The 72,089-nt window shown below is 38.0% G+C and overlaps 1 protein-coding gene across 1 annotated transcript; it reads right to left on the bottom strand.

Moving 5' to 3' along the window:
- Window positions 1-12,799: 12,799 nt before the first annotated feature.
- Window positions 12,800-63,720, bottom strand: LOC143030960 (uncharacterized). Its single transcript, XM_076194260.1, has 4 exons — window positions 63,626-63,720; window positions 30,931-32,037; window positions 29,051-29,054; window positions 12,800-14,445 (listed from the first exon to the last, which is right to left on the bottom strand). The coding sequence occupies exons 2-4, from the start codon at window positions 32,000-32,002 to the stop codon at window positions 13,038-13,040; spliced, it is 2,484 nt and encodes an 827-aa protein (XP_076050375.1). The 5' UTR covers window positions 32,003-32,037; window positions 63,626-63,720; the 3' UTR covers window positions 12,800-13,037.
- Between the last annotated feature and the right edge of the window lie 8,369 nt (window positions 63,721-72,089).

Here is a 72,089-nt window from a genome sequence, read left to right as displayed (position 1 = left end):
CAGTGGAGAACAAAATATCACGATGGGATGTAATGATAGTGGAGAACAAAATATCACGATGATATGTTATGATAGTGGAGGACAAAATATCACGGTAGGATATAATGTCAGTGGAGGACAGAATGTCAATGAAGGACAAAATATTACGATGGGATGTAATGACGGTGGAAGACAAAAGATCACGATGGGATATAACGATAGTGGAGAACAAAATATCACGATGGGATGTAATGCCACTGGAGGACAAAATATAATTTTAGGAAGGGATACCGGACAGAATATTTAACCCATTAAACTCCGATGACAAGATGTCCTGTCATTTGGTCAAATAAAACAAAAAATCACAAAACACCAAAATGTTTGATCAAACACCAGAAAAATACGACGTCAGTCCTCGCACGAAGCGAGGACTGACGTCGTATTTTTCTGGTGTTTGATCAAACATTTTGGTGTTTTGTGATTTTTTGTTTTATTTGACCAAATGACAGGACATCTTGTCATCGGAGTTTAATGGGTTAATTATCAGTAGAAGTCTCTCTTGGTCTCTGTGCTCAATTATTTCCATGTAACCAACTACTGGTGACGTACTGTGATCTATACGCTTCAAGGAGACCGTTCAGGGTGGGGCCTACGTCGTGATTTATTGCTAGCCATGTTGCCAAATCAATCTTAGTGCATGGCTTTCTTTCTCTTTTATTTCCCTTATAAGTTTCATTTTTTTTTTATTCTGTATGTAATAAAGAAACCTGTATACTACAATGAATATAGCCTTTTATGCTTATATAAAGATTTGGCTAAATCCGTGGCAAAAGCGCTTTCTCCTCTCCCCGTGTTGCCGCGACAAGGTATCACAGGTGGGTAATCATTTTGATAACCCTAAAATTTTATACTAATTATGCTATGTAGCTTCATTTACTACATGCAAATTATATATATATATATATATATATATATATATATATATATATATATATATATATATATATCATATAACACATAGATGGCTAGTAATAAAGGAGTTGATATATATATATATATATATATATATATATATATATATATATATATATATATATATATATATATATATATATATATATTTATATATATTACCATTTGATATTCCGGAGAAAAATTATTTTCCTCCAGCATATCAGATTCCTTCCCGAAAGCTGCTATGGGCTGCACGTCTGGTCCAACAATCGGAGGGAAAACAGTCCAGTGTGATAACGCTTTGAGATGCATGCAGGCGACACAGTACAGATCAAAGCCAGACTTACTGTTGCCGAACTGAAGCACAGATTGAATTCGTCTCTCATATGGAATGCTGGAGACCTACCTTTGCTCTGTGCTGCATCACCTATATCGCCTGCGTCACCTGTGTCTCCTGCGTCACCTGCGTCGCCTGCGGTGACGTAAGGGGGGGGGGGCAAAGTGTACAAAAGAGATCGGATGACCGTGAGCGACCAAATGTCCGTGATAGGGGAAATGTTAATGAGGCATTAAATGTCATTGAAGGACCAAATATCAACATAGAGCAACGTGTCAATAAAGAACAAAATTATAATGTAAGGCATGATATTGAAACTCAGAACGTGTCAAAAAGAAATAATTACGAGTTTCTTAAAACCATATACTTTAATGCACGTAGTATTGGAAACTAATTCCAAGAAATACAGGCTTATGTCAAAAGCGAAAATATTGATATAATAGGAATAACAGAAACATGGTTGAATGGTAAAGAGTTTGAAGCTGAATTTAATATTGCGGGATTTAAACACTTTCATCAGGATAGAAACCACAAGAAAGGTGGGGGTGTTATGTTGTACGTTAAAAATAATGCCCATGCTTGTATTTTAGAGAAAGTGAAACAGGATGCATATGATAGTTTGTGGATAGAATTAACGCAAACAAATGTACAAAAAAATGCATGAAGGTGTAATATATAGGCCAAAGACATTATCATTAGCAGACGACAAACTGTTGTTTCAAGAACTGTCTAGTTTCTGCAACCGAGACTTATTGATAACGGGTGATTTCAATTTTACTGGCATTGATTGGATGACCCTTGAACATGGCCATATAGGTAGTCATTTGATTGATTTCCTCGGTGACAATTACTTAGCTCAGCATGTAAAAGAGCCCACTAGACATGGAAGCATACTCGATCTATTGATCGCTAGCCGCGAAAGCATGATAACCGAAGTAGAAGTCGGTGAAACTGTTGCAAATAGCGATCACAACTTAGATTCAAATTACTAAATTCTTTTAGAACAGATACTTGTTTCTAAAATACCCGATTTCAGTAAAGCTCAGTTCATAGGACTACGCCAGGAGCTCCAGCTTACAGACTGGGAGGCAAAATTAAGCGAAAGACCTGTAGATCAGGGGCCATATACACAAAACTTTTTTGTTAGCCTTAACAATCTCTGCTAGCTAACAGAAAACTACTAAAAGTTATACACCAATGCTTAACTAACAACTGTTAGCTAGCAAACAGTTGTTTGTCAAGTACCGTTAAACAGCGCTGAAGTTAGCAGCTTATGAACATGTAAATGGACGTATTATCAAAAATTGCACACATAAAACAGTGTTATTAATGCAGTTGTTCAGAATTTATTAATGAAGTATCATGATAGCACATAGATATCGTATGTATGGGTTTTTAGAAGTACTTATTAACCAACGACAGATATTTTTGGACGAAGGCGCATTGTACAGGCGGCCGTGCCACAGACAAATCTTCCGACAGAAGACTCAACAATAATTTCAGAGGACATAGACATGGCAGAAGAAACACAGAAAAAGAAAAGGAAGCCAAACTGGTCACAAGAGGAAACACTCCTCTTGATCAACGTGATTATGGAGAAAAAATAATAATAAATGGGCGATTCAAGCCAAGTTTAAACCACAAGGATAAGAGGGAGGCATGACAAAGCACGTTGATGCTATGGTATTGTTTTCTGTTTACATATAAATGTTCATCGACACTTGGAGCCCCAATTCTAATGTTTGTGCCATCTATGGTACCCACAACACCGAGAAACCTACAGTTTTCCATGAACTCTGCTTGTTTTACTTGCACTTCTTGGCGAGTCAATAGGAATTTTACAAACTGAGTTACAATATCTGGTTCTGATAGTGCATCAATTGTTTGAGTAATGACACGGCTGATTGATGCTTGCGAGGTCCCAAATTCGTCACTGCTGCATTTTACCTGTGGCTAAATATCATAGGGTAATTGCCACCTTCGTCTCAGGACTCAGTGGTCGATTCCGTTCTGTTCGGGATTGAAGTTTGTCCCTCACTAAATCAGCCATTTTTATTATACCAGCACGGTTCATTCTGAAGCGTTTGATGAGTTCGTCGTCATTGTACTCGTTAAATATGTCCCGTCGCTGTCGATAAACTCGCAGTCATCTTTTTAGTTGTTGTTGCTCCGCCATCTTCTCTACTAACAGGAACTTGTTAAGAGCTTAATAGTCCTCCTCAGCACTTTTATCTTAACAGTACTTTTAAGGCCCTAACAAGTTTTCTGTATCACTGTTAGTGCTTAACAGCTAAATGTTAGCCTTAACAGGAATTTGTTACCCTTAACAGCTATTTGTTAGTGCTAACAAGTTTTGTGTATACGGCCCCAGATGTGGGAAATATTTCAAAATACGCTCACTAAGATGATTCATACTTAAATTTCTTTTAAGGACAGACGCTCCCCAAATCAGGCTCGCCCAAAATGGCTTGACAAAGAAACTGTAAAAAGTATTGAAAAAAAGATAAAACAAAAACAAAACAGGATTATAAGAAATACAAGTGCTCGGGTGCATCTGATGAATATCAAAGTTATATATCAATACAGAGAGATTTAAAAAAATAAAAATAAAAGAAAACGACAATACAAAATGAATATGGCTGATAAATCCAAAGAGAATCCCAAAGAATTCTATAGTTACATTAGAGATAAAAAGGTTATTAGAAATCACATTGGTCCCCTATTATCTGCTGACGGTCTAATTGAATATTCAAATGAAGGAATGTGTGATATTCTAAACAACTATTTTAGCTCAGTATTCTTAAATGAAACACCTCAAAGTGAACTCCAAACGGAAACCTGTGAAAAGTCGAGGGTAAACTTACTCACTACGGCAAATATAACAAAAGAAAATAAAAAAATAAAAGGTGTATAGAGAAAATCAAAGTTAATAAAACACCAGGGCCTGATGGTTGGCACCCAAGAATCTTAAAGGAAATGAAAAATGAGATTGTTGTTCCATTAGAAATTATTGTCAAGAAATCCATCATATCCGGAGATGTCCCAAGAGAATGGAAGCTAGCTAACGTTACTCCCATATTAAAAAACGGCGACAAAAAGAAACCAAATAACTACAGGCCTATAAGTTTGACTTCAATCATAGGAAAAATGATGGAAACTATCATCAAAGATGCTATCAAACATCATTTAGAAAGTAACTGTTTGATAAATGATAGCCAGTATGGGTTCAGACGGAAACGTTCTTGCGTGACTAACTTACTCGAATTCTACAACACAGTTATCTCGAATTATGACAAAAGAAACAATATAGATTTAATGTATCTAGACTTTGCGAAAGCTTTTGATACCGTCCCCCATGTAAGAGGCCGGTAGATAGGGGCAGATATTTAGGTAGATCGAGGGGTAGGAGGAAAGGAAGGAAACATTTATAGTCATTTTATTAGGTTGTTATGATACAGTGTTCGACTGAGGGTTGCATGGTTGCTGAGTTGCAGAGTGACGGAGTTGCCGTCTGGTGTTTGTAAACTTAGATTGGGATATCGAGAGGTGCTGAGGTGACTGATTGTAAATAATGCTGATGTAGCAAAAATTGTACGCGTATAAGCCATTTCCGTTGCGACATAATGCTTACGTAATAATATCGTTTGAAACAGTATAACAGCCTCTCTGATTGGAGAAAAAGGTGAAGAAAAAGTATTGGCGCAGGGAGGTAAAGTCACGCCCTTAAGGAGTGGCACTTGTTTGAGAAGTAAAAGGATATTGGATGAATGAAATAGTGACGTCAGAACGAAGGTGGCGTGACGTATTGTAGAGGGATCCCAAACGGGACTCTCTGGGTGTAGCTCACAAAACCAAGTAGTAGAATGGAGATAGAAAATCCCCCTCATTTAATTCACCCCTCAAGCTTTGAGTGAAGGACTAGGCATGGGACCTAAAGAACAATTTTACTATACAGAAGAATAAGAAATTCTCTAGAGATTACTGCAACCGGCAGTAACAGTGGTAGACAGCGAGGGACGAACTGAAGAGACTGGAGATAGTGCACACCACAACCACGCGATGCACAACCAATCACAACCAAGCGTAGGTCTTCAAGGCGATCGACTACGGGGCAACTACAACCCAACCACAACCACAACCAAGCGTAGGTCTTCAAGGCGATCGACTATGGAGCAACTACAACCTTCAAGGCATCTTCAAGACGAGAGACGACGAGGCTGATGAACGTCGACACTGACGAGGGACATCGAGAGTGACGTACGCAAGGAAGACTACGTGGAGACAGTCAAGTCAAATCAACTACTGAAGGTATGAATAATTCAATATTAAGACATGAGGTTCATACCTCCAAGATTGATATTCCCAAATTCACAGGGAAAGTAAACACTTTAAGAGTTAATAAGTTCCTTGCCCAAATAGATACCTTAATTGTGAGCAAAAATATAACAGATGAAAAAAGAAAAAGAAAAAGAAAAGATTTAAAGGAAAATATAGATCCTGAGAAGGGTAGAGCTAGGTTTATCATAAATTTCCAGCAAATGGAAGATATCAACCAATATGAAGCTTATAAGAAAGCATTCATTAAACATTTTATGTCCAAATGTGATCAGGATCCTATCAGGTCTTTGGTAAAAATGATCAAAGAAGTTAGAACAAGTGAATCAGACACAGAATACTTAGCTAGATTAGATAGATGGTCAAAAGACATGAATTCTATCTTGAAAGATTCAGATTGGATAGAAAAATCTAGTGACAAAATGGAAGTTTCTCAGGTAATAAAATTGATCACATTTGGACTGTTAACCAAAAATTCAGATGATTTAACGGCAGAAAAACTGTATAAAGATTTATTGTTAAATTTAAATTTAGGGGAAGTAGATTATCTTCTTCAAGGGTATAGTGAGACCAGAATAATAAATCCATATGTAATGACAGTGGGCCAACATAGGAACTCTAGAGAGTTTAACCCATTAAACTCCGATGACAAGATGTCTTGTCATTTGGTCAAAAAAAAAAAAAAAAAAAAAAAAATCATAAAACACCAAAATGTTTGATCAAACACCAGAAAAATATGACGTCAGTCCTCACTTCGCTCGCGAGCGAAGCGAGGACTTACGTCATATTTTTCTGGTGTTTGATCAAACATTTTGGTGTTTTATGATTTTTTTTTTATTTGACCAAATGACAAGACATCTTGTCATCGGAGTTTAATGGGTTAAGAAAACAGAAGTAGGACATAGACGGAATGTTAGAAATCCATCCAGGGATACTGGAATCCTATGTTTTAATTGTAATACCTGGGGACACAAAGCACAAGACTGTTTTTATGGAATTATTTGTAGAAATTGCAAATATGACGGTCATGATGAATATCAGTGTAGAAACCCATCATTCTGTATGTATCACCAAAGAATAGGCCATAAAACATATGAATGTAGGAATTTTCGTATGCACCAGGAAATAAGAGGAAAACCCCCAGACACAGAATAAATCAATATCTTAGAACTCCCCACATATATACCGATAGACGGTATTGTGTTGAATATAGGAATAAGAGTAGGGTGAAAGAAACTTCCAACATCAAAGACAAACTGATAATTACTATTGGAAGAACTTCTGTAGGACCTCTCATTGTTGGTAGTGTTCAATAAGCCTATTCAAATATTTATTGATACAGGATCTGTAGTTAATGTAATTACCAGTAAAGTTTTAAACCAGTTAAAACCAGGAGTGAAAATATTGGAACCAATCCGTTATTCATTGCAAGGAGTAACCAGAAATCAGTTAGAAACATTAGGTAAGGTTGAGCTGAAAGTTATCTTATATACAAATGAACATTTGCACATTCCAGTGATAGTTGTAGAAGAATCTGTTTTTCCAGGAGACTTATTGATAGGATTTGCAACTATGAGAAAAGAGAACATGGTCATATGTCCTGCTGACTTAGGGATCTTAGTGAAATCACAGTTACTACCATTTTCAAATCAACCAGACTTAAGACCAGTGACAGGAAACAATGAATACCTAGACATAGATAAAAAATATAACATTTTTACTTTAGATAACGAGGCCGAGCGGTCCAGACCAACAGAAAGTAAAGCAACTTGTAGTGAACCCAACTCAGATGTTCAGGAAATCCCAGAAATTACTAATTCATCAACTACAATTAAAGCCTTGCAAATTGTGGACGGTGGCGTAATAAAATCGACGCTATTACACCCCAGAGCAATTAACAAGGTGAATATGCAGTTGAAAGGAGTTATTGTAGACTTTGAAATAATTACAATCCCAGAATCAATTAGATTAAAACGGTTGAAGTTGGAATCAGGCATTTATATGTCAAATAAGAACATAGTAGAAATATCAATAATTAACACTATGAATAAAGATATAGTTTTAAGGAAAGGAACACAAATAGGATGTTTTCAGGTGTATACAAAACCCATTAAGATTTTAAATGAGAATAGTGAGGAGGTAGAATTACCAGTTCCATCAATCTGTTCAGTTCAAGAAGAAATAGATTTAAGAAAGGAATACAAGGATCTATTAGAGCCTACAAATTGCCCTGAGTTGGATGAAAGTTTAGTTGCTTTGCTTGTGAAGCACAATAAAGCAATTGCTTTGCCAGGGGACGCCTTAGGCAAAACAACTGTTTTAAAACATCAGATTAAATTAAAACCAGGAACACAACCTATTTACATACCCGCCTACAGAGTTCCTCACTCTAAATTAGTGGTAGTAGATAAACTGGTCACTGAAATGTTATCGCAGGATATTATTGAACATAGTAAAAGTGAGTGGAACTTTCCTTTGATTTTAGTGCCAAAATCAGATGGTACTATGCGCCCAGTTATTGATTATAGGAAATTGAATAAGCACACCATTCGTGACAGGTTACCATTACCAGTAATCGGTGACATTTTATGAATTTTGGGAATTGAGAATAGGTATTTTAGCACAATAGATATCAAATCTGCTTTTTGGCAAATAGAGTTGCATGAAGACTCAAAAGAGTTCACAGCATTTTCTACTCCAACGGGACATTAGGAGTTCAGGCGAATGCCATTTGAGTTATGTAATAGTCCATTAACTTACATGAGATTAATGAATACAATTCTAGATGCATTGTTAGGAAACACTGCCAGTGTATTTCTAGATGACATTTTAATAGTTTCTCAGACAGCAGTTGAGCACTTTAAGAAATTAGATTTGATATTCTCAAGACTAGTTGAAGCAGGATTGAAAGTGAAACTTGAAAAATGTAAGTTCTTGCAAGACAGTGTTATTTATTTGGGACATAAGATAGATAGACATGGACTTAGTACAGTGAATTCAAAAGTTGCAGCAGTGAAGAATTTTCCAGTTCCAACCAATGTAGACAAGGTTGGGAGCTTTTTGGGATTGACAGGATATTATAGATAATTCATTCAACGATATGCTGACATTGCTAATCCATTAAGTTCTTTGTTGAGGAAGGACTCAAAGTTCATATGGGGACCTGCACAACAGCAAGCTTTTGACACGTTGAAAGATAAACTCACAAGTTCACTTATTTTAATATTTCCTGATTATGAAAAAAAATCATTCTTTGCACTGATGCATCTGACATAGGATTAGGAGGCATATTGATGCAAGAGAGAAATGGAACTTTGAAATCAATAGCTTACACTTCAAGACTTTGTAATAGTGCAGAGAGAAACTACTCTATAACAGAAAGAGAAACTTGAGCAGTAATTTATTCTTTAGAAAGCTTTAGGGATGTGATACTAGGATATCCAATCAGAGTTTGGACTGATCATACAGCTATTCAGAACTTATTTAAGCATAAGAATCTTAGGGGTAGACTTGCTAGATGGTTTGCGATACTTCATTGCTATGAAGTTCAATTTGAATATATTCCGGATAGAAAGAATGTTGCTGCAGATACACTTTCTAGAACTATTAGCCAACCAATGACAGGTTTGATTGATTTTGTTTGTAGTATAGAAGAGTTAGCAACTTTAGATGAGGAGATGCTAATAAGAGAACAAAGGGATGATAAGACATGTGATTTATTAGTCAAGTACTTGATGAACCCAAGAGGAGATCCTCCAAAACTACCAAAGGGATATAAGATAGAGGTATTTCATTTGACTAATGGACTTTTGTATAGAAAAACAGTTGTAAGTGGAAAAGATATTTCTAGAGGTCCAGTAAATCAGTTGGTAATACCACAAACTCTTGTAAAAGAGATATTGAAGTTACTTCATGATAGTGATTGTAGCTCACATCCAGGAAAGGATAAAATTTATAGATGAGCACAACTTAAATATTTTTGGCCAGGTATGAAGAAAGATATATATAATTATATTGAAAATTGTTTAAAATGTCTTAAGGTGAAAGGAAATACACCAAAACCTGCTCCTATACTTACCTATCCCATTCCACAGAAACCTTGGGCATTGATACATTGGAGTTACCTATGTCTGAGAGTGGATATAAATATGTATTTGTTGCCATTGATTATTTTTCAAGATTTTGTATTTTACAACCCATTCCAAATAAGAAAGCTGAAACTATTGCTTCAGTAATATATCATCAGATAATCTGTAATTTCACTACACCTAAGATCTTAGGTGTAGGTTTATTTAAGATCAAGAAAGTCAATATCTTAGTGAATCATCCACAAAGTAATGGGGTTGTAGAAAGATTAAATAAGAAAATTATTACATGTCTTAGAAGTATGATAAGTCCTCATAATATAACCTGGGATACTTGGATTCCTTGTGTTAAGTGTACTCTGGACAACCAAATTGATATAGCAACAGGGGATACACCTCATTTTATAATTTTTGGGGAAGACAAAACTCTTCCATATGAAATTTTGACTGCAGATCAGACACCTATGTATAATATAGATGATTATATTTCAAATGGAATATATACTTTTCAAAGTATTCACCAAAGAGTTAGGGAACATATGCAGGAGTATTGACAAGAGATGAAAAATCAACAACACAAAATAGCACATAAACTAGAATTGAAAATAGGAGATTTAGTCATGGTCAAACTAGATTCACCCTATAATAAACTTTCACCAAGGTACTCAGGTCCATATAGGGTAATTGATTCTGCAGGTGGAAATGAATTTAAATTAGTAAATTTAGAAACAAGGGAAGAATTGATAGGCCATTTGGATGGTATGAAGAAAGTTAGGTTGCAAATCTATGAAGATGATTATTGTGATACCCTATGTATCAATTTTAATGAACCAGAAGAGTATAGAGAATATTATAATAATATTCTTTGTCATTTGAATATTAATCTTGATGCATTTTACAGATGAAGACTGCAATATTAATTTTTCTATGCTTGGTGAGTGCCCTGGACTGGAATCCAATTCGTCCTGGTAACCTAATATTGGTAGACAAGCTTATAAGGGTAGTTCTTGATTACAAGAATATAACAGTAATTAAAGATAATGTTGACTCCTTGAGAGTGAAGTTGAAATTATTAAAACAGAGCATTTTAAGTAAGAATGTTCATAAGAAACTTGAAAATAAGATAGAGGACATAGAACATAAACTTGATGTTATAGATTCAAATTTAGTAGTGGCTTTAGGAGCTCTTGCTGGATTGGGAATATCCAATTTTGCCTTCCTTGCCGATTTAAAAATTTCTATGAATAAATTGAATGAGAAGGTTGCAAAAATTGATGATTTACAAACAAGTATAAAAAACATTGAGGAAATGATTTCTGAAAGTACATATAACTTAGAGAATTTAAGTTTAAAACAAAGTGAACAGGAGAATACAATACAACTTTTCTTACTAAATACTATGCATTTGAAATTATCTGAGATGCAACTTCAGTTGAAATCTTTTGAACAAGATTTAGTTCTAGCAAATTCAGGTCAAGTAACATCTTCTCTTCTCCCAATACATCAACTTATAAATATAATTAATTCAGCAAAGAAGGATTGGAACTTTGAACCTTTCTTTGAGGAAGCTAATGTGGCATTATATTACCCTTTGTTGAATTCATATTTAAATGTTACCTCAGTGATAATAGAAATTCCTTTTTCTTTCAACCTAAGATTTAACTTATTCAAATTGATACCCTTCCCTGTGAAGGCAGATAATTCATTATATGAAGTGGATATTCCAGTTGCAGATCCAATCAACTACCTCTTTTCTGTAGACAATCTAAAGAGAGCATGATCTCTAATGATGAATTAAATGATTGTAAAAGAGTTGATAAGAATCTTTATCTTTGCCATTCTTCTCTTTTTGTGTTTCGGGAAGCTTTAAAAAACTCATGTGAAGCTTCTCTGGTTAGAAATGTGTCTGTGATGAATAATTGTCATTATAAGAAAATTTTGGTAGACCAGATTTCTCATAGTAACATACAAGGATCCCATTATCTATTTTTCCTTAAGACCAAAATTTCAATTAACTGTAAGGGACTAAGTCCTAAATTGGAAGTGGTTGAAGGTCTGATCTCAGTTGTTGATACCTGTGAATTACATGGAGGCCCTATTTCCACTATTGCTAATATCCTTAATACCATGCATTTAACTGAAGATTCATATATTTCAACCTTCAACTTCACATTGCCTGAACACTCACCCCCTTTGAAAATTAAGAGATCTTTGTCAAGATCTCCCTCATATGATTATTCTGCAATAATATTCTTGGTGTACTTTTTCTTCAATATTATTGTCTGCACTGATATCAATTGTTGTATTGAGAAGATTGACTATGTTAAACCCCATTAACCATGTATCTGCTTGAATTATTTTTGTACATTTTGGAGGGCTGCTTATTTCTTTAATATATATCTTACTATGTAAGGGTAGATTAGCTTCTTATACTAGCAAGCCCTGTAAGAGGGTAACAGAAATTATTGGTCGGGACGACCAAAGGTAGCTGCCGAGCCCTGTAAGAGGCCGATAGATAGAGGTAGACATTTAGGTAGATCGAGGGGTAGGAGGAAAGGAAGGAAACATTTATAGTCATTTTATTAGGTTGCTATGATACAGTGTTCGACTGAGGGTTGCATGGTTGCTGAGTTGCAGAGTGACGGAGTTGCCGTCTGGTGTTTGTAAACTTAGATTGGGATATCGAGAGGTGCTGAGGTGACTGATTGTAAATAATGCTGATGTAGCAAAAATTGTACGCGTATAAGCCATTTCCGTTGCAACATAATGCTTACGTAATAGTATCGTTTGAAACAGTATAACAGCCTCTCTGGTTGGAGAAAAAGGTGGAGAAAAATTATTGGCTCAGGGAGGTAAAGTCACGCCGTTAAGGAGTGGCACTTGTTTGAGAAGTAAAAGGATATTGGATGAATGAAATAGTGATGTCAGAACGAAGGTGGCTTGACGTATTGTAGATGGATCCCCAACGGGACTCTCTGGGTGTAGCTCACAAAACCAAGTAGTAGAATGAATATAGAAAATCCCCCTCAAGCTTTGAGTGAAGGACTAGGCATGGGACCTAAAGAACAATTTTACTATACAGAAAAGAACTTCTCTAGAGATTACTGCACGTTGGTGTGGGTGCAAGAGTACAAGGGCCCCGGGAGTGTGCATGTGTGCGTGAATGGAACAAGGGCGGGAGACGCCCAGAAGGGGATTGTGTTAGAAGTTAGACGGTAGGAGAATTAGCTTAGGGACCGTGAGAACACCCTTTTTTGAGCAGGCTGCATCACATATGCCACATTGAAAAAGCTTCTTCCCTGTATGGATCACCATATGTTTTTTGAGAGTACCATTTTGTGAGAAACCTACATCACACAGGCCAAACTGGAAAGGCTTCTATCTTTGTGGGTCATCACATGGCTTTTGAACTTACTCTTTTGTGAGAAAACTGCATCACATAGTTTACAATGGAAAGGCTTCTCTCCTGTGTGGGTCATCACATGGCTTTTGAGATTACTCTTTCCAGAGAAAGCTTTATCACATATGTCACACTGGAAAGGCTTCCCTCCTGTGTGGGTCATCACATGGCTTTTGAGATTACTCTTTTGTGAGAAAGCTGCATCACATAAGTCACACTGGAGAGGCTTCTCTCCTGTGTGGGTCATCACATGGCTTTTGAGGGCACCCTTTTGTGTGAAAGCTGCATCACACAGCTCACACTGGAAAGGCTTCTCTCCTGTGTGGGTCATCACATGGCATTTGAGAGCACCCTTTTGTGTGAAAGCTGCATCACACAGGTCACACTGGAAAGGCTTCTCTCCTGTGTGGGTCATCACATGGTTTTTGAGAGTACTCTTGTGTGTGAAAGCTGCATCACATAGGTCACACTGGAAAAGCTTCTCTCCTGTGTGGGTCACCATATGGCTTTTGAGAGCACTCTTTTGAGAGAAAGCTGCATCACACAGCTCACACTGGAAAGGCTTCTCTCCTGTGTGGGTCATCACATGGTTTTTGAGAGTACTCTTGCGTGTAAAAGCTGCATCACACAGGCCACACTGGAGAGGCTTCTCTCCTGTGTGGGTCATCACATGGCTTTTGAGAGCGCTCTTTCCAGAGAAAGCTGCATCACACAGGTCACACTGGAAAGGCTTCTGTCCTGTGTGGGTCATTGCATGCTTTTTGAGAGAATCCTTCAGTCTGAAAGCTGCATCACATAGTTCACACTGGAAAGGCTTCTCTCCCATATGGGTCATTGTGTGTCTTTTGAGAGCACCCTTTTGCGTGAAAGCTGCATCACATAGTTCACACTGGAAAGGCTTCTCTCCCGTGTGTGTCATTACATGGCCTTTGAGAACTCTCTCTTCTCTGAAAGCTGCATCACATATGTCACAATGAAAAGGCTTCTCTCCTGTGTGGATCATCACATGGATTTTGAGATCTCTCTTATCTCTGAAAGTTGCATCACATAGGTCACACTGGAGAGGCTTCTCTCCTGTGTGGGTCATCACATGTTTTTTGAGATCTCCCTTTTGTGAGAAACCAGCATCACATAGGTCACACTGGAAAGGCTTCTCTCTTGTGTGGGTCATCATATGGATTTTTAATTTTCCCTTACGAGAGAAAGCTGCATCACATAGGTCACACTGGAATGGCTTCTCTCCAGTGTGGGTCATCACATGGTTTTTGAGAACTCCCTTTTGTGAGAAAGCTGCATCACACAGGCCACACTGGAAAGGCTTCTCTCCTGTGTGGGTCATCATATGCCTCTTGAGACTACACTTATATGTGAAAAATGTATCACATATGTTACACTGGAAAGGCTTCCCTACTGTGTGGGTCATCACATGCCTTTTGAGATTACCCTTTTGTGAGAAAGCTCTATTACATAGTTCACACTGGAAAGGCTTCTCTCCTGTGCGGGTCATCTCATACCTTTTGAGTTTTCCCTTTGGTGAGAAACCTGCATCACATGGGTCACACTGGAAAGGATTCTCTATTGTGTCAGTCATCACGTGCATTTACAACCTGCTCTTTTGAGAGAAACCTGCAATACAAAAATCACACAAGTAAAACCTTTTTCCTGGATTGGTTCTTCAAGTGTGCTTGAGATTACACTTTAGTGAGAAACTTGGATCACAATGTCATGCTGAAAAGGCTTTTCATCTGTCTTGGACATCATATCTAATGTAATATCTTGTGTTGAGGTCTTTATATTACTTATTGCATAACTTATCTACTCAGAGCTTTATGGGTATTTATGTCCTCCAGCAAAGACTGCAAGACCAGATTAAGTGAAAGGCCTCTAAATAAGATGTGGTGAGGATTTCAAAACATGACTAGGATTCAAATTCTTTTCTAATGAAAAGAATTCCTTCTGTTTAATCCTATCCACAGTGGCTCATAAGAACTTAGTTTTCTGAATTCCCTAATTATTTCTTACATATACAAGTATGGGATACCAAGGTAATAAATGATTCCCTGTCAATTTTTATTACATACACTAAAAGGAAATACCAAATGGGTCTACTTATGTTTGATAACATGGTTACAGGGCTATAATGCCTGCTACTAATCAACTAAAACACTCAAATGAAGGTTTTAAATAGAAAGCTCCTTGTAATTATGGAATCGTACAAAAGAGTGCAAGCATGACTTATTTTACAGGTTTATAGAGATCTTGGGCATAGTTCAGAGACTCAGTGACATCCCCTCAGGGCTTCACCTCATAATGGAGGTGAGGGGGTCAACAATTTTGAGAATAGTCAACTATACTCTCCACCTTACAAGTTCCCATTATTGGTGCCTCAAGAAACAAAAGCATCCCACAAACAAAATCCTGAAAAACTACTCATGGTATCAATTCAACAAGAAATTTTACAGTTATTCAACATTTCCTTCTCTTTTGTTATGGTTTCAGGTTGTGTTGTACAATTCTGGAAGATTAATCAAGCACAAGCACATAGGTTGGAATGAAGTTCTCATTCATTCATTAAGTAGATGCTTCCTAAATTATTCTGTAGTAGAATGACACTTTTGCTATTTCCTGAAAGATTTCTTGTGCCCATTGAGTTTTTCTATGACTGCCTCATTATCTTTCTCACCATGGTCTCATGCATGATGAAGAAGAAAATTGGGACAGAGTGATGGGGTTACGGATCCTCCACTCTAAATTTTTCTTCTCATAAATGTCAAGGCATAGAAAGGTCTGGGACGATGTGGTACAGAGTGTAACAGTGGAGATTGATTGTATGTTTGTGAAAAGGTGAATGCATTTGCACTAAGTTGAAAGGAAAGAGTGGTTTTCATTTTGGAAGTGGGGTGGGTAGGGATAGGAAGTGAGGGAGAGGAGTAGCACTGTTGATAAGTGATGAGATAGATAAACTGAAAAGAACTAAATACCTATGTAAGTCCAGCTTATAATCTGTACAATTGGCTTTCGTGTTAACCATCAGGTACTAATATTTTCTTATACATGTATATATATATATATATATATATGTGTGTGTGTGTGTGTGTGTGTGTGTTTGTGTATTATCAGGTACTAATATTTTCTTATACATATATTTACATGTGTGTGTGTATTTACCTAGTTGTATTATATGGGAAGGGAGCTATGCTCATGGTGACCCATCTTTGTATCTTTCAGCATCAAGTTTTTTCTTAAAATCTTGAATAGTGTTTGCACACACTGTTTCTTTGCCTAATTTGTTCCAGGTATCTATCACTCTGTGTGGGAAGCTATTTTTTTTTTTTTTCAGATCTCTTCTGTAATTATCTTTTTTAAGTTTCTTTCCGTGTCCTCTTGTTTTTCCATTGCCCCATTTCAATAAATCATTCTCATCTAAGATTTCCATTCCTTTCATAATTCTATAGATATTTAGTAGGTCTCCTCTTTCCCTTCTTTGTTCCAGTCTCCTCTTTCCCTTCTTTGTTCCAGAGTTGGTAATTCTAATTTGGACAGTCTTTGTTCATATGTCATTTTGGAAAGAGTTGGTGCCAGTTTTGATGTTGCTCTTTGTATTCTTTCTAATTTTTTTTACATTCTTTTTGGTACTGGGTGTCCATAGTGTTGCTGCATACTTGAGTTTTGGTCTTATTAGTGTAGTTAATTTTTTTTCTTATCATTTCTTCATACAAATAGACAAATGCCACTTTTACTGACCTCAATAAATTGTAGGTTTCTCCAACTATTCTATTAATATGTTTGTCCTGTGTCATGTCTTTGCTTCTCATCACTTCAAGGTCTTTTTCCGAGTTTACTTCTTTGACCTCTTCTTCAACAATTTTATAGTCTCTCGATATTCTGTTTTTACTTTTTCCAAATTCCATCATACTACATTTCTTGATATTGAATTTTGCTTCCCACTTTTGAGTCCATTTCCAGATTTTGTCCAAGTCTCGTTTTAATGGGTTGCAATCCTCCTCTGTTCTTACTTTCTTTAGTATTTTTGCGTTGTCTGCAAAGAAATAACACGAGGATGACAGCATTTTGGAAGTGAGTATTAATGGAAAGAGGCTGGAGGATGTGCATAGCTTTATATACTTGGGGTCGCATGTGGCAGGAAAGGGAGGGTGATGGTGGAGGTAGAATGTAGATTGAGAGAAACAAGTATTTGATTTGGGAGATTAAAAAATCTAATGAGAAATAAACATTTTGGAGACTGTATGAAGGGGTGATTGTGCCAACAGCACTATATGGGGCAGAAACATTGAACATAAGGGAGGAAGAGTTTCAATATATTTGAGAAGAAATGTCAGAGAAGGATAAGGGTTACAAGGTTGGACAGAGTGAGAAATGAGGGGTTATGGAGGATAGCAGGGATAGAAAAGGAGTTGGGAGATAAGGTTGAAAGATCATTGGGATATTTTGGACACATGGACTAAGTGAAGAAGGATTAGTAAAAGAGGTATGGAAGGCATAGTTGGATGGAGTTAACATGAGGGGGCAACTGAGGATGAGATGGATGGATAGAGTATAAGGGGTGTTGAGCAGGAAGGGGATCTTTGTTGAGGAAGGAAGGGAGAAGGCAGATGGCAAAGGTGAGTGGAGAATGGCTGTGTATGGATGACACTGAAATGCATGTGAGAGAGTTAGGGGCATGTGGGGGGGGGGTTAGGGAGTGGTTTTGTGTGAATGTTATTTTGACATTGCTCCCTGTCTTCAATGTTTCTGTATGAGAGGACAGAGATGGGGGGATCAATGATTGAATAAAGGGGCCTTCCTGTGGATGTGTTTTGTCTTGCTGTGTTGCTTCTGACCCAAGGCAATAGGTGAGAAGCAGGGGTGGCCCACCATCCAGGAGAAGCCAACATAAGAGGGAGGAAAGGATGTTGAATGGAAGTGAAATGGGTGGGAGTGGAATTATGCTTTTTGAATTTAGCTACCTCTCTTATAAGGGAGGAAAAGCCCTTGGTATATGTATATATATTCTTATTATCTTCAAATGTGTTTTATGAAATACCACAATTCTTTATTTTCCAACTTTGAATATTATATTTCAATATGGTAATACTGAGCAATTCAAAGACCCAAAATTATGTTGTATGTATTGCAAAATATATCTGTAAAATGTAAAATACAAAACAGTATGTGTTTATGGTGAGCTAAATGGTCTGGGATGGCCATTATATCCCCCCAAAATGTTAGGTTTGGTGAAGTTATATTAGTATTATATTTTGATTATGGTTTCAATTTCAGAACAGGTCAGTAATAACAAACCATTATTCAACTTCATTCAACCTGTATTCACTATTGTGTTTTTTATAACTGAAGTAGATTGCATTTGAAAGTGATACTAATGATTGTATTGAATTTCAGTCAATATCCAGCATTTTTATTTTTGGGGACAATATCCAATGAAGGGGATACTACAGGGATAGTAAAGGAGACATTGTACCAATATGTTTGTTTCTGCTTAGATATCCAGCAATTCTATTTTTCAGGACAATATGGTATTAAAGAGACAGCATCACAGAGATGGTACAGGGGAGATTTTAGGTGGGAAGGCAACATAAAGGACAGATAGAGGCTGAAAGCAATTTGCATTCTTGAATAGTCTCTGACCATGAAAGAATGCTTATTGTTCAAGGTTGTCTCTTTGTAGTTGGGTAAACTACCAACATGTGGTACTGAAGGGTACTGAGAGGAGTAAATCATGTTGACATGTGACCCATTTCCAAAGATTTTACTGTTTGAGGATGATGTACCTGGAGCCAAAACCTCTTCAACATATTGACATTAACATTCAATTGAAGCATAGATTAGAATGTCGAAGACTAAAAAAATGGAAACAAAACCAAAAGAAGATGGAAATTTTTCCTCTCTGTCATGGCCACTTCTGCTAGCCCTATTGATTGGATGAAAGCCACACCCAATATTCTATGGTTAATGAAGCAGCATCCCTACTTATAGAATGTCAAGTGCAAGGTGGCATAAGTATATACCTAGTTGTGTTTTCCTAATTATATTGTACAGGAAGGGGAGCTATGCTCACAGTGACCCGTCTTTGTATTTCGTAAGATCTAATTTGTTCTTAAATTCTTGTATGGTGTTTGCACACACTATTGATTCGAGGAAAGAGTTACTCTGAACCATGACATTAAAAATGAGAGGTTAGATGCGGCAGCCCCCAGCCCATCCTGTCAAAAATACGCTTTATAAAATTCATACTGATGTTACTATAAACTTGTGATATTAATGGAGCTCAACACACTCAGAATGATAGGAGCTATATAATGATATAGATAAGAATTGAATCTATGAGACTGGCAAACAATGGTAAATGTCCAGTTGTGCACAACTACGTGATATGGCACTAGAAAATTAATTATCAATTTTGTAAATCATATCAACATATTATGCAGTTTTCTTGGTGGGAAAAAAAAAAAAGCTAAAACAGATTTCATAAGTAACAAAATCATGCTGGACGAATGGTATGCCATGTTTGTTTTGATAAATGCCGACGTCGAAGAAATGAAAGGATGATCAATTCGTCTATTCTAACCTAACCTGTATCTAGTAAATTGGTAGCTGAAATTTAAAGGTCATCTGGATGATCGTCGTTGTGATGGATGTTGGCGGCATGTTCAATCACTCTTTCTGATTGTGAGGTATAAAGTGTTCTCATAGCTTGAAGGAATGCATGGATTTCGACTCCATAGCATTCCTTCATGAATATATACCTCATGCGGTACTGGCAGAAGTACTGAGGGGTACTTGACAAACAACAAGATGGCGTCCCAATCCTATGCTGGTGACTTCATTAGTATATTTGCTTGTAGCAAGGGATTTCTTTTTTAAATTTCCACCAAGAAAATCGCATAGTATTTTCATGTATCATAATTTACAAAATTAATATTTAATATTTTAATGCTTTATTGTGTAGTTGTGCACAACTGGATTAAAACCCAAATTTTATATTGAAAATTTTCACTAGAAATTGGCCAGTATGAAAAAAATGTAGGCCCTGCAGACAACAAAATTTCATTCTTTCCATGCTCCCATAGGTTAGATACAGTTGTACTAGTCTCCATTACCACCCCCACCAAACACTAAAAAAATTCTAATTACTACTGATGATACTACTAATTAGCAGTGATTTTTATGGGGTGCAAAGTACTCATGATAGGAGCTATCCAATGATACAGATAGGAATGGCACTTGTGAAACTGGCATTCTTTCCTTTTGCCCCATTCAGTGTGAACAGCTCAACTCTCAACACCCTCACTTGCTGCATGCAGTTCTGCATGAAGCAGTGTGGACCTGGCTTAAGCCTCTCAGGCTCTGTAGTTGACAATGAATGAATAAACAATATTTGAATTTGAATTGGACAACACTGTTCTTTTTCAGTGCTTGGTAACCTGCTTTGGGCTTGAGAGGGCAGGATTGTATGCAAGTGGTTGTCAGTAGGCCCAGATTCACCTACAAAGTGTTTGCTGCATATGTATGTGTTTCTTTTTTTTATATGTTCAGTGATAAAATCCTCCCTTCAATATATTCAAACCCATCACTGATACTTTCAATGTCCAAATGTGGTTTGGGAAAATGGATTCAAATAAACCCCATTACATGTGGTCTATCCTCATAATGCGAGTCACTATGGCATAATCCATAGCAGCAGTGTTTAGCAGATGGCATTTTGAAAAGTTAAATCAAGTCAGATCCTGTCAAAACAGCAAATAAATGTGGATATTTTTCACAGGAAAATGAATAATGTAGCAAGGTGTATACATTTATTTGTCCACAACAGATTCTTCCACACAATAATATGTGACATCATAAGTAAGTTTGCTTCAATTTTAAGGACCTGTGCATCTTTCATTTTCAAATCTAATAATTTATGCTTGATATTTCCTAATGCATATCAATTCAAGATAAACCAACTTAAGTAACTTTTCTTAGAATTATTAAAAGACAGGTGCTTATTCTTGAGTTGTTAATATCTCAGGTGCTGATTATACTTTAAAGGCTACTTTATGTATCATTAACAGAGCATAGGTGCTTTATACTGTGTTTCAACCAGGTGCCAAATCTTAAATTGAAAACCCTGGTGCTTATTCTATTGAATGAATTTAGGTGCCTCAATTTAAAATGACCCCCAAAAGCATATATTTTCAGTTTTCTTGTCAGACAAGGCAACATACAAAGCTCCCCATCCCACCACTTGAAAGAATAAAAATCTCCCTGAGATTGTAGGGTGAGTTTGGGGGGGCAGCACTGGTTTGGGAAAGAAAAAGGGATCAGAATGTTCAGAGTGATACATCTTCATTTTCTCAATTAACTGTTTTGACATAATAATGGGGATCTCCTCTAGAACATATTTGTTGCATAAGGATTAATTTTGTGTTGCACACGTTGCAAGAAAAATTTGTGTTTTTGGTATTTCTTCAAAAGTGCACACCTACATGATAGATCATTAGAAATTAAATATTGATTTTGTAAATTATAATACATCAATGTAATAAATATTTTTCTTGGTGGAAATCAATAACAGAAAACATTGCTAAAATCTATGCACAAACGACTGAAGGCGCATCAACTCCTTTAGATACCATCTTTGTTTTTATAGATTCAGAGGTCAAAGATGACAATGACAACCTTAATGACCTCTTAGAATTAAAGATACTGCATTATCAAATGGAGGTTAGGTTAGGTAGGTAGGGTAGGTTAGCTTAGCATAGGCTAATTTGTACTTTGATTTCTTCAACCTCCACAACTACCACAAAAAAGATGGTGTCTCAAGCAGTCAAAGTGGCCATGTTTGTGTTTATCTATCAGTAACTTTTTCTGTTTTTGATTTCTGCTAACAATAATCTATATCACATTGATGTACTATTATTTACAAAATTATTACTTAATTTTCTGTTTCTGTATTGCATAGGTGTGCACTTCTTAAAATCTACCATGTTTCCTGACAAGACTTCCTGCATTTGTGCCCATAAGGTACATTGAAATTGTACTGAATTCAGGTCGACTCAGCTAAGTACTCATGAGTCTGCAGGGGGTGCACCATTGTGGAGGGAATGTTTTTGCTGCCATTTTGAGTGACCCGTTTGAATTGGTTCTCATCAGTTTGAACTCTGGCAGTGTTCAATTCATATGTGGAGGATTCAAAATGTCTTCCTGTTCTAGAAGCTTTGATTCAGTTCTTAAAAAATTGAAGGATTATCACCAATTTGAATATAAATTTGGATAGTTGCAGTAGTAATTTAGTGTGCCGAGTGCACATCTAAAGGTAAGGCACCTATATATTCACTTTTTAATCTGATATATATATATATTTTTTTGTCTTTTTCTTGGAAATGAGCAACTTCAAGATTGTTGTTAGTGTTGTGGGTGCATTTGCTGCTGAAAAATACATTTTGGATCATCAGGTTTTGCTGCTTGAATACTTTTTTGATAGTTTCTTATCTTTTCTTATTCCACTGACTCTGAACCATGAATTCAAAATTTCATCAAAATTGGACCAGTGGTTGTGTGTACTTCTTTGCCAAAATCTTTACAAACTACCACCCTTTATTTTCACTTCTTGTTTTAAGTCAGTCATGCTAAAAATTCGGCATTGCAGAAAATTTAAAAATGTTGTATCTCCCTTATTTTTCAAGATATTTAAAAAATAAAGATAAAAACATTTTGTTGGTAAGGAAAAAGTCTTTTATATGCAACAAGAATTACAGGGCTAAACCAAACTTGGAATTTTAGTGCCGGTAGCTACCTTGGCTGCATAATGTAGCAAGTGGGAGAAGGGCAAGGTGGGCCAGTCACTGTGCCAGGATGGAGCCGACAAGATGACCAAAAATGGTGATGGAGGGAACTATAAGGGGTAGATGCCCCTCTGGGAAGACCTAGGTACTGGTGGAGCAATGGAGTGGCAAATGACATGGCCCGCATTAACCCTGACCTACAAAATTGGAAGGAAACAGCAAAGGACAGACTGGTCTGGAGAGGCATAGTGAAAGTGGTGAAGGGACTGCAGTCCTGATAGCCACTGGAATATAACGAGAGAGAGAGAGAGAGAGAGAGAGAGAGAGAGAGAGAGAGAGAGAGAGAGAGAGAGAGAGAGAGAGAGAGAGAGAGAGAGAGAGAGAGAGTAAAGCTACCTCAACCCATCGTCAACTTGGCCCACCTACTCGACCAAGTTGGCCCATCATGGTTAGGTTACGTAGGTTAGGTTGGGTTAGAGTACACAATTATATCATACTTTAATTTCTTCGACCTTCGCATCTATTGAAACAAGAGATGGCGTTTCAAGCAGTCGATGGGCCGAGTTGGCGATGGATCAAGCTGCCCCACAAGCTATCAGACAACCCAAGTTTCATATTAGAACTTAATAAATGCTTAATTGTATAGATTTATTGTGCAGCAAATTCTCAGGCAAAGACGATACTACACGATAACGATGCCGTAGCGAAAAAACTACACTAATTTCGCGTCGGAATAGTTGTGTAAGCACCAAAACAACGTATACTGTGCCAAAACTTACTTTTAATGGCAAAAATAAAAAAGTATTCATGCATATACAAATATTAAACTGAAATAATTACGAGATAGAATTCAGCATTTACAAGTACAACTTTCAGGCTTTCTCACCAAAATATTCGTGTCACATAACCTAGCTCATTATTCCCAACTTTATCTACTGTGTTTACAAATTTCAGCTTGCGACAAACAAATGAGCAACAAGAAGCGGAACTTAGAAAGATCAATAGAATTCGGACAAAAACTAGAAGAACATAAGAATGAAGGAGATTGCAAGGGACAATAAAGCCTACGCTAGGTAATTCCATGTCCATTACCACTTGTCATCCCTATCCATAAATGTGTCCAACCGTTTCTTAAAATGACCAATAAATTCAACGCTCACTACATGGCAACTAAGTCTATTCCATTCGTTGACCACCTTATTGTCAAACAATATTTTGCCAATTTCCCTCTTAAATCTAAGCTTGTCCAATTTAAATACATTACTGCGATTCCACCTTTACCTCAAACAACTCACTCTTTCCATTTCTGATTCTAACACAAGCTCTACTACTCTCATAAAAACTATTGACTGCTCTTAACAACTTTCCTCCTATCCCATATATCTGCAATACCTCCCACAGTGCCTTTCTGCCTACCCTGTCATAAGCCTTGTCCAAATCCATAAAGCCCCAAAAGTCATCCTTACCTATTCCTAAAGCTTTCTCACATGTCTGTCTTAGCACAAAAATATTATCCACTCAACTCTTGCCTGTCCTAAACCCACACTGTTATTCACCAATTACTCCCTCTGTTTCTCTCCTAATCCTCTTAATCAAAACTCTCCCATAAGCGTTCCGGACTACACCTGCGAAGGTTTTAGATTTCTTTATTTTTTGTTATTTCATGCATGAAAATATAACTTAGAAGAAGTTAGAAGTCTATAATGCACGTTTCTAGTATTTTATAGTTTTTATTTTATCCGAATAGCATGATCTTAAAATGCCTGGTAGCAAACAAACTTTTCACTGTCGTAGTTACATTTTCCACCGTTAGGGCAACTGATGACGTCAGTATTGCCAGCGCGCAGCGAGCAACACGATGGGGATTTCACATCGAGTGAAGAAGATTTATCGGATTTGGATGCCCACCTCGTGCTCCAAGGTGGGTGCGGTACAAGAATATACGTGCACGAACTAATTCGGATATCCAAACAAGACTCAAATGACGAAGAACATGTCGAAAACGAGGAATCTTCAGAGGATGAACGCCCAGAACGAGCAGGAAACAAGGACTGGTGAGTTCGTCGGAATGCATTACGTACATGCACAGAAAACTATCGTTAGTAAATCACGCTAATCATTTTGACACAAAACAACGAAACAATTTGAGACAAGTTGAAGTCTCCATCGGAAATAAGATTATCATGTCATAGTGAATCCATATAAACTTCGGAACTATTATTCGATTCATATTCATTCAGAAGGAATTCGAACAATTCGAACCCCAGAAATACCAACCCTTCGGTATCATAAGGTTATGTTCATTCGCGAATGTTTCGACACCCCTACTAACGATAGTTTTCTGTGTAGCTGTACATGCACACCACCAACCACAACAGACCAGACACATGATTTCCTTGGTTTGTCATCAGACGTGCGGATGAAGGCTTGAAGTAATAGTAGACCTAATACCTAGTAGACGTTGATGGGTCTGGCCCTATCTACCAGGCCCCAGCATGTACACGTGTATTCTTGTACCGCACCCACCTTGGAGCACGAGGTGGGCATCCAAATCCGATAAATCTTCTTCACTCGATGTGAAATCCCCATTGTGTTGCTCGCTGCACGATGGCAGTACTGACGTCATCAGTTGCCCTAGCGGTGGAGAATGTAACTACGACATTGAAAAGTTTGTTTGCTACCGGGCACTTTTAAGATCATGCTATTTGGATAAAACCAAGACTATAAAATGCTAGAAACGTGCATTTTAGAGTTCTTCTTCTAACTTGTATTTTCAAGCATGAAAAAAAAAATCTTAAACCTTCATAGTTGACCTTTAACCACTCTCGGAAAAAAAATGTCTGGACCCAGGGATTTTGTTTATTTAAGTCTATCAATCTCTGGCTACTTCTCCTTGCTAATGCTGATGTTAGTCTACTTCCTCCGTCCCTACTGAAAATCAGATCGCAGTCATACGTACCACATCTAACCTCTCCTTTGTAAACACCGAGAGAAAATATTTGTTAAACGCCTCACTCATTTTTCCTTCGATTTTATCATGACACCTTCGTCGTTTTTAATCGGGCCGCACATCTTTTCCTTATATTTCGTTCTGTGAAGATGAAAGAAGCTCTTTGGGTTGGATCTCGTTTGTCTGGCAACTTTAATAGTACGTTTCACTGTGCACGTTTTCTTTTTAAAGAGTCTTGCCATATCACATTTGGATTAAGGTGTTTCCATATTATCTATTGTTGCGCAGAGTACATATTTTAATCCGATCTCAATTTTCAACCTATCCGTCATCTATTTGGTAGTATTCCAATTCTTTCGTGTTGCTTTGAGGGACTTTTTTCAATTATCTCAGATTAAGGCTGTTCGGTTACTATGAATTTTTTTTTTCAATTATCTCAGATTAAGGCTGTTAGGTTACGATGAATTTAAATGCTTTCAATTATCTCAGATTAAGACTGAAAGTGGACATGGCACCGATGGACGAAATCGATTATTTGGAAGGCAAGTTCCACCCCCTTCCACTTTTTTTTTATTTTTATGAAATATATATTCTAATATAAAAAGAAAAAATCCTTAAAGATTTCGGAAACAAATAACAGCAAAGTCACCGAATTTCTACATTAATCAGCTAGACAACAGATACACAAGTAAAATTACAACTAAAGAAGTGAGTCGTCATATCCACAAGTGAAAACCACAAGGGCGGCGACAGTGGTGGCAGCAGTGGGATTGTGGATAGTGGCAGCAGCGAGGGAAAGAACGCACACAAATAAAATGTCTTCGAAGAAAAGCACTCAACGCACGCAAATAAAACGTCTTCGAAGAGAAGCACTCAAACAAAACAAAATAATTCTTGTACAAAGAAAACGCAAGCAACAACTCATGAATTCCAAGCAACATACGGGACAATGTAGTGCATACAAACCCCGCGTTGGTATGAGGATGAGCTAATGAAGGAGAGGGACGAATATAAGGCTGATGTTTTGCTGAGGTGCGCGCCTATACGTGTTGAGGGACGACTACAAGTTGAAGAGGAGTCAATTCAAATCGACATTGTCAACAGAGAAGGTAGAAAGTCACACGTATACTCTTAGTTATGTGTAGTTAGGATGGTCATGGAAGTTCTCCGTCATGAGATTATTACCTTGCAGTGAAATGTCCAAAAGTTTTCGGGTGAAGAAAATACATTAGGGATAAATAGATTAACATAATTGATACAGTAATAGTGACACAACCATACTAGATGAGAAAAAAAAAACTAAAACAAAAAATGGATCATGAGAAGGGTAGGGCTGAGCTTATAATAAATTCCCAGCAAATGGAAAATAATAAATGAGGGAAAAATTAATTAAACACTTTCAATCATAGTGTGATCAGGATCCTATCAGGTCTTTTGTTACAATGATAAAAACAACAGAAACAAATTAAACAAACAAGGAATATTTAGCAAAAATATACAGAGGGTCTAAGGATTCTGATTTGAAAGTATATCTGGTGACAAGCTAAATTTTCTCAGGGTACTAAGTTAATAGCATCTGCACTAATGGTATACTACAGTGACGAGATTACAGAAAAGCTATACTAGGATCTTAAAGAAACAATGGACTTAGAGGAGATAGATGATCTTTTACAAGGTTTTCAAGAAAGTAAAACAACTAGTCCATATTAGTACCATTAGGAATGCAACAACAGAAATAAACTAGGAACTCTAGAAGTTATTACAGAAACATAGGATTCGAACATGAAGTTAGAAGAGCTTCAAGTAGTGCTACACTTTAGTGCTATGATTGTAGAAAATAAGAACATACAGCACGAGTGTTATTACATGATTATTTGTAGGAACTGTAGATATGAAGGTCATGATGAGCATCATTGTAGAAAACCACCTTTCTGTTTGTATCACAAAACAGTAGGACATAGGACACAGAACTGCAGAGGAACATATTCTTTTTATATTCACCCAGAAGCGAAAGGACTCCCCCCCCCATTAAAGAAAAAAACAACTACACAGCTAATCCTAGAGTGACAAAGACATTATAGTGTACTGGACAGTGATGAAAAAGAGAATAACAATAGATAGAAAATTAAATTCTTTATGGCAATTGGAAGGACTTCTATAGGACCCATCATATCAGGTAGAATCTCCAATAGACCTATTCAAATGTTTATCGAAACGGGATCTGCAGTAGATGTAAGTTTTCAAACCGACTGAAGTCAGGAGTGAAAATCTTGGAATCAATCCATTATTCATTGCAAGGAGTAACACAAGTCAATTAAAACATTAGGTAAGACTGAGTTAGTTGTTCTTTTGCATAAACATGAACACTTGCACATTTCGGTGATAGTGGTAGAAGAATCTGTCTTCTGAGGAGACTTATTGATAGGATTTGCAATAAGAAAAGAGGGCATGATCATATCTCCGGGTGAGTTAGGGATTTTAGTGAAGTCACATTTAATCCTATTTTCAAATCAACTAGGTTTAGAGCCAGTATCATGATAAGAGAATCTATTGAGATAGACGGGGAAGATAGCAATGCTAGATTGTATAGCAGTGAGGCAGAGCGGTCTATTCAAGAACAGATATCACAAGAGGAAGAAAAAGACACATAGTGAACACAACTTAGATGTTCAAGAAATCCCAGAAATTAATCAGAATTCATCCCCTCCAAATGAAGCTTTGCTAAATGAGGATGGTGGCTTAATAAAGTCGACATTATTGCACTCCAGAGCAATTAACAGTGTAGAAGGGGAGTTGAAAGGAGTCACCGTAGACTCCAAAATTTTAACCATCCCAGAATCAATTAGGATAAAATGTTTGAAATTGGACTCAGGAATTTATCAAACACAAAAGAACAAGGTAGAAATAGCAATGATTAGTACCTTGAACAAAGACATTGTCTTATGAAAAGGTACACAAATAGCATGCTTTCAAGTCTGTCAAAGACATGAAAAGATTTTAAATGAGAGTCCTGAAGAGGTGGAATTGCCAATTTCATAAATCTGTTCAGTTCAGGAAGAATCATTTGAGGTAGAAATATAATAGTCAAGTAGGGTCTACTTCTTATCCTGAGTTAGAATTAAGTTTAGTTGCATTGCTAGTGGAGTACAATAAAACAACTGCTTTGCCAGGAGATACCTAGAGCCAAACCTTTTTAAAACATCAGATTAAATTAAAACCAGGGACTCAACTTATCTATATACCTGCCTACAGACAGGTATTCCAAGCTAGCCATTATAGATAAATTGATCACTGAAGTGTTATCACAGAATGTCATAGAACCCAGTCAAAATGAATAGAACTTCCCATTGATTCTGGTGCCAAAATATGATGGTACCATGCATCCAGTTATTGACTACAGGGAGTTGAATAAACAAATACCTTATCAACTACTGTTACTGGTAATAGCAGATATACTTTGTATGTTTGGGAACAGAGATTTTGTTATTTTAGCACTATAGATATCAAATCAGCCTTTTGGCAGATTGAGTTGCATTAAGATTCTTAAGACTATAAAGAATTTTCTTCAACAACAGGGCACTATGCGTTCAAGCGAACTCCATTTCGGTTATATAACAGTCCATTAACCTCTAGAGATTAATGAATACAGTACTAGATGGGTTGTTAGGAAACACAGCCAGTGTATTTCTAGAGGATATTTTAATAGTTCCTCACACAGCAACTGAGCACTTTAAGAAATTAGATTTGATAATCTCAAGACTAATTGAAGCAGGGTTGAAAGTGAAACTTGAAAATTGTAAGTTTTGCAAGGTGTCATTTATTTGGGACATAAGATAGTGAACTCAAAGATAGAGGTAAAGAACCACCCAGTACCAAACAATATAGAGAAAGTTAGAAGTTTCTTGGGATTGACAGGATATACCAAGTTTATTAAGGGATACGAGACATAGCTAATCCATTATATTCTTTGTTAAGGAAAAATTAAACATTCATTTGGGGACCTGAACAACAACAAACTTTTGACAAGTTGAAAGATAAACTTACTAGTTTTCTAGTTTTATTTTTTTCCTAATTATGATAAAGAGTTCATTCTTTGTACTGATGCATCAAACATACTGATGCAAGAGATGGAAAATTGCAACCTATAGCTTTCATACCGAGACTCTGTAATAGTGCAGAGAGAAACTATTCCATTACAGAAAGGGAAACATTAGCAGTTATATATTCACTGGAGAATATTAGAGATACAATACTAGGATATCCAATCAGTGTGGACTGATCATACACCTATTCATAACTTGTTCAAGCAAAAGAATAGTAGAGGCAGATTTGCCAGGTGGTTTACTGCACTTCAATGTTACAAAGTTAAGTTTGAATACATTCCAGGTAGGAAGAATATTGCAGCAGATGCACTACCAAGGAATATTAGCCAACCAAGACAGGGTTGATCAATTTTATCTGCAGTATTAATAAACTAGTAACATAAGATGAGTTGATAAGAAAACAAAGAAAAGATCAGAGTTTGGAAAAAAAAGTGACACAGTACTTGATGAACCCACAAAGTATTCCTCCAAAATTATTTGAGCAGGAGAGGGGGGGGAAGGGTGGTGGAATGGGTGGGAGTAGATGTGTGCCTTTGACTTGGTTACCTGCCTTGTATGGTTTTAATGCAGGAGTATTGTCACCTGCGAAAGCTCCCTATATTACACTGAAATGCAAATGTCTTTAAAGTATGGGTCATAACATGGTTCCTGAGATGAATCTTTCATGAGAAAGCAGCAGCACAGTACTATAATGAAGTCACACTAGTAAGGCTTTTCTCCTGTATGAATCTTCACATGGATTTGGAGAGAATAGTTTTCTGAAAAATCTGCATCAATTACCACATTGAAAAGGTTCCTCTCTTGTGTTGATCATCACATGCCTTTTAAGATTACCCTTTCGTGAAAAAGCTGCACCGCAGTTACCACACTGAAAAGGCTTCTCTCCTGTGTGGGTCATCACATGGCTTTTGAGAGCATTCTTTTGAGAGAAAGCTGCATCACATATGTCACACTGGAAAGGCTTCTCTTTTGTGTGGGTCATCACATGTTTTTTGAGTTTACTCTTTTGTGAGAAAGCTGCATCACATAGGTCACACTGGAAAGGCTTCTCTCCTGTGTGGGTCATCACATGGCTTTTGAGAGCACCCTTTTGTGTGAAAGCTGCATCACACAGCTCACACTGGAAAGGCTTCTCTCCTGTGTGGGTCATCACATGGTTTTTGAGATAACCCTTTTGCGAGAAAACTGCATCACATATGTCACACTGGAAAGGCTTCTCTCCTGTGTGGGTCATCACATGGCTTTTGAGCTTACTCTTTTGTGAGAAAGCTCCATCACATAGGTCACACTGGAAAGGCTTCTCTCCTGTGTGAGTCATCACATGGCTTTTGAGAGCACCCTTTTGTGTGAAAGCTGCATCACACAGCTCACACTGGAAAGGCTTCTCTCCTGTGTGGGTCATTGCATGGCTTTTGAGATTACTCTTTTCTCTGAAAGCTGCATCACACAGCTCACACTGGAAAGCTTTCTGTCCTGTGTGGGTCATCACATGCCTTTTGAGCTTATTCTTTTCTCTGAAAGCTGCATCACATAGGTCACACTGGAGAGGCTTCTCTCCTGTGTGGATCATCATATGCTTCTTGAGAGAACCCTTCTGTGAGAAAGCTGTATCACATAGTTCACAGTGGAAAGGCTTCTCTCCTGTGTGGGTCATCATATGGCTTTTGAGAACTTTCTTTCGAGAGAAAGCTGCATCACATATGTCACACTGGAAAGGTTTCTCTCCTGTGTGGGTCATCACATGGTTTGTGAGATTACCCTTTTGAGAGAAGGCTGCATCACATAGGTCACAATGGAAAGGCTTCTCTCCTGTGTGGGTCATCATATGCCTCTTGAGACTACACTTATATGTGAAAAATGTATCACATATGTTACACTGGAAAGGTTTCTCTACTGTGTGGGTCATCACATGCTTTTTGAGATTACCCTTTTGTGAGAAAGGTCTATTACATAGTTCACACTGGAAAGGCTTCTCTCCTGTGTGGGTCATCTCATACCTTTTGAGTTTTCCCTTTGGTGAGAAACCTGCATCACATGGGTCACACTGGAAAGGATTTTCTATGGTGTCAGTCATCACGTGCACTTAGAACCTGCTCTTTTGAGAGAAACCTGCAATACAAAAATCACACTGTAAAACCTTTTTCCTGGGTTGGTTCTTCAAGTGTACTTGAGATTGCACTTTGGTGAGAAACTTGCATCACAAATGTCATGCTGAAAAGGTTTTTCATCTGTCTTGGACATCATATCTAATGTAATATTAGTCTTGTGTTGAGGACTTTATATTACTTATGGCATAACCTATCTACTCAGAGCTTCATGGGTATTCATGTCCTCCAGGAAAGACTGAAAGACCAGATGAATAAATGAAAGACCTCTAGATCACATGTGGTAATGTTTTCAAAATATGGGATCCGGTGAATTCACCAACAACAATTCATCGGCAACAATTCATTGACAACAATTCATCAACATGCTCAATTCATTGATATACACAACATATTGAAAAATAAAAATAAAAATATTCTAATTTGAAATATACTAAGTCATATTTTCATCCTTGATTTAGCATCTTATCTTTGATAATGAAATAATTGCTTTCATAGCCTTTATTTAGGATACAGTACTACAAAAACAAGGTAGAGTTTCTTTTCATAGTATTGATCAAGAATAGTTCAAATTATTTAATGACAGCATTGAAAATGACAAATTAGTATAGACTAAACTTAGAACTATAAATTGGTTTACTAAAATTAGAGAGCTTGGTTATAGGCTATTGCTCACAATTAATCAACAACGTTGCTATATGAAGGATATCTTTTTACAATGTTTTTTCATCTGTTCAGAAGAGTCACGATATTTCTTTCTTTGTGGTTGAGATGAAGTACCAGCCAAGTATTGATTAACTTTGACTTCATTATAGTTTTGTTCTTTCTTCAGGTAGTCGAAAAACTTCCAAACATTAGGGTGGTGTCCAGCGACCTGTGTCTCAAATGTCCTACGCTATCCTTCAAGTGAATTATTTGTTTTTGGTTAAGTATGTGAAACTGTTTTTGGAAACATCACTAATTATAATGAAAACACAGAAAATAAGAACCACTGATGTAGGGTTGATATACTGCTGTCAGGTTATCCGGGACTGACTGAACCATCTGCAACTGTCTGAACTGTCCGTGGGAGGATCTGCTCACGTCTACATCCTTTGAAGAGTTGGTTCTGGCCCAGTTGTTTTAATTTTCTATGTCATTAACATCAACAAGAGGACAGGAGACGTAAAATGGACCAGACCCAAATCTTCATAAGCAATCAAGGAATGGAGACCCAGAGGATATAGTCATGAGTAGAACTTCCCATGGACAGTTCAGACAGTTGTGGATGGTTCAGTTAGTCCTGGATAACCTGACGATAATAGTTCAGACAGTCGTGGACGGTTCAGTCAGTCCCGGATAACCTGACGACAATACATCAACCCTACATCAGTGGTTCTCATTTTCTATGTTTTCATTATAATTGGTGATATCATTGTTGATATTTATATTTTTATTCACTTGTTTTTATTTTCTGTGCCATCATTATTTCTATCATTACAATTGGTATCGATATTTTTCTTGTTAATTCTTACATACATTTTTATAATTATTTTCATTTTATGGTGATTTATATTATTAAGATTGCAAGCATGACTATTTATTGCTGGTATTATTGTTATCCATGTTTTTACTATTATTGTGTTTTTAATAAAGGACTTTTGAGACACAGGTTGCTAGACACCGCCCTAATATTTGGAAGTTTTTTCGACTGCCTGAAAAAAGAACAAAACTATACTGAAGTCAAAGTTGATCAATACTTGGCTGGTACTTCATCTCAACCACAAAGAAACAAATACCCTGACTCTTCTGAACGGATAAAAAAATATTGTAGAAAGATATCCTTCATATAGCAACGTTGTTGATTATTTGTGGGCAATACCCCATAACCTAGCTTTCTGATTCTAAGTAAACCAATCTATAGTTCTAAGTTTAGTTTATACTAATTTGCCATTTTCATTAGTTCTGTCATTAAATAATTTGAAAAGAAACTTTATCCTAAATAAAGGCTATGAAGGTAATTATTTCATTATCAAAGATAAAAGTATGCTAAATCAAGGATGAAAATATGACTTAGTTATATATTTCAAATTAGAATATTTTTATTTTTATTTTTTTATGAATTGTGTATATCGATGAACTGAGCGTGTCAATGAATTGTTGTCGACGAATTGTTGCTGGTGAATTGTTGTCTGGGAATTCACTTAGACCCTCAAAACATAACTAGGATTCAAATTCTGTTCTAATGAAAAAAAATTCCTTCTATTTAATCCTATCTACAATGGCTCATAAGAACTTAGTTTTTTTAATTCTCTAATTATTTCTCATATATACAAGTATGGGATACCAAGATAATAAATGATTCTCTGTCAATTTCAATTACATACACTCAAAGAAAATACCAAATATGTCTACTTATGTTTAATAACATGCTTACAAGCCTATAATGTTTGCTACCAATCAACTTAAATACTCAAATGAAGGTTTTAAATAGAAAGCTCCTTATAATTGTGGCATAGTACAAAAGGTTTATAGAGATCTTGGGCAGAGTTCAGAGACTGAATGACATCCCCTCAGGGCTTCACCTCCTAACGGAAGTGGTGAGGGGGTCAACAATTTTGAAAATGGTCAACTATACTCTCCACCTTACAAGTTCCCATTATTGGTGCCTCAAGAAACAAAAGCATCCCACAAACAAAATCCTGAAAAACTGCTCATGGTATCAATTCAACAATTTTTTTTTTACAGCAATTCAACATTTCCTTCTCTTTTGTCATGGTTTCAGGTTGTGTTGTACAATTCTGGAAGATCAGTCAAGCACAAGCACACAAGTTGGAATGAAGCTCTCATTCATTCATTCATTCATTCATTAGGTAGATGCTTTCTAAATTATTCTGTAGTAGAATGACAATTTTGCTATTTCCTTAAAGATCTTTTATGTGCCCATTGAGTTTTTCTATGATTGCCTCGTTATCTTTCTCACCATGGTCTCATGCATGACAAAGAAGGAAATTGGGACAGAGTAATGGGGTTACAGATCCTCTACTCTAATTTTTTTTTTTCTAATAAATGTCAAGGCATAGAAAGGTCTGGGACAAGGATTCCAACCAAATCACAAGTAACTGGGTCATTAATTATGAGTGGATGTGGTACAGAGTGTAACAGTGGAGATTGGTTGTATCATTTTGTGATTTACCTTGGTCTTTGGATCATGTGTCGGACTTGTGATTGACAGCTATTTCCCTCCCGGAAGAGAGCTCAGAGCTCGTATGTCCTATCTATGGGTAATAATGCTATGACCTTACACGCACACACACACCCAACTCCCCGCCCACGAGAGTTGGAGTAACGACTCGAAGCATAGCGATACTGAAATAATTTCAGCCCTAGATAGGATTCAAACCAGGTGCCGCTGATACCTCTGTACTGACAATCTGAGACTCTACCAACCTCGCCACCAAGTCGTGTAAAAGGTGAATGTGTTAGTACTAAGTTGAAAGTGGGTTTCACTTTGGGAGTGGGGTAGGTAGGGCATCAGGAGTGATAAGGAAGTGAAGGAGAGAAGGAGTAGCACTCACTGCTGATAAGTGATGAGATGGATACACTGAAAAAAAGAATCAAATGCCTATTGAAGTCCAGCTTATAATCTGAACAATTGGCTTTCATATTATTTGATACTAACATTTTCTTATATATACATTTATATGCATTTACCTAGTTGTATTTTGTGGGAAAAGAGCTATGCTCATAGTGACTTGCTATTGTATTTTTCTGCATCCAGTTTTTTCGTAAAGTCATGTATAGTGTTAGCACTCACTGTTTCCTCATTCAGCTTGTTCCAGATATCTATCACTCTGTGTGGAAAGCTATTCTTTTTCAGATTTCTTCTGTAACTGTCCTTAAGTTTCTTCTCATGTCCTCTTGTATTTCTTCTGTTCCATTTTAGTAGGTCATTACCCATCAAGAGTTCCTATCCATTTCATATTCTGTAGATGGCTAGCAAATCACTTCTTTCTCTTCTTTGTACCAGGGTCGGTAGATTTAGTTTATTCAATATTTGTTTGTATGTCAAATTGCAAAGTGTTAGTACCATCTTTGTCGTTGCTCTTTGAACTCTTTCTATATTTTTTTTTTTTTTTTTTTTTTTAATTAGGTGTCCACAGTGATGCTGCATGTTCCAATTTTGAAAGTTTCTCCAACTAATATGTTGACATGTTTATCTGGTGTCATGTCAATTGAGATAGTTACTCATAGGTCCTTTTCTGAGTTTACTTTTTACTTCCTACCAATCTTATATATTGATATGATATGATATTTTTGCTTTTTCCAATTCCATTATACTACATTTCTTAATGTTGAAGTTCATTTCACTCTTCTGACTCCACATCCAGACTTTGTCCAGGTCTTCTTGAAAAAATTTGCAGTCTTCCTCTGCACTTACTCTCTTTAATAGTTTTGCATCATCTGCAAAGAAGTGTGTGTGTGCATGTGTATACACAAGGCTTTCACAAAACCATGAAAAAATGTATGAAAAATTACCACATGAGAAAAACTTAGTAAATACTTTCATATATTACTTCCTCAAACATATCATATCTGAGGATGTAATACAAAAAAGTACTTGCTGCCTTCTTAAAAAATTTCTTCTATGGTAACTTTGCGTATATCATCAATTAGGGGCAAACACTTCACTCACATGCTGGCGCCAGTCCCCAGGCTCTCCAAGCAAGCTTCCATGCAGCCATCCTTCCCACTCAAAAAACAAAACAGCTCTCAACAAGTTCTATCAAGTTGCCCCAGCCATGGATTCGGGTCTCCTCCATCAAGAGGGTGCTTAACTTAATCAGTGATCCCCCCTCTCTGTCCCCTCATGCAGAAAAAGAGAGGGCAAGGAGAAATCCCTTTCAGGCTGTGTCAAAATGTTATTCACACATAAGCACCCACTACCCTCCTGCCTCCCCTGCCTGCCCCTCCCTCTCTTGCATGAAAGTATCGTCGTCTCTACGTCGTCACTCTCCACTCATCCCTATCTCCTGTTTTCTCCCTTCCTTCCTTCCTTGCTCAACAGAAATTCCCCTCCTGCTCAACAGCCTATTCACCCCATCCATCCATCCATCTCAGTCATCCCCTCAAATTCACTTCCTCCACCTCTGCCTTCTGGACCTCTTTTAATAATCTTACATCTCTCATTCTTTCCATGTGTGTGTCCAAACCATTAATTCCAATAATCTTTCATCAGCCCTATCTGCCATCTCCTTTGCCACTCTTGTTCTGTTTCTCACCTCCCTCTTTCTCACTCTATTCAATCTAGTAACCCCTATCATACTTCTCAAACAATATTATCAGCACAATCACTCCTTCATACAATCTCCTCTTCACATCCATTCCTAAATACCCATTTCTTATAACACTTTTTAATCCCTCAAGGCATTTACTTGCTTCTCTCAATCTACAAATAAATATAATCAATGTATGTGTGTGTGGATATATATATATATATATATATATATATATATATGTATATATATACTGTCAAGGAGATTGTCTGATATATATATATATATATATATATATGTATATATATATATATATATATATATATATATATATATATATATATATATATATATATATATATATATATATATATATATGTATTTTTTTTTTTGCAGAAACCACCAGGAAATTGAAAAAAAACAGATACCAAACGTTTTTGTCTATTAAGACATTTTCAAAGGTACAGAAAAGTATGAAAGAAAGAAACAATATACGTAAGAAGACAGAGGATATTCGGAAAGGTGCCATGTTACAAAATATCACACAAATTATCACTCACAATCTTGTCAATAATAAAATTGTCCAATTTAAATAAACCCAAACTCAAGTTCATATTATTTCCAAAACTTCTTTCTATGAAACAAGACTCAGTGATATTTTGTTCTACAATATTATTATAAGAGGTAATTACTTTGGAATTTCCCCAGTCAATATCATGACCATAATCTCTTTGGTGGACAAATAATCCACTTTACACTTGCCCCATTCTAATACTACTGGTATATTTATGTTGGTTTATTCTTTTATTTAACCCTTTGCCTGTTTGGCCTATGTAAATAAAATCACAGTTTTTACATGGTATGCTATAAATGCAACCTTCTTTACTTCTTGGAGAATTTTTAATTAGCAGACTCTCAATGTTATTATTGTTTTTATATACTTCCTGGATACCAAATTTCCCAGTCGCATATCAAAGATAATGTTGATTTAACTGAAAAGCTGCTTGGACAAAGTCTCACATTTGATTTTAAGTTGGTTAGTTTCGATATTAAAAGTTTATTCACCTGAGTCCCAGTGTTAGATTTGTTAGGATTTCTAGAAAAAGAGTTGAAGAAGCATGACTTAACACTCACTGCTCATACTATTATTAGTTTAATCAAATTATGTGTAATAGACTATAAGTTTCAATTTAATGGAAACTTTTATAATCAAACATTTGGTATGGCTATGGGGAACTGTCTGTCTCCAATTCTTAGTATTTTGTATATGAAGTTTTTTGAAAGAGAGTTGTTACCAAACATTATTTCAAATAATACAGTTTGGTACAGGTATGCTGATATTTTATGCATTTGGCCTAATGATCAACATTTGGATACTTTTTTGTCAGATTCAAATAATTTGGTGCATTTCATTAAATTCAGAGTAGAGGTAGAGGTAAATAATGTTTTACCATTTTTAGATGTAAATATTCACCGATGTGGAAGATATTTTAAGTTTGAAGTTTACAGGAAGCCCACCAATGTCCTTTCATACATCCATTTTTACTCCTACCACAGTCAAAACACCAAGTTGTAATTTTTTATTTTTTTATTTTCAATGTTCCTGAGAGCTTATAGAATTTGTTCCCCTGAGTTTTTGGATCAAGAAATACAATTTATCTATGACATTGGAGAAAATTTAGAATATCCAAAACATCTGATCGACAAGACAAAAATCAAAGCTAGGAAATCTTTTCTTAATACTTCACAGGTCAAACAATCTAATTAAAAAAATATGTTAACAATTCCTTACCATGAAAATTTAATCAATCTTCCTAGCATTTTTAATAAATTTGGTATCTAGGTAGTATTTAAAAACAATAATAACATTAAGAACCTGTTAATTAAAAGTTCTCTAAGAAGTAAAGAAGGTTGTATATATAGCATGCCATGTAAAAACTGTCATTTTATTTACATAGGCAAAACAGGCAAAGGTTTAAATAAAAGAATAAACCAACATAGATATAATATTAGAACGGGGCAAGTGTAAAGTGGATTATTTGTCCACCAAAGGGATTATGGTCATGATATTGACTGGGGAAATTCCAAAGTAATTACCTCTTATAATAATATTGTAGAACAAAATATCATTGAGTCTTGTTTCATAAAAAGATGGGATACCACGAGGATAGCTCCCCTTCTCATAAAATACAACTAGGATGAAAAAACAGTGTGTACAAACACTATTCACGATTTTAAGAACAAACTTGATGCTGAAAGATACAAAGACGGGTCACCACAAGCATAGCTCCCTTTCCGTATAATATAACTAGGTAAACAACTAGGTAAACACACACACACACACACACACACACACACACACACACACGAGCAAAGAAGAGAGAGAGGAGAGCAAAGAAGAGAGAGAGGAGATTTGATAGCTATTTACAGAATCATGAAAGGCATAGAAATTACTGATAGAGAGAATCTGATAAAATGGGATGACAGAAATACAAGAGGACACGGAAAGAAAATAAAAAAAGACAGCTATAGAAGAGATTTGAAAAAGAACAGCTTTCCTCACAGAGTAATAGACAGTTGGAACAAGTTAGATGAGAAAGTGGTGTGTGCAAAAACAATACATGAATTTAAAAATAGTTTAGATAAAATGAGATATGAAGACGGGACACCACGAGCATAGCTCACCTTCCCGTTAAATACAACTAGGTAAATACAACTAGGTAATTACACACACACATGAGCAAAGAAGAGAGAGAGGAGAGAGCAAAGAAGAGAGAGAGGAGATTTGATAACTATTTACAGAATCATGAAAGGCGTAGAAATTATTGATAGAGAGGATCTAATAAAATGGGATGACAGAAATACAAGAGGACACGGAAAGAAAATAAAAAAAGACAGCTATAGAAGAGATTTGAAAAAGAACAGCTTTCCTCACAGAGTAATAGACAGTTGGAACAAGTTAGATGAGAAAGTGGTGTGTGCAAAAACAATACATGAATTTAAAAATAGTTTAGATAAAATGAGATATGAAGACGGGACCCCACGAGCATAGCTCCCCTTCCCGTAAAATACAACTAGGTAAATACACACACACACACACAGCTTTCCACACAGAGTAATAGACAGTTGGAACAAGTTAGATGAGAAAGTGGTGTGTGCAAAAACAATACATGAATTTAAAAATTGTTTAGATAAAATGAGAAATGAAGACGGGACCCCACGAGCATAGCTCCCCTTCCCGTAAAATACAACTAGGTAAATACACACACACTTTCAACGAACGGACGGCTTGAAGAACGTTCTGAAGAAAAGTGCAGATTGTGGATCCCAACGCAAAGAGAAGTGCCTTTTTGTATTTGCAGGGTGGGGGAAATTGCTCGTGGGGTAGTGGGAAAGTAAGGAAAGAGGAGAGGGGGAGGGATTGCTGGGGAAATGGAAGGTAATGAGGAGGTGGAGGAATTGGCCCTGACGGGCCGCCGAAAGGTGGACAAGCGACCGCAAGACGAGCTGGATGATGACGACATGTCTAATAGGAATGTGAAGATTAGAGGTATAGATAGGAGCAATACAGTAGAAAGTGATGAGAATATTTTCAAGGGATTTAAAGAGGGTGGGGGGACACACAACCCCCCCCCCCCCGACTGACAAGACTAGAAGAGAAGGTCGATAAGATGAACGAAGACTTGGAGCGTAGGTTCGGTAATGTTGACAGTATAATTCGAAGAATTGAAAAATTGGAAGAACTAGAGAGGGCGAACAAAAACTTAACTAAGGAAATTGAAGAATTAAAACAACAGTTAAAAGAAGTAAAAGATGAGAATAAAGTCTTAAAGGAGAATAATATGGAGAACAAGGAGGGTTGGAAAAAAATTCAAGAAAATAGCAAGGTTGCATTCACTGACATAATCAGACAGCAAATGAATGAACAAACTGAAAACTCAGTTATTAAAGTGATGAGACAGAAGGAGAATATAGTAAGAGACTTAGCAGACAAAAAGAAATGTATAATTATATTAGGAATGGAAGAGAAACATAACCCAGATAGAACCACAAGAATCAAAGAGGAAAATGAAAAAGTAAGCCAATTACTAGAATCAGTTCAGGAAGATGAACCAGGAATTATGAAACAAATCGAAGAGAAATTTAGACTCGGAAAGTATAGCACAGACAAGACCAGACCAATTAAGATTAAATTCAAGTCACAAACAACGGCAGAGAATATCTTATCCAAAACAGGGAAACTAGCAACAAGTGAACAATACAAAAAGATATGGATAAAAAGGGAAATGAATAAAGAGGAAAGAGAGGAAGAAAAGCAGAAAAGACTGGAAGCTAAGGCAAAAAACGAGAACAGAACGGAGTCAGAGAAAGAGAGATTCTATTGGAGAGTAGTGAACATGAAACTAAGGAAGTTCGACATACAAAAGAAAAACATAAGGGAAACAGAGAACACAATGGAAGTGGCAGAAAACTAAGAGTGTCTTACACAAATATAGATGGATTAATAACAGGATTGAATGAGCTGAATGATTATTTGAAAGAAAAAGAACCAGACATAATGGGAATTGTAGAAACAAAATTAAAAGGCCCACTACCACCCAACAGTGTAGGACATGATGCATACAATTATTGGATTAGAAACAGAGAGAAAAAGCAAGGGGGTGGAGTTATGTTCCTGACTAAGAAGGATATAAACGTGAAAGGTGTCATATATGGAAAGAATACAGTAGAGATGATTATGATAGAAGTGGAAGACAGAGATAAGAAGAGCAGAAAATTTGTGATAAATTATGTGACTCCAAAAACAGCCTCATGGGAGGAGAGTGAACATAAAAGTATGTTAGAGGACACAAAGATAACATTAAATAAAATAATGGAAGATGGAGGAAGAATAGTTATGATGGGCGACTTTAATTGCAAAGAAATCTGCTGGGAAGACATGACAGTAAAGGGTGGAGACGACTCATGGGGAAACGCTCTACTTGAGATGATTATTGACCACACAATGACACAATGGATACAGGAGAACACTAGGTATAGAAATGAAGAAGAACCATCGAGACTAGACTTATTAATTACATCTGAACCTAGAATAGTGGACAAGATTGAATATAAAACACCAATAGGTAAAAGTGACCACATATTGATTGAACTGGAACTTAATGAAGAAAAATATATCAAAAGAAATGAACAATATAGAAAAGGAAGAATGATGTATGAAAAAACAAACTTTGATAAAATAAGAGAATTCTTTCAACAAGAAAACTGGGAAGAAATATACAAAGAAGAAACACCAGTGGAAAAGAAATGGAATATTTTGACAAAAATTTACAAAAAAGGAGTGGAAAAGTATGTCCCAAGACAAAAACAAGAAAAAGAATATGTAAAATGCTGGTACAACAAAAGTTGTAGAGAGTTAAAAGATAAAAGAGACAAAGCCTGGACCAGATGGAAAAAAGACAGAAAACCTGAAAAATGGAAAATATATACCAGTTATAGAAATGAATATGTACAAACATGCAGAGAGGAAAAGAGAAAATATGAAAAAGACGTCATAGAAAAATGTAAAGATCAACCAAAACTATTCTACAGATTTGTAAACAATAAACTGAAAAACAAACAGGACTTGGAGAAATTAAGACAAGGGGGAGTTGAATACACTGAGGAAATGGAAATGGCGGAAATTATGAACAAACATTTTAAATCAGTGTTTACAAGGGAGAACATACAACCTGAAGAGATTGAATGGAAAGAGAAAGTCCCCCCTATAGAAAAAATAGAAGTATCAAAGAATGAAATATTGATACAATTGAGTAATCTTGATGTCAGAAAATCACATGGACCAGATGAAATAGCAAACTGGATTCTGAAAGAATGCAGGAATGAACTGGCAGACAAAATACATAGCATAATAAGCAGTTCCTTGAAAGAAGGAAAAGTTCCAGAAGATTGGAAAAAAGCAAATATAGTACCTATATATAAAGGAGGAAATAAAGAGGAACCTACCAACTATAGACCAGTCTCTCTAACAAGTACAATAGCAAAAATTTGTGAATGATCAAAAATAGATGGGTAAAATACTTGGAAAAAAACAACGTACTAAATCCAAGGCAATTTGGATTCAGACAAGGACGATCATGCGTCACCAATTTAATATGCTTCTATTCAAGGCTAATAGATATAATACAAGAAAGAGATGGATGGGCTGATTGTGCATTTCTAGACCTAAAAAAAGCTTTTGACAAAGTACCACATAAGAAGTTGCTTAAGAAACTAGAATCTGAAGGAGGAATACAAGGTAAATTACTAAATTGGATGGAAGACTTCTTGCAAGAAAGAAAAATGAGAGTAGTGATAAGAAATCAACACTCAAAATGGAATGAAGTAATAAGCGGTGTCCCGCAGGGAACAGTCCTGGCCCCAATAATGTTTGCTATATATATTAATGATATGGATGAAGGAATTGAAAGCTATATGAGCTTCTTTGCAGACGATGCAAAACTACTGAAAAGAGTGAAAACTGAAGAAGATTGTGAATCACTACAGAGAGATCTAAATAAAGTACAGGAATGGAGTAAGAAGTGGGAGATGGAGTTCAATACAAAAAAGTGTAGTATAATGGAATTTGGAAAAAGCAAAAACAGAATAACAGGATCATATAATTTGGGAAAAGAAGGAATAAAAAAAGTAGAAAATGAAAAGGACCTGGGAGTCATTGTTATGAATAATATGTCACCTGAAAAACATATAAATAAGATTTTTGGAGAAACCTATAATTTAATAAGAACAATTAAAGTGGCATTTACATACCTGGATGAAGAAATGGTGAGGAAAATCCTAATCACCCTGATAAGACCAAGATTAGAATATGCAGCAACAATATGGTCACCAAGTACAAAAAAATGTATAAAAAAACTTGAAAGAATACAAAGAGCATTTACAAAACTGGCACCGACACTCTCAAAACTATCATATGAAGAGAGACTACAAAAACTTGGACTACAGACACTAGAGCAAAGAAGAGAGAGAGGAGATTTGATAGCTATTTACAGAATCATGAAAGGCATAGAAATTACTGATAGAGAGAATCTGATAAAATGGGATGACAGAAATACAAGAGGACACGGAAAGAAAATAAAAAAAGACAGCTATAGAAGAGATTTGAAAAAGAACAGCTTTCCACACAGAGTAATAGACAGTTGGAACAAGTTAGATGAGAAAGTGGTGTGTGCAAAAACAATACATGAATTTAAAAATTGTTTAGATAAAATGAGAAATGAAGACGGGACCCCACGAGCATAGCTCCCCTTCCCGTAATATACAACTAGGTAAATACAACTAGGTAAATACACACATATATTCTGCTTGAGAAACTCACGCTATGCCTTGGAATCAGGTAGACCAAACGGAGACGACTAGGACCAATAATGGACATGTGCTCGGAAAAACTCTTCTGCTGGGAACTATAAACTGTGCAACCCTGAAGGATAAGGAGGAGGAGGTTGTTGAGATGATGAAAAGGAGGAAACTTGATGTACTGGGTCTGGCAGAGACTAGAATTAGAGGAGAAGGTAGGAAGATTGTACATGGCGATTACACTCTTGTATGGAAAGGAAAGGATGATGCTCGACATGGGGTGGGAATACTTGTTAGCCCAGACCTTGCTAAAGGTATAGAGAGAATTCGCTGTATGAGTGAAGGAATAATAGGATGCGTATTAAGGATGAGGGAAGAGAAAATAGGGGTTATACAAATATACGCACCTCAGAGTGGAAGAACAACAGAAGAAAAAGAACACTTCTACGAGATGCTACAGGCAGCTATTGATCTCTTTAATGAAAAATTGAAAATATTTGTAATGGGAGACTGGAATGGACACGTTGGAGTAGACAGGGTAGGATATGAGGATGTCATTGGAGCCTTTGGTGTAGGAGACAGAAATGCAGATGGAGAGAGGGTTTTGGATTTTTGTACCCTGAATAATTTGAAAATAATGAGCACATTTTTTCAACAAAGAGAGTTGCATAAGTGGACTTGGTATGGATGGAGCAATGATAGAGGGGAATACGTATGCAGATCAATGATAAATCTTATAGTTTGCAATGATAAGAGAACTACATCAAATATAAAGAGCATTCCCTCGGAGTCAATGGATGCTGACTACAGGCTAGGGGTGGCCAAACTAACTTTCAAGAAATTAAGATCAGGGCCACCTCCAAAAAGAAGAAGACTCAATCTGGTCAAGCTAAAAGAGGGTGAGATTAAGCAGAGGCTGAACGGAAAAATCGCAGATGAGGTGACAGTACAGAATGATCAAGCTGTTGAACACATGTGGAACTATCTTAAAGACAAGTAGACTAATATTGCAGAAGAAACTAATGGAGTGAAGTATGTTGGGGGGAAAAGAAAGAAACAGACCCCTTGGGGGACTGAAGAGGTGAGGGAAGCAGTGAAACAAAAGATGAAGACTTTTCGCACATGGATGAAAAGAAGAACAAGGGAAAACAGATTAATGTACGAAAGTGCAAGGAAAGAGGCTGAAAGGGTAAAGAAAATAGCAAAGAGAAAATTTTGGGACCAATTAGGAGAACAGTTAGAAGATGATTTTACTACTGGAAGGAAATTGCTTTATAGTTTAGCAAAAAGCTATCGTAAAGGAAGCAGGGAAACTTGTTCAACCATTAAAGATATGGAGGGTAACATCCTGACACACCCTGCTGATATAGACAATAGATGGAGAAAGTAATTTAGTGAGTTGCTGAATGTTAATGAGGACAAAGTGGCTGACCATTGGGAGATTGGAGAAGTGAGAAATGATGAGAGTTTGGAAATAACATCCAACGAGGTAAAGGCAGCAATTAAACGAATGAAAAATGGAAAATCTGCAGGATGCGATGGCTTGCCGGCGGAGATTTTTAAAGAAGCAGAGGAGACTTTATTGCCATATTTAGTGTCTATGTTCAATGCAGCATATAAAACAGCAACAGTGCCTGCGGAATGGAGTAAAGCTCTGATATGCCCTATCTTTAAGAAAGGGGACCAGACAGTCTGTAGTAACTACAGAGGAATATCACTTTTGCCGCATATAAGAAAGGTATATGAAAGAATATTGGAGGCCAGATTAAGAATTGTAGTTGAAAAGAAGCTGGGTGAATGGCAATATGGTTTTCGACCAGGAAGAAGCACCACAGACTTGATTTTTGCATTGAGGATGCTGGTTGAAAAGGCATGGGAATGGAATGTTGAGGAACATATAATCTTCCTGGATTTACAAAAGGCTTTTGATAGAGTGCCAAGAAGGAAACTATGGGGTGTGCTTGAGGATCCCCAGTATGAGGTACCTACCCATCTTGCAAATGCAGTAAAGGGACTTTATCGTACATCTGAAAGCGCAGTGATCTCCGAATATGGAGCTAGAAATTGGTTTGGGATAGCAAGTGGAGTGAGACAGGGCAGTGTGTTGTCACCATTGCTTTTTATTGTGTACATGGACTATATAATGAAAGAAATAACTCAGATGGAGGATAACACGGTTACTTTTGCCTATGCTGATGATGTGGCACTTATAGCTGATGATCTAGAGACCTTACAGGAAGCTGTGGACAGATGGTCTGAGCAATTGACAGAAATGGGAATGGAGTTAAATGTCGGAAAATGTGAATACATGAACGTGAGCAGAATTTCTGGAGATGGAGGAGTTACCATAGATACCCAAGAAGTAAGAAAAGTACACAACTTCAAATATCTGGGAGCTGATTTTAACAGCGGAGGGGATATAATTTTGGAAATAAATGAAAGAATCAGGAAGTACAATATAGAGCTGCAGTCACTATACCCACTTCTTAAGGATCCCGCAATACCAAGGAAAGTGAAGAAAACTATCTATATAACTATATTAAGACCAGTACTGTGTTACGGATGTGAGACCTGGAAATTAACCAGTAGGACAAGGAGTAAAATACAGGCCGCAGAAATGAGAGCACTAAGGGTTATCTACAGATGTACAAGGGTGGACCGAATAAGGAATCAAGTTATAAGAGAAGCATTAGGGGTTGAGAATGTACTGGACTATGTGGAGAGAGGACAGCTGAGATGGTACGGACATGTTATGCGGATGGAAGAGCAAAGATATCCAGAGAAGTTCTACTTATGGAAACCAGAAGGAAGAAGACCTGTGGGATGTCCAAGAATGAGATGGAGAACAAATATCCAGCAGGCCATGCACAAGAGGGGAACTTCACTGGAGGAGGTTGAAAGGGATAGAAAATATGAAGAACATCAACAATGGAGAGAGCTAACGAGACGTGGCAACTGACAGACCTATCAGGGTCTAACAGGAGGAGGGTGAGAAAGGTGAGAATATATACATATATATATATATATATATATATATATATATATATATATATATATATATTTACCTAGTTGTATTTTACACGAAGGGGAGCTATGCTCGTGATGTCCTGTCTTCATATCTCATTTTATCTAAACTATTTTTAAATTCATGTACTGTTTTTGCACACACCACTTTCTCATCTAATTTGTTCCAACTGTCTATTACTCTGTGTGGAAAGCTGTTCTTTTTCAAATCTCTTCTATAGCTGTCTTTTTTATTTTCTTTCCATGTCCTCTTGTATTTCTGTCATCCCATCTTATCAGATTCTCTCTATCAGTAATTTCTATGCCTTTCATGATTCTGTAAATAGCTATCAAATCTCCTCTCTCTCTTCTTTGTTCTAGTGTCTGTAGTTCAAGTTTTGCTAGTCTCTCTTCATATGATAGTTTTGAGAGTGTTGGTGCCAATTTTGTAATTGCTCTTTGTATTCTTTCAAGTTTTTTTATACATTTTTTTTGTGCTTTGTGACCATATCGTTGCTGCATATTCCAATCTTGGTCTTATCAGGGTGAGTAGGATTTTCTTCACCATTTCTTCATCCAGGTATGTAAATGCAACTTTGATTGTTCTTATTAAATTATAGGTTTCTCCAAAAATCTTATTTATATGTTTCTCAGGTGACATATTATTCATAACAATGACTCCCAGGTCCTTCTCATTTTCTACTTTTTTTATACCTTCTTCTCCCAATTTATATGATCCTGTTATTCTGTTTTTGCTTTTTCCAAATTCCATTATACTACACTTCTTTGTATTGAACTCCATCTCCCACTTCCCACTCCATTCTTGTACTTTATTTAGATCTCTCTGTAGTGATTCACAATCTTCTTTCGTTTTCACTTTTTTCAATAGTTTTGCATCATCTGCAAAGAAGCTCATATAGGTTTCAATTCCTTAGTCCGTATCATTAATATATATAGCAAACATTATTGGGGCCAGAACTGTTCCTTGTGGAACACCGCTTATTACTTCACCCCATTTTGAGTATTTGTCTCTTATCACTACTCTCCTTTTTCTTTCTTGCAAAAAGTCTTCCATCCAATTTAGCAGTTTGCCGTGTATTCCTCCTTCAGTTTCTAATTTCTTAAGCAACTTCTTATGTGGTACTTTGTCAAAAGCTTTCTTTAGGTCTAGAAATGCACAATCAGCCCATCCATCTCTTTCTTGTACTATATCTATTAGGCTTGAATAGAAACATATTAAATTGGTGACGCATGATTGTCCTTGTCTGAATCCAAATTGCCTTGCATTTAGCACGTTGTTTTTTTCTAAATATTTTACCCATCTATTTTTTACAATTCTTTCACAAATTTTTGCTATTGTACTTGTTAGAGAGACTGGTCTATAGTTCTTAGGGTCTTCTTTATTTCCCCCTTTATATATAGGTGCTATATTTACTTTTTTCCAATCTCCTGGAACTTTTCCTTCTTTCTAGGAACTGTTTAGTATGCTATGTATTATGTCTGCCAGTTCATTCCTGCATTCTTTCAAAATCCAGTTTGCTATTTCATCTGGTCCATGCGATTTTCTGACATTAAGATTACTCAAGTGTTTCAATATTTCATTCCTTGTTACTTCTATTTCTTTCATAGGGGGGACTTTCTCTTTCCATTCAATCTCTTCAGGTTGTATGTTCTCCCTTGTAAACACATATTTAAAATGTTTGTTCATAATTTCTGCCATTTCAATTTCCTCTGTGTATTCAACTCCTCCTTGTCTTAATTTCTCCAAATCTTGTTTGTTTTTCAGTTTGTTGTTTACAAATCTGTAGAATAGTTTTGGTTGATCTTTACATTTTCCTATGACATCTTTTTCATATTTTCTCTTTTCCTCTCTGCACGCTTGTACATATTCATTTCTATAACAGGTATATATTTTCAATTTTTCTGGTCTTTTGTTTTTCTTCAATTTGGCCCAAGCTTTGTCTCTTTTGCCTTTTATCTCCTTACAACTTTTGTTGTACCAGCATTTTACATATTCTTTTTTCTTGTTTTTGTCTTGGGACATACTTTTCTACTCCTTTTTTATAGATTTTTGTCAAAATATTCCATTTCTCTTCTACTGTTGTATCTTCTTTGTGTATTCTTTCCCAGTTTTCATTTTGGAAGAATTCTCTTATTTTATCGAAATTTGCTTTTTCATACATCAATCTTCCTTTTCTATATCATTTCTCTTCATGTATTTTTTCTCATTTAGCTCTAGTTCTATCAATATGTGGTCACTTTTGCTTATCGGTGCCTGGTATTCTATCTTTTCCACTATTTCAGCTTCTGATGTGATTATTAGGTCTAGTCTCGATGGTTCTTCTTCATTTCTATACCTAGTGTTCTCTTGGATCCATTGTGTCATTGTGTGGTCAGTAATCATCTCAAGTAGAACACTTCCCCATGAATCTTCTCCACCCTTTACGGTCATCTCTTCCCAGCATATTTCTTTGCAATTATAGTCACCCATCATAACTATTCTTCCTCCATCTTCCATTATCTTGTTTAATGTTATCTTTGTGTCCTCTAACATACTTTTATGTTCACTCTCTTCCCACGAGGCTGTATTCGGAGGCACATAATCTATCACAAACTTTCTGTTCTTCTTATCACTGTCTTCCACTTCGATCATAATCATTTCTACTGCACTCTTTCCATATGTGACACACCTCACATTTATATCCTTCTTAGTCAGGAACATAACTCCACCCCCTTGCTTTGTCTTTCTGTTTCTAATCCAATAATTATATGCATCATGTCCTACACTGTTGGGTGGTAGTGGACCTTTTAATTTTGTTTCTACAATTCCCATTATGTCTGGTTCTTTTTCTTTCAAATAATCATTCAGCTCATTCGGTCCTGTTATTAGTCTATCTATATTTGTGTAAGACACTCTTAGTTTTCTGCCACTTCCATTGTGTTCTCTGTTTCCCTTTAGTTTTTCTCTTGTATGTCGACTTTCCTTAGTTTCATATTCACTACTCTTCAATAGAATCTCTCCTTTTCTGACTCCGTTCTGTTCTCATTTTTTTCCCTTAGCTTGAAGTCTTTTCTTTTTTTCTTCCTCTCTTTCCTCTTTATTCATTTCCCTTTTTATCCATACTTTTTTTATATTGTTCACTTGTTGCTAGTTTCCCTGTTTTGTTTAAGATATTCTCTGCCGTCGTTTGTGGCCTGAATTTAATCTAAATTGGTCTGGTTTTATCTGTGCTATACTTTCCAAGCCTGAATTTTTCCTCAATTTGTTTCATAATTTCTGGTTCATCTTCCTGAACTAAGTTTAGTAGATTTCTTATTTTTTTCATTTTCCTCATTGGTTCTTGAGGTTCTATCTGGGTTATGTTTCTCTTCCATTCCTAATATAATTATACATTTCTTTTTATCTGCTAAGTCCCTTACTATATTCTCCTTCTGTCTCATCACTTTAATAACTGAGTCTTCAGTTTGTTCTCTCATTTGCTGTTTAATTAAGTCAGTAAATGCAACTTTACTGTTGTCTTGAATTGTCCTCCAACCCTTAGCTTCTTTAGCTATGGCCTCTTTGTTTTCTTTATTATCTCTTTAATTCTTCATTCTCCACTTTTACTTCTCTTAACTGTCTTTTTAGGTCTTCTATTTCATCAGTTAAGTTTTTGTTTGCCTTCTCTAGTAATTCCAATTTTTCAAACCTCTAGGCAATTTTTGACATTTTGCCAAACCTAACCTCCCAGTGCTGAGTCATTTTTTCAAGTTTTTCCTCCAGTTTTGCCAGTCGGGGGAGGTTGGTATCCGCCGCCCCCTCATTAAATCCTTGGAAATTATTATCCTCACCTTCCATTGAACTGCTCTTATCTATGTTTCTGATCTTTACAATTTTGTCAGTTCTCTCATCTAATTCCAAGTCGTCCATTCGGCGTTTGTTTATAAGCCGTCTAGACTCTTGGACTAAGTTCTCCCCTTCCTCATTTCCCTCAATGTCCCTTCCCTTCTCCTTCCCTATCACTTCCCCACTATTTCACGAGCACTCCCCTTCCCTACAAATACAATAGGCACTTCCTGAATGCTGTGATCCACGTAGTTTTTCCTCTTTCTTCGGAACACCAGCCCTCGCCGTCCATTCGTTTGAAAGGGTGTGTGTATTTACCTAGTTGTATTTTACGGGAAGGGGAGCTATGCTCGTGGTGTCCTGTCTTCATATCTCATTTCATCTAAACTATTTTTAAATTCATGTATTGTTTTTGCACACACCACTTTCTCATCTAACTTGTTCCAACTGTCTATTACTCTGTTAGGAAAGCTGTTCTTTTTCAAATCTCTTCTATAGCTGTCTTTTTTTTTTTTTTCGTGTCCTCTTGTATTTCTGTCATCCCATTTGATCAGATTCTCTCTGTCAGTAATTTCTATGCATTTCATGATTCTGTAAATAGCTATCAAATCTCCTCTCTTCTTTGCTCTAGTGTCTGTAGTTCAAGTTTTTCTATTCTCTCTTCATATGATAGTTTTGAGAGTGTTGGTGCCAATTTTGTAATTGCTCTTTGTATTCTTTCAAGTTTTTTTTATACATTTTTTTGTACTTGGTGACCATATCGTTGCTGCATATTCCAATCTTGGTCTTATCAGGGTGAGTAGGATTTTCTTCACCATTTCTTCATCCAGGTATGTAAATGCAACTTTGACTGTTCTTATTAAATTATAGGTTTCTCCAAAAATCTTATTTATATGTTTCTCAGGTGACATATTATTCATAACAATGACTCCCAGGTCCTTCTCATTTTCTACTTTTTTTTATTCCTTCTTCTCCCAATTTACATGATTCTGTTATTCTGTTTTTGCTTTTTCCAAATTCCATTATACTACACTTTTTTGTATTGAACTCCATCTCTCACTTCCTACTCCATTCCTGTACTTTATTTAGATCTCTCTGTAGTGATTCACAATCTTCTTCTGTTTTCACTCTTTTCAGTAGTTTTGCATCATCTGCAAAGAAGCTCATATAGGTTTCAATTCCTTCATCCATATCATTAATATATAAAGCAAACATTATTGGGGCCAGAACTGTTCCCTGCGGAACACCGCTTATTACTTCATCCCATTTTGAGTGTTGGTCTCTTATCACTACTCTCCTTTTTCTTTCTTGCAAAAAGTCTTCCATCCAATTTAGCAGTTTGCCGTGTATTCCTCCTTCAGTTTCTAATTTCTTAAGCAACTTCTTATGTGGTACTTTGTCAAAAGCTTTCTTTAGGTCTAGAAATGCACAATCAGCCCATCCATCTCTTTCCTGTATTATATCTATTAGCCTTGAATAGAAACATATTAAATTGGTGACGCATGATCGTCCTTGTCTGAATCCAAATTGCCTTGGATTTAGCGCGTTATTTTTTTTCTAGATATTTTACCCATCTACTTTTGATAATTCTTTCACAAATTTTTGCTATTGTACTTGTTAGAGAGACTGGTCTATAGTTGGTAGGTTCTTCTTTATTTCCTCCTTTATATATAGGTAATATATTTGCTTTTTTCCAATCTTCTGGAACTTTTCCTTCTTTCTAGGAACTGTTTAGTATGCTATGTATTTTGTCTGCCAGTTCATTCCTGCATTCTTTCAAAATCCAGTTTGCTATTTCATCTGGTCCATGCGATTTTCTGACATCAAGATTACTCAAGTGTTTCAATATTTCATTCTTTGTTACTTCTATTTCTTTCATGGGGGGACTTTCTCTTTACCTTCGTTCTCTTCAGGTTGTATGTTCTCCCTTGTAAACACTGATTTAAAATGTTTGTTCATAATTTCCGCCATTTCAATTTCCTCTGTGTATTCAACTCCCCCTTGTCTTAATTTCTCCAAGTCTTGTTTGTTTTTCAGTTTGTTGTTTACAAATCTGTAGAATAGTGTTGGTTGATCTTTACACTTTTCTATGACATCTTTTTCATATTTTCTCTTTTCCTCTCTGCACGTTTGTACATATTCATTTCTATAACAAGTATATAGTTTCCATTTTTCAGGTCTTCTGTCTTTTTTCCATCTGGTCCATGCTTTGTCTCTTTTGTCTTTTAACTCCCTACATCTTTTGTTGTACCAGCATTTTACATATTCTTTTTCTTGTTTTTGTCTTGGGACATACTTTTCCACTCCTTTTTTGTATATTTTTGTCAAAATATTCCATTTCTCTTCCACTGTTGTTTCTTCTTTGTACATTTCTTCCCAGTTTTCTTTTTGAAAGAATTCTCTTAATTTATCAAAGTTTGTTTTTTCATACATCATTCTTCCTTTTCTATATTGTTCATTTCTTTTCATATATTTTTCTTCATTAAGTTCCAGTTCAATCAATATGTGGTCACTTTTACTTATTGGTGTTTTATATTCAATCTTGTCCACTATTCTAGGTTCAGATGTAATTATTAGGTCTAGTCTCGATGGTTCTTCTTCATTTCTATACCTAGTGTTCTCCTGTATCCATTGTGTCATTGTATGGTCAGTAATCATCTCAAGTAGTGCGTTTCCCCATGAGCCGTCTCCACCCTTTACTGTCATTTCTTCCCAGCAGATTTCTTTGCAATTAAAGTCGCCCATCATAACTATTCTTCCTCCCTCTTCCATTATCTTATTTAATGCTATCTTTGTGTCCTCTAACATACCTTTATGTTCACTCTCTTCCCACGAGGCTGTTTTCGGAGGCACATAATCTATCACAAACTTTCTGCTCTTCTTATCTCTGTCTTCGACTTCCATCATTATCATCTCTACTGTATTCTTTCCATATATGACACACCTCACATTTATATCCTTCTTAGTCAGGAACATAACTCCACCCCCTTGCTTTTTCTCTCTGTTTCTAATTCAATAATTATATGCATCATGTCCTACACTGTTGGGTGGTAGTGGACCTATTAATTTTGTTTCTACAATTCCCATTATGTCTGGTTCTTTTTCTTTCAAATAATCATTCAGCTCATTCAATCCTGTTATTAATCCATCTATATTTGTGTAAGACACTCTTAGTTTTCTGCCACTTCCATTGTGTTCTCTGTTTCCCTTTAGTTTTTCTCTTGTATGTCGACTTTCTTTAGTTTCATATTCACTACTCTCCAATAGAATCTCTCCTTTTCTGACTCCGTTCTGTTCTCATTTTTTTCCTTAGCTTGAAGTCTTTTCTTTTTTTCTTCCTCTCTTTCCTCTTTATTCATTTCCCTTTTTATCCATACTTTTTTTTATATTGTTCACTTGTTGCCAGTTTCCCTGTTTTGGATAAGATATTCTCTGCCGTCGTTTGTGACCTGAATTTAATCTTAATTGGTCTGGTCTTATCTGTACTATACTTTCCGAGTCTAAATTTCTCTTCGATTTGCTTCTTAATTTCCAGTTCATCCTCCTGAACTGATTCTAGTAATTGGCTTACTTTTTCATTTTCCTCTTTGATTCTTGAGGTTCTATCTGGGTTGTGTTTCTCTTCCATTCCTAATATAATTATACATTTCTTCTTATCTGCTAAGTCTCTTACTATATTCTCCTTTTGTCTCATCACTTTAATAACTGAGTCTTCAGTATGTTCTTTCATTTGCTGTTTGATTATGTCAGTGAATGAAACTTTATTGTCTTCTTGGGTTGTCTTCCAACTCTTAGCTTCTTTAGCTATGGCCTCTCTGTTTTCATTATTATTCCTCTTTAATTCTTCATTCTCCACTTTTACTTCTCTTAACTGTCTTTTTAGGTCTTCTGTTTCATCAGTTAAGTTTTTGTTCGCCTTCTCTAGTTCTTCCAATTTTTCAAACCTCTCGGCAATTTTTTACATTTTGCCAAACCGAACTTCCCAGTTGTCAGACATTTTTTCAAGTTTTTTCTCCAGTTTTGCCAGTCAGGGGAGGTTGGAAATTATCATCCTCACCTTCCATTGAACTGCTCTTATCTATGTTTCTGATCTTTACATTTTTATTAGACATTTCGTCGTCACTCAACTGGTCGGGGGGCCGTTTTTTGTTTACATGTCGTCTGTCTGCCTGGGCCAAGTCCTTTCCTTCCTCATTTCCTTCCATTTCCCTCAGCAATCCCTCCCCTTCTCCTCTTTCCCTACTTTCCCACTACACCACGAGCAATTTCCCCCACCCTGTAAATACAATAGGTACTTCCTTTGCTTTGGTATCCTCGATTTTTCACTTTTTCTTCAGAACGTCCTCTACGCCGTCCGTTCACTGAAGTGTGTGTGTGTATTTACCTAGTTGTATTTTACGGGAAGGGGAGCTATGCTCGTGGGGTCCCGTCTTCATGTCTCATTTTATCTAAACTATTTTTAAATTCATGTATTGTTTTTGCACACACCACTTTCTCATCTAACTTGTTCCAACTGTCTATTACTCTGTGAGGAAAGCTGTTCTTTTTCAAATCTCTTCTATAGCTGTCTTTTTTTATTTTCTTTCCGTGTCCTCTAGTATTTCTGTCATCCCATTTTATCAGATTCTCTCTGTCAGTAATTTCTATGCCTTTCATGATTCTGTAAATAGCTATCAAATCTCCTCTCTCTCTTCTTTGCTCTAGTGTCTGTAGTTCAAGTTTTTCTAGTCTCTCTTCATATGATAGTTTTGAGTGTTGGTGCCAATTTTGTAATTGCTCTTTGTATTCTTTCAAGTTTTTTTTATACATTTTTTTGTACTTAGTGACCATATCGTTGCTGCATATTCCAATCTTGGTCTTATCAGGGTGATTAGGATTTTCTTCACCATTTCTTCATCCAGGTATGTAAATGCAACTTTGATTGTTCTTATTAAATTATAGGTTTCTCCAAAAATCTTATTTATATGTTTCTCAGGTGACATATTATTCATAACAATGACTCCCAGGTCCTTCTCATTTTCTACTTTTTTTTATTCCTTCTTCTCCCAATTTATATGCTCCTGTTATCCTGTTTTTGCTTTTTCCAAATTCCATTATACTACACTTTTTTGTATTGAACTCCATCTCCCACTTCCTACTCCATTCTTGTACTTTATTTAGATCTCTCTGTAGTGATTCACAATCTTCTTCAGATTTCATTCTTTTCAGTAGTTTTGCATCATCTGCAAAGAAGCTCATATAGCTTTCTATTCCTTCATCCATATCATTAATATATATAGCAAACATTATTGGGGCCAGAACTGTTCCCTGCGGAACACCGCTTATTACTTCATCCCATTTTGAGTGCTGGTTTCTTATCACTACTCTCATTTTTCTTTCTTGCAAAAAGTCCTTCATCCAATTTAGTAGTTTGCCCTGTATTCCTCTTTCAGTTTCTAATTTCTTAAGCAACTTCTTATGTGGTACTTTGTCAAAAGCTTTCTTTAGATCTAAAAATGCACAGTCTGCCCATCCATCTCTTTCTTGTATTATATCTATTAGCCTTGAATAGAAACATATTAAATTGGTGATGCATGATCGTCCTTGTCTGAATCCAAATTGCCTTGGATTTAACACTTTGTTTTTTTTCTAAATATTTTACCCATCTACTTTTGATAATTCTTTCACAAATTTTTGCTATTGTACTTGTTAGAGAGACTGGTCTATAGTTGGTAGGTTCTTCTTTATTTCCTCCTTTATATATAGGTACTATATTTGCTTTTTTCCAATCTTCTGGAACTTTTCCTTCTTTCTAGGAACTATTTAGTATGCTATGTATTTTGTCTGCCAGTTCATTCCTGCATTCTTTCAGTATCCAGTTTGCTATTTCATCTGGTCCATGCAATTTTCTGACATCAAGATTACTCAAGTGTGTTAATATTTCATTCTTTGTTACTTCTATTTCTTCCATAGGGGGGAATTTCTCTTTCCATTCGTTCTCTTCAGGTTGTATGTTCTACCTTGTAAACACTGATTTAAAATGTTTGTTCATAATTTCCGCCATTTCCATTTCCTCAGTGTATTCAACTCTCTCCTGTCTTAATTTCTCCAAGTCTTGTTTGTTTTTCAGTTTATTGTTTACAAATCTGTAGAATAGTTTTGGTTGATCTTTACACTTTTCTATGATATCTTTTTCATATTTTCTCTTTTCCTCTCTGCACGCTTGTACATATTCATTTCTATAACAGGTATATATTTTCCATTTTTCAGGTCTTCTGTCTTTTTTCCATCTGGTCCATGCTTTGTCTCTTTTGTCTTTTAACTCCCTACAGCTTTTGTTGTACCAGCATTTTACATATTCTTTTTCTTGTTTTTGTCTTGGGACATACTTTTCCACTCCTTTTTTGTATATTTTTGTCAAAATATTCCATTTCTCTTCTACGGTTGTTTCTTCTTTGTATATTTCTTCCCAGTTTTCTTTTTGAAAGAATTCTCTTAATTTATCAAAGTTTGTTTTTTCATACATCATTCTTCCTTTTCTGTATTGTTCATTTCTTTTCATATATTTTTCTTCATTAAGTTCCAGTTCAATCAATATGTGGTCACTTTTACTTATTGGTGTTTTATATTCAATTTTGTCCACTATTCTAGGTTCGGATGTAATTACTAGGTCTAGTCTCGATGGCTCTTCTTCATTTCTATACCTAGTGTTCTCCTGTATCCATTGTGTCATTGTATGGTCAGTAACCATCTCAAGTAGAGCATTTCCCCATGAGCCGTCTCCACCCTTTACTGTCATTTCTTCCCAGCAGATTTCTTTGCAATTAAAGTCGCCCATCATAACTATTTTTCCTCCCTCTTCCATTATCTTGTTTAATGTTATCTTTGTGTCCTCTAACATACTTTTATGTTCACTCTCTTCCCATGAGGCTGTTTTTGGGGGCACATAATTTATCACAAATTTTCTGTTCTTCTTATCTCTGTCTTCTACTTCCATCATTATCATCTCTACTGTATTCTTTCCATATGTGACACACTTCACGTTTATATCCTTCTTAGTCAGGAACATAAATCCACCCCCTTCCTTTTTCACTCTGTTTCTAATCCAATAATTATATGCATCATGTCCTACACTATTGGGTGGTAGTGGACCTATTAATTTTGTTTCTACAATTCCCATTATGTCTGGTTCTTTTTCTTTCAAATAATCATTCAGCTCATTCAATCCTGTTACTAATCCATCTATATTTGTGTAAGATACTCTTAGTTTTCTGCCACTTCCATTGTGTTCTCTGTTTCCCTTTTGTTTTTCTCTTGTATGTCGACTTTCTTTAGTTTCATATTCACTACTCTCCAATAGAATCTCTCTTTTTCTGACTCCGTTCTTATCTCGTTTTTTTTCCTTTGCTTCAAGTCTTTTCTGTTTTTCTTCCTCTCTTTCCTCTTTATTCATTTCCCTTTTTATCCATACCTTTTTATATTGTTCACTTGTTGCTAGTTTCCCTGTTTTGGATAAGATATTCTCAGCCGTAGTTTGTGACCTGAATTTAATCTTAATTGGTCTGGTCTTGTCTGTACTATATTTCCCTAGCCTGAATTTCTCTTCGATCTGTTTCATTACTTCTGGTTCATCTTCCTGAACTAATTCTAGTAAATTTCTTACTTTTTCATTTTCCTCTTTGATTCTTGTGGTTCTATCTGGGTTATGTTTATCTTCCATTCCTAATATAATTATACATTTCTTTTTGTCTGCTAAGTCTCTTACTATATTCTCCTTCTGTCTCATCACTTTAATAACTGAGTTTTCAGTTTGTTCATTCATTTGCTGTCTGATTATGTCAGTGAATGCAACTTTGCTGTTTTCTTGAATTTTTTTCCAACCCTCCTTGTTCTCCTTATTATTCTCCTTTAAGACTTTATTCTCATCTTTTACTTCTTTTAACTGTTTTTTTAATTTTTCAATTTCCTTAGTTAAGTTTTTGTTCGCCTTCTCTAGTTCTTCCAATTTTTCAACTCTCCGTATAATATTGTTAACATCACCGAACCTACGCTCCAAGTCCTCGATCATCTTATCGACCTTCTCTTCTAGTCTTGTCAGTCAGGGGGGGTTTGTGTCCTCCCCACCCTCTTTAAATCCCTGGAAAATATTCTCATCACTTTCTACTGTATTGCTCTTATCTATACTTCTAATCTTGACATTTTTATTAGACATTTCATCGTCATCTGGGGGCCTTTTGTTTACCTTTTGCCTGTCTGCCTGGGCCAAGTCTACTCCTTCCTCATTTCCTTCCATTTCCCTCAGTAATCCCTCCCCTTTTCCTCTTTCCCTACTTTCCTACTACTCCACGAGCAATTTCCCCCCCACCCTGTAAAAACAATAGGCACTTCTCTTTGCGTTGTGATCCACAAACTTCAATTTTCTTCAGAACGTCTTCTAAGCCGTCCATTCGTTGAAGTGTGTGTGTGTGTGTGTGTATTCACTTGGTCTTTGGATCACGTGTTGGACTCGTGATCGACAGCTATTTCTCTCCTGGAAGAGAGCTCAGAGCTCGTAGGTCCGATCTATGGGTAATGCTATGACCTTGCACACACACACACCCCCAACTCCCCGCCCACGAGAGTTGGAGTAACACCCCTCAGCGCTGCGATACTGATATTATTTCAGCCCCGGGCGAGAGTCGAACCCGGACCTCCGTAGTGGCAGGCCAGAGCTCTAACCACAGCGCCATGAGAGGTGTGTGTGTGTGTGTGTGTGTGTGTGTGTGTGTATGTGTGTGTGTGTGTGTTTATATGTAAACATAAAAGGCACAGATGGACAGATGTTAACAGAAGGAGAGGCATTAAGAGGAAGGTGGGCAGAGTATTTTAGAGCACTAATGAATGAGGAGGAGGATATGGAGGGATTGATAGTAACATTGGGAGGTGCTAAGAAAATCAGTGATGGCAGAGAAAAAGGGAGGAAAAAAAAAAAAAAAGATGAGGTGCAAATAATTTTGAAAATGATGACAGCAGGTAAAGCACCTTGATTAGATGGATGTCATACAGAGTGTCTGAATAAGGGAGGTATGATTATAGTGGACTAGCTAGTGAGGTTGTTTAACTTGTGTCTAAGGGAGGATGAAATGCCAGACGACTGGAGGAGTGCCTGTATAGTTCTGTTTTACAGAGGAAAAGGGGGCCAATGTGAGTGTAGTAGTTTCAGAGGGATCAGCTTGTTGAGCATAGTTGGGAAAGTATATGGGATGGATTTCATTAAGAAGAGTAGGAGAGGAACAGAGGTAGTAATTGGCGAGGAACAGTGTGGGTTTAGGAAAGGAAGGGGTTCCATGAAACAGATTTTTGTGGTAAGGCACATATGTGAGAAAGCTTTAGGAAAAGGTAAGGTTTTTTGGACTTTTATAGATTTGGAAAACGATTAAAAGAGAGTAGACAGGAAGGCACTGTGGGAGGTTTTGCAGATATATGGGATTGGGGGGAAGCTGTTATGGGCTGTCAAGAGATTTTATGACATTAGACGAGCATACCAGAATTGGAAATGGAAAAAGTGAGTGGTTTGAGGAAAGGTGGGACTGTGATAGGGATGTGCGCATAGATAAGGTGGTGCAGAAGGTAAAGGTGAGGATAATGGACAGGGAATTGGAGATGGTTAAAGAAAATGAAGACAACTGGGACCTGAGCCAGTTGTTGTACGCAGATGACACTGTGCTTGTGGAAGGGCCAGAGGAGGAATTAAGGAAGTTGATGGATGGAGTTTGAGAATGCATGCAATAGGAGAAAGTTGAAGGTAAATGTGGATAAAAATAAAGTGATAAGATGTACAAGGAGAGAGGATGGCAGAGAGTTGGAAGGCAGACTTAAAGAATAGAGGCTGGAGGAAGTGGATAACTTTAGGGTATCAGAAGTCACATGTGGCCCTAGGAAAGGGAGGAGGAGGAGTGGTGATGAAAGGAGTAAATGCCTTGGAGGGGGGGAGAAAAAGTGTCATGAGAATAAGGCATTTGGGACTGCATGCAAAGAGGAGACCATATGAAGGGGTGATTGTGCTGACAGCACTGTATGGTGCAGGAATAGGTGTATGTATGTGAATATATATATATATATATATATATATATATATATATATATATGTATATAAATATATATATATGTATATATATTTATATATATATATATAATACACACATATATATATATATATATATGTATATATATGTATTCATATATATATGTATATATGTATTTATATATATATATATATTATATATATATATTATATATATATATATATAATATTTATATATTATATGTATATATATATATATATATATATATATATATATATATATATATATATATACATATATGTATATATAGTTTATAAATGAATTTATCCATATACATATATATATAGTATTATATATATATATATATACATATATACATATATATATATACATATATATATATACATATATATATATATATATGTATATATACATAATGCCTAAAATTCTTTGTCTATATCAAGACTATAAATCAAGTAAATATGAACTTATAATGAATAAATGAAATACAAATAAATCTAACATTTAGTAAATTTCTAGAAGTGCACACCTACACGATATAGCAATAGAAAAATTAATGATTAATTTTGTGAATTATAATACATGAACATATGCAATTTTCTTGGTGGAAATGAATAACAAAAAAGTTACTAAAACCAATTCACTAATGGAGTTGTGGTGGTTGAATGATATGCCATGTTTGTTTTGATAGACGCCAAGGTCAAAGAAACAATAGGATGATAAATTCGTTTATTCTAACCTTACCTAACCTAACCTATATAATACAATTTTGGTACCTCAAATGTGGCTGCCTGATTGTTATTGTACTTCTGGCAATTAACAGACAACGGCAGAACCCCATGTTGTCTCATAAATTCCAAGGATGCCCTATACACTTTGTAACAGCGCTTATTAATGTCACCTGTCCACAACATAAAAGCAATTGTCTAACTGACAGTGACTGGATTGGACAGATGACAACATGGTATCTCGACTGTATCCTAGCGACTCCATTCGTTAGTAGATTTGCTTGTACCAAGGTGTTTTGTTATCTATTTCTGCCAAGAAAATCACATATTACATTCATGTATTATAATTCACAAAATGAATACTTAATTTTCTAGCACTTCACATTTGACTCAATGAACATGTTTTAACTAAAATGTGATAAGTTGTAATAAGAAATCACCTAAAAGTGGTATGTTAGAATGCAGCCAAAACATCCCCAATGTAGGATATTTGGGCCATAAATGTTTTGGTTATGGGTGCAACCTAAGATGTTTGGGCTGGTGCATAAACATAAGTTCATGAGAGAAAAGTGCAAAAAATATTAATAATAAATTGAGAATTGTTATATGTTATTATTTTTTAAATTCATAAAAAAAATGGACCAGGTACATTGAACCTTTGCATGCCTGTGAAGTAGGCAATCTATCACAATTTTGTTCACTTCAATCTTCATATTCATAACGATAAGTTTATGTTTCTATGATGTCAATACATATTTATCAATCAAAAATAAAAATAAAAGCATATATACCATAAATATACCTGATAATAACATGATAAATAGGCACACTGGGTTCCCCCAAGGTACCATACAATAGCTTGGCACATTCAACATTGTGACAATGTACCAAGCTCATTGGGCTTTTACCTAAGCCGACTACATATTTATAAGTTGATATCTTAAGAGTCAATACACATTTATCAATCGAAAACAAAAATCAAAATATATAAGCCATAATATTTCTCATAATAACACGATGATTTACAATTGGGTCACCCCAAGGTTCCACCTAGGTTAATGTACTGTATATGTATTGGGCTTTACTCAGACCCATGCTATGCAGCAGTGCAATGTCCTGACAGCCAGGGTACCCCTGGTGAATATTTCATGATGTCGGCTATACTGTAATATTTAAGGTATGTTGCAGCCATAGCCCGTAGTTTTTTTTTTTTTTTTCTGAGGAATAGTTACGAAAGAATTTTCCCACAACACAGAAATTAACCAAGTTATGACAAGCATTGTATTTGTAACATGCTTTGGCCCAGTAAAGATCATTTAAAGCACAACATGCCCATGGTAAAATTAGTGTCAATACAAACCTGGAACTAATACTGTAAATCAACTTCAGCTTAGTTATTATTACAATTTAAACTTGTTCACCAACACAGAGTGTAACCAAGAAAAGGTTCAGTAGGTGGCTTCGGATTCATCATTATCATAGAAGATGTGTTTTTTTAAGGGAAGACTTAATCAAATAATACAAACTTGCACTAGCCTTGGGCTATTAAAAAATGTCAATTAAGCATGATTATTTCATAAAATATGACAAACTGAAATGACCCACAAAATATGTTAGTCTCTTGATTAATCTGTATAGGTGGTCAGGCCCCCACTAGCCCCGCCCCCAACTGAAATAAGCAGATTGAAAATTTAAAACACTCATTAAAATAATAATGGCTAAAGATTTGTCAGCCCAACCATTAACCCCCTCCCCTTTTGAAATAAGGATAACATATGTGTATGATCATATTACTATTAGCCCCCCCAAAATTTGCTCAGCCCCCCAAAAAATTTGCTCAGCCCCCCAAAAAATTTGTTCAGCACCTCCTTAGACTCCCCAACTAAAAATTCCTGGCGCCGCCGCTGTCGATAAGCTATACCATAACACTCAGAGAGCGGTAACTTCGGTAAGCACGTCTCAGCTTGGTGGTACTGAGTGACGGTGGTGACAGGCCCAGTGCCCCGGTAATTTTACCGGTTAAACTTTTATCATTAAGCAAGTAAGTACCGCTAAGGTCTCGGTAAGCTTTTATCATTAAAACAGCTTTTTTCGGCACTCTTTTTAATTTGTCAATAGAATTAATGTTATTTCTGTGATCAGCATACGAAACTGTATTAATTGTGAAAGTTTCATAACAAGATTCCGCGTGTCGCCAAACGAAGACCCATATATGTGTGTTTGCATATATATATATATATATATATATATATATATATATATATATATGTGTGTGTGTGTGTGTGTGTGTGTGTGTGTGTATTTGTGTGTATATATGTATATATATATACATATATATATATATATATATATATATATATATATAAACACAAATATATATGTGATCGACAGCTATTTCCCCCTCGGAAGAGAGCTCAGAGCTCGTATGGTATGACCGATCTATGGGTAATGCTGTGATCTTACACGCACCTCCCCCCCAACTCCTCGCCCACGAGAGTTGGAGTAACGACCCGAAGCGCAGCGATACTGAAATTATTTCAGCCCTGGATAGGTGTGTGTGTGTGTGTAGTGACGCAGCCACAGGCGGTCACACACTTCCCATAGTTGGCAAGAGGTGAATATGAGCTAGCCAATCAGGAGCCAGCAAATGGTTCTCGAGCGGCTAGCGACCTCTCTTGCCAACTACGCTGAGCCGCGAGCGACCCTTAAATAGGGCAGCGGCGGCCAGTCAGGGCAGAATAGTAATAGCCACGGCAGCAGCAACAACATCTCGTCCAGTCTTGTAGCAGTCCCATCGAGCCTCGCCGTCATCAGCCGCCACCGCCTCTGACGTTAGGCTCACCGTCCAGCTACGACTGATCAGATCCACTAAGCAGTGGCTATTACTTGTGGTTGTTTTACCAAAGAGATTAGAATAAGAGACCAAAGTGAATTTCATTTTCCCTGGCTTGTTCGAACCAAACCACTACAAATTGGTGACCCCGGTGAAGGACAACCAGGATTATGGAAAACTCACAAGTGAAACTTCCCAGTTTCTCCCGTGACTTGGAGAGCTGGCTACTTCACACAGAAGCCTATTTAGCCACTCAAGGTGACGTTCCGGACCACCAAGCCTTCGGCGCGTACATCGCCGCTCTACCAACGGACGTCATCGCCCTTGTCCGTAACGCCGTCTCTTCTCCTCCGGAAGAAGGCAAGTGTGCCGCCCTCAAGACTGCCTTACGGAAGCTATGCGCCAGGCCTGACGACCAGCTCTACCGAGATATCCAGCAGAGCGAACTCGACGACACCACCCCCTCACAGCTATACACCCGCATGGCCAACCTCAACACCCGGGCAAAGGTGTCATTGCCCAAGGAACTCCTCCGCTCCATTCACCTCTCCAAGATGCCGGACGCCCTCCACTTACACCTGGAAGCTCTAGCCGGCGATAAGGACGACGAACAATACTGCGAAATAGCAGATAGGTTGTTCCAGCGACATACCTCGGTACACAAACCAGTGCATAGTGTTCGTGCAAAGTGTAGTGACAACCCAGGTGTTACCGACCATAGTGCTGTGAGTGAAAACATTCCCATGTCATATAGTGCCAGTGACCAAAGTATGCAGCATGAAGACCTTGCTCAACCAGTTGCTTGCCGAGAAGGGAACCCCCCCTCAACCACCACCTAGCCCCGCTCCACGACAGGATACTGCCTCCTGTTGGTACCATACCCGCTTCGGAGCCAAGGCGCTCAGATGCACACAACCATGCAGCTGGTCGCGGGGAAACGCCAAACGCGGGGGTCGGTAAGCACTCCTACCCCCGCTAACCATACTCACACCCTCCTCTCAGTGCGTGATCGCCACTCTGGCCTATCTTTCCTGGTAGACACGGGCTCAGCCGTCAGCATCATACCCCCGACGGAAGAACCCAACCACGGTACACGGTGGCCATCCTACGACCTGCTTGCAGCCAACGGTACGCCCATTGCAACGTACGGCAGCCACCACAGCGTCCTGGACCTCCACGATGTCAAGTTCCCTTGGACATTCGTCATAGCAGCGGTCCAGCACCCCATTCTTGGCTACGACTTCCTCCAGCATTACAATATGGTAGTTAGCGCCAAGGATAACTGCTTGTACCACGGCACGACAAGCATACCGGGAACCACCACTAACGCCAAATCCCACCAGATATCGTCCCTCCAGTCCGCTGGCGATTATGTACGCATCCTGCAGGAGTTTCCCCAGCTAACATCGCCAGACAAGACCAACACCACCACCACCCCTCACAACATCATGCACCACATCCAGACATCTGGACCGCCAGTATACAGCAAGCCTCGACGACTTTCCCCAGAGAAGTTGGCCGCTGCCAAACAGGAGTTCCAAGAACTCCTAGACCAGGACATCATCCAACCATCGGAGAGTGCTTGGGCATCACCACTCCACATGGTTCCCAAGCCACCCCCACCGCCCAACCAATGGCGGGCTTGCGATGACTACCGTCAACTTAACCGCATCACGAAGCCCGACCGCTACCCCATCCCTCACGCTCAAGACTTCCACTTCAAGCTTCACGGGAAGCAGGTCTTCTCCAAAATTGACCTGGTCAGGGCGTTTCATCAAATCCCTGTAGCGCCGGAAGACGTCCAGAAGACAGCCATAGCCACTCCGTTCGGCCTCTTTGAGTGGAAGATGATGGCCTTTGGCCTCCGGAATGCCGCCCAGACGTTCCAGAGGTTCATAGACCATGCCCTCAGAGACTTCGACTTCATCACCGTTTACATCGACGACATCCTCGTAGCCTCCGATACCCACGACCAACACCGCCAACACCTCCGCCTCCTCTTCCGCCGCCTCCAAGATTATGGCCTCCGGGTACATCCGTCCAAGTGTCTCCTCGGAGTTTCATCTCTCGACTTCCTCGGACACCGCATCTCAACAGCAGGTCTGTATCCTCTCCCTCAGAAAGTAGACACAATCCAAGATTTCCCACAGCCAACAACCATCAAGATGCTCCGACGATTCCTAGGAATCGTCAATTATTACCACAGATTCATCCCCAACGCAGCTGCAAAACTCGCTCCCTTGAACGACCTCACCAAGAACCATTCCAAGCGGTCGCTCAAACCTGTGAGATGGTCTTCCGAAGCGACCCAGGCATTTGGGCAAGCCAAGGCGGCAATCGCTGAAGCCGCCCGCTTGTCCTACCCAGTAGCTCACGCACCCACATTCCTTACCACTGATGCCTCCTCCACAGCAATTGGCGCCGTCCTCCAACAGAAGATCAACGGCCAGCTCCAGCCTATCGCCTTTTTCTCCAAACGTCTGGACCCTCCTCAAATTCGCTACAGCGCCTTTGACAGGGAACTGCTAGCCATAGTCTCGGCTGTCAAGCACTTCCTTTACTTCCTGGAAGGCCGGCCTTTCGTTATCCTTACAGACCACAAGCCACTCGCCCATGCCCTAGACAGAGTCTCCGACCATCACTCCCCAAGAGTCTCCCGGCAGCTGTCCTTCCTCTCCCAATTTGATACTCGCATTGAATACATCAAGGGAGAGGATAACCAGGTAGCCGACGCCTTGTCTAGAATCACCTCCAGCATCCTCCCTGACCACAACATAGACTACACACGCATCGCCGCATCTCAGAACAACGACGGTGAACTCCGCCTCCTACGTATGCACGACACCTCATCCCTACAGCTAAGACAGCTTCCCAACAACCCCGTACCATTGTGGTGTGACATCTCCACAGGCAAACCCCGTCCGTACATCCCCGCCTGTCACCGTAAGGACGTCTTCTCCTCCTTCCATGACCACAGTCATCCGGGCATCCGCGCGACACAACGCCTCATCACGGATCGAGTCGTCTGGCCAGGCATCAACAAGGATGTCAGACAATGGACCCGGACCTGCCTCCCCTGCCAGACGGCCAAGGTTACGCGCCACGTCCACGCACCACTCCAGCGTTTTCCTGCACCAACGGCACGTTTCCAGTCAGTTCATGTGGACATTGTGGGCCCCCTTCCGCCTTCTCGCGGCATGCGTTACCTCCTTACGTGTATCGACAGATACACCAGGTGGCCAGAAGCGATCCCCCTTCCGGATATATCCGCCGAGACGACCGCCCGTGCTTTCCTCTCTGGATGGGTATCCAGATTCGGCGCACCTCACATCATTGTCACCGATAGGGGCCCCCAGTTCGAATCTGACCTATGGTCCAGCCTCCTCAAGTTCCTTGGCACCAAACGTAACCGGACCACCGCTTACCACCCCCAAGCCAATGGACTCGTGGAACGGTTCCACCGCCAACTGAAGGAGTCGCTGAAGGCACAACCCTCATGCGACTGGGTCGACGCCCTTCCCCTGGTGCTTCCCACGATCCACGTCACACCAAAGGTCGACAATGACATTTCCCCATCGCAGCTACTTTACGCTGAGAACCTTCGCCTCCCTGGGGAAATTGCCACGCCTGCCGTCGGCGATCCGGATCGTCACGCCCTCCTCCAACTCATCAAGGACACATTCGCCAACACCCGTCCAACACCCCCTCGTCCACCACAACCACAGCCGGAGCACCTTCCCCCGGCCCTGTCTACAAGTGACTACGTCTTCGTCAGGAAAGACTCCACACGAGCTCCTCTTCAGCGCCCATACGACGGCCCCTTCCGAGTCCTCAGCAGATCACCAAAGTACTTCGTGATCAACCGAGATGCCAAACCGGATAGCGTCTCCATCGACAGGCTCAAGCCGGCCCATCTCCCCATCAATCCCCCTACCAAACCTCCAGGGCCACTACAATACATCTTACAACATGGTCCTAACCCCATCCTCACCACCGAACCAAGTCATTCCTCATCCCCCGAAACACTCTCCCTTCCAAACCAACACTCCCCTCCTGCCCCTGACTCTTCACCATACACAGATCACACGCACACGACAGCGAACCCTTCTCCTTCTCCCACCCCGCAACCACATCCTTCTACAACTGTTCCCGGCACCCCGCAAGATCCTCCCCACCCTACGCCCCCACTCTACCATGCAATGCAACAATTCTCATCCAACCTTATGTCTCCACAGCTCCATACTCAACCGACCCCACCTCGCCAGGCATCTGACTTCGACCACACCACCCTGCATTCGAGCCCCCCTCCATCAAGGCCCTCCTCGCCAGACATGCCCCCTGATGGAATGACCACACGTTTTGGGCGAGTGATACGAAGGCCACACCGATTCAACCACGTCGCGCGCGTCGCTCCCTATCTCCCTCGACGCCCGCTCTCGAAGAGAGGGGGAGTGGTGTAGTGACGCAGCCACAGGCGGTCACACACTTCCCATAGTTGGCAAGAGGTGAATATGAGCTAGCCAATCAGGAGCCAGCAAATGGTTCTCGAGCGGCTAGCGACCTCTCTTGCCAACTACGCTGAGCCGCGAGCGACCCTTAAATAGGGCAGCGTCGGCCAGTCAGGGTCATCCCCAGCATCGCTTCTGAAGAGATAAGATTGATTCTTGGAGAGCATCCTCGCACGCATGCTTATCTCCCCGTCTGCGCTCTGTATGCCGTCTATCACCCCAAGATCTAAGAATATAAGGTCTAACCACTTCCGACCGAATTTCGAGGGAGTTGGCGCAGCGAGCCCGTGAACGTCACCTGGCTGTTCAAAGTGGGGTTAGCGGGTCCTATAGCTGTCAGTTGAAGTTGGTCCGTCGTTCGAAAATGACGTCGCCTTCGCTCGCACCGCTCCACTCAATTAGTTATATTCTGACAAATATTATATAAAATATATATATAAATATATATAAAATATTATAGTTCCTGTCTATATATATGAATATATAATATATATGATATATAATATATATATATATATATATATATAATATATAAAATATTATAGTTCCTGTCTTCCTTGGCGTTTCACAGTTTTCTTCAGTGTATCACAAAGAGAAAATGGACGCATCCAAACGACGTCAGAAGCTGCGCAGAACTGCTCCAGCGGTTAGACCTGTTTACTTAGACCTTGTATCACCCTAGACTCTAGCTCTGATAGACGTGCTACACCCTACTAATCCCGAAAGTACTGCTACCCGAGAAAATTCCCTCTTCCCGTGGAATCTCGCTCTGGCAGGATTATGCCCCATAATAACTCTCCCTGCACGATCAGCGTGGCCCGTGTGGTTTTTTAAAATCGCTTTTACGGCGGGAGAGGGGGGAACCCCCGACCAGAAGAATAGCCCGGTCCTCGCACACCCTCGTGCACCCGAGCCTCGTATTCCGATTGACTGCTTGCTAGGTAGACAGGATAAGACATAGTACCAACGCGCTATATAACGCCCGCGATAACTCGCCCCGTAGATTACGACTTTTTTTTCACAAAGTTGTTTAGGATATTTTATCGTATTTTTTCTCGTCATCAGTGCCGCCATGGCGGCCACTGATTCAGTATCTGGCGTGCCGAAACGGCGACGATGCGCTCTAAGTTCAGCGTCTCCATCGGAGGACGAGGCTGCTGTCGTGGCGGCCCCTCCTATTACTAAGGGTGGCAAGCTCCCCACCTTCAAGGTCGCACCCTCGCCAGGGTACGATACGGCCTTCGAGGTGGTAAGAGCTTTGGAGAAAGGCCCCCTCCATGGCAAGCTTCTATCCCTCCGGCCCCTTGGCGATGGTAACGTGCTCCTGTTACCGAGCACGTATGAAATCGTCGAGGAGCTGGATCGGATTAAGTCCATCGATGGTAAGCCGGTGAACTTAGAGCGGCTCAACCCAGAGGACCGGAAGCACAGACTTGTGGTTCACGATTATCCCACCACCTTCATGACTGAGGCCATCGAGGACCACAGCCAGGTAATCGCGGCCACAAGGATGCGCAGATGGGACAAGACGCCGACACGCCAGGTACTGATTACCATCAAAGGCGACCCTTTTGATAAGATCGACCTGGGTTGGTACGGCAGGTATGATGTACGAACGTACATCCCTGATCCTCTCCGTTGTTTCAGATGTCAGCGCTATGGTCATCACCAGGCGAGGTGCTCTGCGAAGCAACCCAAGTGCGGTATTTGCAGCATGCCTCACGCCACCGAGACTTGCCTCGACAAGTTCAAGGCTGGCGCTGAGACTGTTGCTAAGTGCCCGAATTGTAGCAAGAAGCACCACGCCTGGAATACCGGGTGCGCAGTGCGTAAAGTCCAGGCCATTGCCACTAAGGAGAGGACAGAGAAGCGACAGGACTTCATACCTGCCCCCCCCAGGAACATTTGTATGGGGCAGCAGGAAACACTCTCCCACCACAGTACCACAACCACCTACACATAGCGCTCCTGATTTAAACAATCAGGAGCAATTTCCATCACTGAACCCAGACCCCACACAGACACAACCAGCTCCCAAGAAAACTAGCGCACCCAAACCCACGTCAACCTCTAAAACCGCACCCACTTCCAAACCCGCTTCCAAATCCGCACCCACTTCCAAGCCCGCTTCCAAATCCGCACCCACTTCCAAACCCGCTTCCAAATCCGCACCCACTTCCAAAACCACACCCGCCTCCAAACCCAACTCTAAACCTAAAGCCAAACCCACGCCCCCTGTACCAACCCCACGAGCACAGGACAGACGGTCCCCTCCACCTGAATATCCGTCCGATATCATCCCCCTTAGGGAGGATGATATCGACCTGATTGTGACTGGTGTCGTTGCTGCAGTAGCTACCACCCTTGGAGAAACTGATCCAGACAGGACACTAGTCATCGTGGACAGGGCCGTCAAGAACGTGCTCAAACTCCTTAAAGAGAAGAGGAACCCTAGACGAAAGGAGAGGACTCCCTCCCCCTCC

Source organism: Oratosquilla oratoria, chromosome 12, assembly GCF_046742065.1.
Source record: "Oratosquilla oratoria isolate Oo_2021 chromosome 12, ASM4674206v1, whole genome shotgun sequence".
NCBI lineage: Eukaryota > Metazoa > Arthropoda > Malacostraca > Stomatopoda > Squillidae > Oratosquilla > Oratosquilla oratoria.
This window is presented reverse-complemented; position numbering and strand designations above follow the sequence as displayed.

Coding starts and splice junctions, on each gene's coding strand:
- LOC143030960 (XM_076194260.1), bottom strand. CDS start 32,002: ATGACTGACACCATAGAAAATCCTTTCCAGTGTGACCCATGTGATGCA.